The following is a 63,018-nucleotide window of genomic DNA, read 5'->3' as shown; positions in this document are numbered from 1 at the left end:
GGTAAAACCTGTGGGTTTGCATTTCAAACTGCCTGTTTTCAAATCCTAGCTAAATCATTATTGGTCTGTGACCTCCAGTAAATTGTGTAATCTCTCAATTCTTTGTCTGTATAATAGGAACAATAGTCATTTTGCTATCACATTCAATACTCATGCTATTTTATTATCTATTTTTTAAATTTCAGATTAGTATGAGGGTACATACAATTAGGTTACATAGTTTGCTTTTCTTTTTTTGAGACAGAGTTTCACTTTGTTGCCCTCGGTAGAGTGCTGTGGCGTCACAGCTCACAGCAACCTCCACCTCCTGGGCTTAGGTGATTCTCTTGCCTCAGCCTACCGAGTAGATGGGACTATAGGTGCCCGCCACAACGCCCGGCTATTTTTTGTTGCAGTTTGGCCAGGGCTGGGTTCGAACCCACCACTCTCAGTAGATGGGCTGGCGCCCTGCTCACTGAGCCACAGGTGCTTCCCCATAGTTTGCTTTTATATGGTTAAAGTCCACCAGGTTGCAGTTGTACCTTCACCCAGGAATGTGCAATATACTCCTGCAACGTACTCAATTGGTTATTCATGGTATTTTAAAGTTCTGAGATGTTGGTGTTTGTTGGTATAATATTATTTATTTATTTTTTTTTTATTTTTTATTTTTTTGTGATTTTTTTTGGCCGGGGCTGGGTCTGAACCCACCACCTCTGGCATATGGGACCGGCGCCCTACTCCTTGAGCCACAGGCGCCGCCCTATAATATTATTTATTATCTAAAATAATAACTATTAATCATTTTCATGTGAGATTTAGGTCAACAATTTGATTACACGAAAATACACGGTGATATTCTACAAATCTAGACAAATTGGCTCCTGCATGAATTTCAGTGAACATTGATACTGAGATCCTGCAAAGCTTCTCTTACATACTCACTTACACAAATATGAGTGTTATTCTAGGTGAAAGTCTTTCCCAATAAAGTAAATATTAACAAGAAAAAATTGAAATTGGCACATGGAATAAATGATGACCCATCTCTAAATGATAAAAATAAAGAAGAAAAATATGTACCGAGTATGGTTTCTTTGAAACCAAAACTAAAACTCACTGGCATTAAAAAACATGCAGACTTTGTGAAATAATGTAAAAATTATTCAAAAAGATCTCAAATATATCAAATAAGGAATGGAAATACTTGAAGAAGGAAGCTTCAACATTTGCATTCTCTGTCTGTAGTCCACATAACAGTGTTTCTTCTGATACCCAACTCAGGGCATATTATTTCTTTGCTCAAACCCTCCAGTCTTTCTTAGGGTAGAGGCCAAAGTCCTTACAGTGGCAACCATTTAGTTTGTTTCCAGCTTCTCCTCCCAGGATATTAATCTGCTCAGTCACACTGGCTTCTTGGTTTTCCTCCAGCTCCCTAATCACCTTCTGACCCCAACCTTTCCATGCCCAGGTGATGCCCATCTTCTCTTTCTTTTAGGTCTCTGCTCAAAGAGATCTTCCCTAACCTCTCTGTTTGAAACAGCAATAGCCCTGATTTTCACTTTGCTGCCTTGCTTGGTTCTTTTTTCTAGCACTAAACCCACCAAACTTCTTATCTATTGTTATTTAATATATTTCCTGAGGACAGGGGAAATAAATCAATTGATTGTAAATGTGAGAGTTGATTTCTGGACTCTCAATTCTATTCCATTCATCTGTAAGTCTAGCCTGCCAGTACCATAATGTCTTTTTTTTTTTTTTTACTCCAGGCTGATTGAACAGTTGGAATCACAATGTCTTTTTTTGAGACAGAGTCTCCTCACTATGTCACCCTTGGTAGAATGCTCTGGTGTCATAGCTCATAGCAACCTCAAACTCTTGGGCTTAGGTGATTCTCTTGCCTCAGCCTCCCAAGTAGCTGGGACTACAGGTGCCCGCCACAACACCTGGCTATTTTTTTTGTTGTTGCAATTTGGCCGGGGCCGAGTTTGAACCCGCCACCTTCGGTATATGGGGCTGGCGCCCTACCCACTGAGCCACAGGCGCTGCCCCTTCTTTAATTTCTTTCAATGATTTTTGTAGTTAGAGTATATATGTCTTATCCTTCTTTTGTTAAATGTATTCCTATTTTACTCTTTTTGATATTATTTTAAGTGGAGTTGTTTTCTTATTTCTTTTTCAGTGTGGTTATTGCTACTATATAGAAATACAATTAATTTTTTTTTTAAGACAGAGTTTCATTACGTCGCCCTCAGTAGAGTGCCTCGGCGTCACAGCTCACATCAACCTCAAACTCTTGGGCTCAAGCAGTTCTCTTGCCTGAGCCTCCCAAGTAGCTGGGACTACAGGCACCTGCCACAATGCCCAGCTATTTTTTGTTGTAGTTGTCATTATTGTTTAGCAGGCTGGGTAGGTTTGAACCAGCCAGCCCTGGTGTATGTGGCTGCCGCCCTAACCACTGAGTTATGGGTGCCACCTGAAATACAATTAATTTTTTTTTTTTTTTTTGTAGAGACAGAGTTTCACTTTATTGCCTTCAGTAGAGTGCCATAGCCTCACACAGCTCACAGCAACCTCCAACTCCTGGGCTTAAGCGATTCTCTTGCCTCAGCCTCCCGAGTAGCTGGGACTACAGGCGCCCGCCACAACGCCCGGCTATACAATTAATTTTTATATATCGATTTTGTATACTGTAAACTCGTTGAACTCATTTGTTAGTTCTAATAGCTTCTGAGAGGATTCCTTAGGGTTTTGTACTTATAAGAGCAGGCCATCTGCAAATAGAGATAGTTTTACTTCTTCCTTTCCAATCTAGATCCATTTTATTGCATTTTATTGCATAATGGCCTTGGAGATAATTACATCATTGGATACAAGTAGTGAGAGCAGATACCCTTTATCTTGTTCCTGATTTTGGGAGAAAAGCATCTTCACTGTTAGGTATAAAGTTAGTTGGGGGTTTTTCATAAATGCACTTTATCTTGGGCTCAAACAATTCTCTTGCTTAAGCTTCCCAAGTACCTGGGACTACAGGTACCCGCCACAATGCCTGGCTGCTTTTTTAAAGACAGGGTCTTGCTCTTGCTCAGGTTGGTCTTGAACCCATGAGCTCAGGTAATCCACCTGCCTCGGCCTCCCAGAGTGCTGGGATTATAGGCATGAGCCACTGCACCCAGCCTGGTCTGTAGTTTAATTATTATGTTTTTACTTTTGTGTGCTTCATTTAAGATGACTCGCCCACTTTTTTGTTTTTTGAGACAAGGTCTCTGTACCATGGCTGGAATGCAGTGGCATCATCATAGGTCATTACAACCTCAACCTTCTGGGCTTCCATGATCCTCCTGCCTCAGCCTCACGAGTAGCTGGGACTAACTGTCCTCACTACCATGCCAGGCTAATTTTTCTATTTTTACTATTTATTTCTTTATTTTTTGAGACCGAGACTCACTATGTCTCCCTCGGTAGAGTGCACAGCATCCTCAAACTCTTGAGCCCAAGAGATTCTCCTGCCTCAGCTTCCCAAGTAGCTGGGACTACAGGCACCCACCAAAACACCCGGCTGTTCTCTTGTAGTTGTCATTACTGTTTGGCAGGCCTGGGCCCTGGGTTCGAACCGCCAGCCTTGGTGTATGTGGCTGGTGCCCTAACCTCTGAGCTATAGGAGCTGAGCCATATTTTTTCTATTTTTAGTAGAGATGAAATCTAGCTCCTGCTCAGGCTGGTCTTGAATGCCTGACCTCAAGGGCTCCTCCCACCTCAGCCTCCCAAAGTGCTAGGATTATAGGTATGAGTCACCTTTCCTAGCTAGATGACCTATTTATTTATTTATTTATTTTTGAGACAGAGACTAACAATGTCCCCCTCAGTAGAGTGCCGTGGTGTCAGAACTCACATCAGCCTCAAACTCTTGGGCTTAATTGATTCTTTTGCCTCAGCCTCCCAAGTAGTTGGGACTACAGGCGCCCACCACAACATTGGCCATTTTTTGTTGCAGTTGTCATTATTGTTCAGCTGGCCTGAGCCAGGTTTGAACCCGCTCAGGGCTGTGGCTGGTGCCGTAATCACTGTGCTATGGTTGCTGAGCTATAGATGACTCCTTTTAAAAGGGAAATACATTTTATGGTTCATTTTCATGATTAATTTAAACTTCGTTTTTAAAAGCGTGTTTAGGTTATCATTTATAAACAGTATTGTATTTTATTTTATTTTGAGACAGTCTCAAGCTGTTGCCTTGGGTAGAGTGCCATAGAGTCCATAGCTCACAACAACTTCCAACTCGTGGGCTCAAGCAATTCTCTTGCCTCAGTTTTCCTATTCTATAAAATAGGTCTATTTTCTGAGACCCCCAGATGGGGTCTTGCTTTTTGCTTAGGCTAGTCTTGAACCTGTGAGTTCAAGCAATCCACCCACCTCAGCCTCACAGAGTGCTAGGATTTCAGGCGGGAGCCACCATCCTCTGTCAATATTTTATCTTTATTCACTAACTTTTTAGATAAATTTAAGTTTTAATTTGATACTGTATTTAAAATGTTTGAGTTTAAGGCTTGGTGCCTGTAGCTCAAACAGCTAAGGTGCCAGCCATATACACCAGAGCTGGCGGGTTCGAATCCAGCCTGGGCCTGCCAAACAACAATGACAACTACAACCAAAAAATAGCCGGGCATTGTAACGGGTGCCTGTAGTCCCAGCTACTTGGGAGGCTGAGGCAAGAGAATCGCTTAAGCCCAGGAGTTGGAGGTTGCTGTGAGGTATGCCGCCACAGCACTGTACTCAGGGCAACAGCTTGAGGCTCTGTCTCAAAAAAAACATAAAATAGGGCAGCATCTGTGGCTCAAAGGGGTAGGGTGCCGGCCACATATGCCGGAGGTGTCAGGTTCAAACCCAGTGGCGGGTTCAAACCCAGCCCCGGCCAAAAACTGCAAAAAAAACAAAACCAAACAAACAAAAAACATAAAATAAAAATAAAATGTTTGAGTTTAAAATAAAAGAAATATTTAGTTTCACCAGTTTTCTTTTTTTTTAATTTTTGTTTTGTTAAGTTGTACAGGACTCTCAGGTAAATTTCCAGGCACAATTTCCATTTTAACTGAGTCCAGTGTAGGTTCGCATATCTAACAAAAAGATTTTAAAAGTACACACACACATTCTGCATTTCTTGCTCTGTAGCCCAGGCTGGAGTGCAGTGACACAACATAGCTCGCTACAACCTCTAACTTCTGGGCTCAAGGGATCTTCCTGCCTCAGCCTCCCAGTAGCTTATAAGTACAGGCAGGCACCACAACACCTGGCTAATATTTTTGTTCTTTTGAGTCTCACTTTGTTGCCTCTGTAGAGTGCTGTGGCATAATAGCTCACAGCAACCTCAAACTCTAGGGCTCAAGCAATCCTCTTACCTTAGCCTCTTGAGTAACTGAGACTACAGGTGTCCGCCACAATGCCCAGCTATTTTTTAGAGACAGGGTCTCGCTCTAGCTCAGGCTGGTCTCAAAACTCCTGAGCTCAGACAATCCACCTGCCTCAGCCTCCCAGAATGCTAGGATTACAGGCATGAGTCACTGTGCCTGGCCCTGGATAATTTTTTATTTTTTTATTTTATTATTTCTTTTTTGTAGAGACAGAGTCTCACTTTACCACCCTTGGTAGAGTGCCATGATGTCACAGGACTCACAGCAACCTCCAGCTCTTGGGCTTCTGCGATTCTCCTGCCTCAGCCTCCCGAGCAGATGGGACTATTTTTTATTTTTTGTAGAGACTGGGTTCTGCTGTTGTTGTTCAGGCTGGTCTTGAACTGCTGATTTCAAGTGATCCTCCCGCCTCAGCCTCCCAAAGTGCTGGAATTGCAGGAGTGAGCCACAGAGCCCAGCCTGATTTTATTTCCTTTTATGTATCCTAAACACTTAAAACAATAAATTTTACATAATAAATACCAGATTACCAGTATTGTCAATATTGTCATTTTGTGCCTCATGGGATTATTACCAAGATCAGTCATTTAAATCTCTTAGCACAATGCTAGATGTGCCAGTAAAGTGATAAACATTTTCATACATAAATTGCTATTCTTACAACATATGTGAAAATGTCTCTGTCTCTCCCAGCTTTGACCCACCCACCTCTTCAGCACCCACGCTGTGACCTGGCAGTCACCATAGTATGGAGGCAGGCAGTCATTCATGTTGTCTGCCTCCCCCACTGGATAGCTGTCTCCTTCAGAATGGAGGTCCTAGCCTTTTGGGGAGTCCCTCCTGAGGCCTGGCTCCCAAGGGCTTTGGGTCACTGCAGGGAAATAGGGTAGGAGAAGAAGAAAAGTATGCTCCAAGACATAGCTAGGGGCCCTTTGGCCCAGATGGCCAGGGTGGTGGAACGTGTGTGGTCACACAAATTTGGCACCCTGAAGTCCGAGGTCAGAGGGTGGAGCTGTGCATCAGAGGGCAGAATTCAAGCTGTTTCTGGGGTGGCTGATCCAGCCTGTTCTTCCTGGTGCACCTCCTCAATCAGACGCCTGACTTCTTGTGGCCTGGCAAAAGTCACAAACTTGGGGAGCAGACTAAGTCTAACTATCCTAAAAGGAATCCTCTCCCACCCCTAGTTTTTTTTTGGTTTGTTTTTGAGACAGAGTCTCACTATGTTGCCCTTGGTAAAGTGTTGTGGTGTCACAGCACACAGCAACCTCAAACTCTTGGGCTTATATGATTCTTTTGCCTCAGCCTCCCAGGTAGCTGGGTAGCTGGGACTACAGACACCTGCCACAATGCCTGGCTATTTTGTTGTTGTTGTTGCAGTTGTCATTGTTTAGCAGGCCTGGGCTGGATTTTAACCTGCCAGCCCCAGTGTATGTGGCTGGCGCCCTAACCACTGAGCTACAGGCACTGAGCCCCCTAGTCTTTCAAAGAATTGAACTTCACATAAATGTCCTGATTTCTTGTTCCTTTTCAAAAACTGAAAAGATCTGGACACCTTAGGGCTGCCTTTCTACTTAGGCCCAGGCCCTGAAGCTGAGTAGGGAACTGCAGTCCTCCTGGCCTCTCAGCCTTCCCATTCCCTCTGGTCTCACACCAAGCCCTTTTCTTTCCTTCTTCTTTTCCTCCTCCCCTTTCCGTCTTCCTCCTTCTGAGACAGAGTCTCACTCCGTCCCCCTGGTTGAGTGCTGTGGCATCATAGCTCACAACACCCTCAAAGTCTTGGGCTTGAGCAATCCTCTTGCCTGAGCCTCCCAAGTAGTTGGGACTATAGGTGGCAAACAAGATGCCTGGCTAATTTTTCTACTTTTAGTGGGAATCGGGTCTTGCTCTTGCTCAGGCTGGTCTCAGAGCTCTTGAACTCAATTGATCCTCCTGCCTTGGCCTCCCAGAGTGCTAGGTTTACAGGCATGAGCCACTGCACCCAGGCTGGGCTGGGAATTATGGTTAATTTAATTTTTTTTAAGGCTAGTCAAGTGAAGCAGTGGGAGGGGAGAAGGAGCAAAGGAATCTGTAACTGGTTGTGATGAATTAGGTATAAACATTGCTGGACTTGGACCAGCCTTGTTAATTTTCTTGGGCTAAGGAGAAAATTAAGGAAATTTTTTTTTTTAGGAGATCCGGGTTGAAATCTTCAGAAAATGAAGTGCTATGATCCTTGTACACTAATTGCAAATGGTTGGGCAAAATAAAATGAATGCATGAGCATAACATAAGGCTTATACACGTTCATAATAAAATCCCATAAACAAATCTTTTTTTTTTTTTGAGACAGAGTCTCACTATGTCGCCCTGGGTAGAGTGTTGTGGCGTCACAGCTCACAGCAACCTCAAACTCTTGGGCTTAAGCGATTTTCTTGCCTCAGCCTCCCAAGTAGCTGGGACTACAGGTGCCTGCCACAATGCCCAGTTATTTTTTGTTGTAGTTTGGCTGGGGCCGGGTTTGAACCTGCCACCCATGGTATATGGGGCCAGCGCCCTACTCACTGAGCCACAGGTGCCACCCGCCCATAAGCAAATCTTTTTTTTTTTTTTTTTTTTTTGTAGAGACAGAGTCTCACTTTATGGCCCTCGGTAGAGTGCCGTGGCCTCACACAGCTCACAGCAACCTCCAACTCCAGGGCTTAAGCGATTCTCTTGCCTCAGCCTCCCGAGTAGCTGGGACTACAGGCGCCTGCCACAACGCCCGGCTATTTTTTGGTTGCAGTTTGGCTGGGGCCGGGTTTGAACCCGTCACCCTCAGTATATGGGGCCGGCGCCTTACCGACTGAGCCACAGGCGCCGCCCCCATAAGCAAATCTTAACAATTATTGAATATAAGTTGTTGGCCCAAGACGCTTATTATTAATTAGTCCAACTTTTCTTTTTTATTTTTATAAAATTGTACATTTTATTATTATATAATTGTACATATGATACTATGATATGTACATATAATGCGCAATGATCAAATCAGGGTAATTGGAATGTCCATCCCCTCAAACGTTTTTCTTTGTATTGGGAACATTACAACTTTTCTGGCTATTTTGAAATACACATGAGATTACTGTTAACTATAAATTCTGTACTATTCTATTGAATACTAGAATTTATTCCTTAGAAACTATTTTGCAAGATAATATTAAAAGAAACAAAAAGGATTTATCCCTCCTACCCAACTATATTTTTGTACCCCTTATTATAGCCAGGGCCTTTGAGATTTTAGTATTCTGCTGTTTATTTATTTAATGATTGAAATAATGTAAAATTTATTAAGTCCTTGTTTGCACACATTAACTACTCTCTTCCTGCCTAGCACCCTTTGTTCCCACAGTATTTATTGACCTCTAATGTACTGTTCCTTTATCAAGCAGGAGGAAGAGACAACTCCACAGCTGGGAGGAAAATCTCTGAGTTTGTTTTGCAAAAGGAATTAATGCCCTTGAGAAAGTTGCCACTAACTGCTCACATGCAGAAATCTGGTTACTCAAGGTGTTATTTGGGACTCAAGAGAGACAAATTCCCCCTTTGGTTCCCTGAAACTCCCATAGTAGCTCCATTCTTTTGGTAAGACGGATCTGAGAGATCTTGGGCTCCCATCTTGTTTTGGTGAAACTGAGCAAACCTTTCTCTAGCTGCACATTGGATACATGAGCCTGAATTTAGATTGATGAATTATCAACTTTTCTTTTTAACCTATTATGTCAACTTTTCTGAGGTTTTGGAATTTATCATAATAAAGAATTTGGGAAAAATCTCTCCTTAAAGACAGACCATGGAAGTCGTAATTTATACCCAGTGTACTCACTTTTGTTTATATAGCTCTGCACAGTCAGTCACTCCTGTATAAACTAAGCAGGAACAAAAGCCCAGTTTTTTTTTTTTTTTGTAAAGACAGAGTCTCACTTTATTGCCCTGGGTAGAGTGCCGTGGCATCACACAGCTCATAGCAACCTCCAACTCCTGGGCTTAGGTGATTCTCTTGCCTCAGCCTCCCAAGTAGCTGGGACTATGGGCACCCGCCACAACACCTGGCTACTTCTTTGTTGCAGTTTGGCCAGGGCCAGGTTTGAACCCACCACCTTCAGTATATAGGGCTGGCGCCATACCCACTGAGCCTCAGGCACCGCCACAAAAGTTCAATTTTTGTGCAGAAAATTTGGGAAAAGCAAGCACTGTTTGGGGAACTGTGAGAGGAGGTGTGAGAGAAGCCTCAGGCAGGGAGGGCCTAGGAGGCACCTGGTGGGAGGGGAAGGGCCTTGCATGCCAGGTCAGGGAAGCCAGGACCGGGACAAGCTGCAGCCTGGCAGGAGTTGGCTGCGGCATTTTAGCTGGAGCACTGAGGATGATAAAGGTGCCTGGGAGGGCAAGGTTGCCAGTCAGGTGAGATCTGAGGCCTCTCTTATTGTCCCTTAAAAGGAGTGAATGATCCTGAGAATTTCTCAAGAGCAGCCAGAATTCTTCTTTATGTGTGAAATCTTCCAGTTCATAGTGTTGGCTGATTTCAAGGCCAAAGCCAAGCAAAACATTGTTGATGGCAGACAAAGCAAGTCTGAGGCCTGGATCAGGCTCAGGAGGCCACCATCCCCAGGCTAGAGGCAGGAGGGAATGAGCTGGGTGTTGTGAGAGGGCTGAGGGTGGTGCTGGAGGCTTACTTCAGGCCATCATGGGAGGTAGGGAGAGCTGGGGACTGAGGCCTGATTTCAGAGCTACCCAGAGGCGGGACTTCCTCTTGGACACCTGGTGACTAAGCAGGATTGGGAGCGGGAGAACAGAGGTGTCTGCTGTGGGCATTGGGTAAGGATGACAATTGGAGATGGAGTCACAAAGGAGGGTGGCCTCGAAGCGAGGAGGAGGATGTCTGGGCACAGGTCCTTGAACAAACCTTAGGGCTGCCAATAACAGGCTGGAGGTCTCAGAGTGTCCTGGCCTAGGGCAGGGGTGTCCCTGGGGTGGGCATGGCCTGCTGGAGGAGAGGCTGTCTGTAGAGACCAGGGCTCAGGAAAGGGCTGAGCTGACCCCTGGTCTCTCCTGGAGAATTGGGGCAGGGAGAGGAAGGAGAGACGGAGAAGGAAATCCAAGGTTTTTTTTTTTTTTTTTTTTTTGTGGTTTTTGGCCGGGGCTGGGTTTGAACCCGCCACCTCTGGCATATGGGACCAGCACCCTACTCCTTGAGCCACAGGCGCCACCCGGAAATCCAAGGGTTTTAAGGGTAGAAGAGACCAACAAGGTTCTGACTGTCATTGGGGTTGTTCCTGATCCTTCTCAAATTTGTGTCCCATTCCCAAAATGATGAATAAACAGGGCCTAATACAGAACCCTGTGGTCCCCTTCAGGCTGGCTGACACATTCACCATGTACTTCCTAGGTCCAAATCCACAGAGTGGGATCTAGGCCAACCCATTTTCTTGTCCCATCTTGACCTTCATCAGGGACCTCCAGATCTGGACCAGGGTGGGGTGAAAATGCAGGTTGTCCATGCCCTAGGATTAGCCTGTGACCTGAGCCTGTCCAGCTCCTGAGGCAGTGGTGAGCCTTTCCTTTCCTCTCTAAGGAGGAAGGAAAATGAAATGGCCTTTATTAAACAGTTACTGTGTGCTGGGCTGTGTCAGGTACTAGTTTAATCACCTTTTACACCCGCACAATAGGTATCATCCCATTTTATGCTGACCACAAAGTATCTGCCAAGAATCATTCATGCCTTCATCCTTCACTCACTCCTGCATTCACAGTCTGGGAAACTATGAGACATTGGGGATACAAAAGCCTAAGACATGAGGGATTGAGTCAACACTTGGGAAGTGGGCTGTGTGTTGTTTTCCAAACACACAGAAGCCATCTGCAGCTCGACCCCAATTTTGGCCCCAAACCCTCTTAGATTTTGGTGTTCTCCTTAGAGGGCTGTATCAGGATTTTGGCAGTAAGAGAAGGTCTGTGAAACATGTGCTAAAAAACTTCTCCATATGTTTCTGATTTGGCAGGCTAAGCAAACTAAAAAACTCTCCTATTAAAACTTCTTGAAATGTTTGATAAAAATCTTTAAAAATTATTTTAGATGCACAGCTGAACTCCCATGAATAAAAGGGAAACCCCAGGAATTCTGAAACAAATGCCAAGGATGATAGTCAATGAGTTGATAAGGTCTCTGCTCTGAGTTGTCAATGAGGGTCAGTAACCAGGAAGCTTGTTTTTTATTTTATTTATTTATTTATTATTTTTTTTTGTAGAGACAGAGTCCCACTTTATGGCCCTCGGTAGAGTGCCGTGGCCTCACACAGCTCACAGCAACCTCCAACTCCTGGGCTTAAGCGATTCTCTTGCCTCAGCCTCCCAAGTAGCTGGGACTACAGGTACCTGCCACAATGCCCGGCTATTTTTTGGTTGCAGTTTGGCCGGGGCCGGGTTTGAACCCGCCACCCTCGGTATATGGGGCCGGCGCCCTACCGACTGAGCCACAGGCGCCGCCCTTGTTTTTTATTTCTATTTTTTTTGAGATAGGGTCTTGTTCTGTTGCCCTGGCTGGAGTGCTGTAGGGTCATCATAGCTCACTGCAGCCTTGAACTCCTGCGCTCATGCATCCTCTTGCCTCACACCTGGCTAATTTATTTATTTATTTTATTTTATTTTATTTTTTTGAGACAGAGCCTCAAGCTGTCACCCTGGGTAGAGTGCTATGGCATCACAGCTCACAGCAACCTCCAACTCCGGGGCTCAAGTGATTCTCCTGCCTCTGCCTCCCAAGTAGCTGGGACTACAGGAGTCCACCACAACACCCGGCTATTCTTTGGTTGCAGCCATCATTGTTGTTTGGCAGGCCCTGGCTGGATTTGAACCCACCACCTCAGGTGTATGTGGCTGGCGCCTTAGCCTCTTGAGCCACAGGCGCCGAGCCACACCTGGCTAATTAAAAAAAAAATGTATTTTTGGCCGGACATGGTGGTTCTCGACAGTAATCCTAGCACTCCGGGAGGCCGAGGCAGGTGGTTTGCTTGAGTTCAGGAGTTTGAGACCAGCCTAAGCATAAGGGAGAACCCATCTCTACTAGAAATAGAAAAATTAAGGCCAAGGAAGTGGACTGCCTGAGCTCACAGGTTCGAGACCAGCCTGAGGCAGAGGGAGACCCCATCTCTAAAAATAGCTTTCTGTTGTGGCGGACATCTGTAGTCCCAGCTACTTGAGAGGCTGAGGCAAGAGAATCACTTGAGCACAAGAATTTGAGGTTGCTGTGAGCTATGATGCCACGGCACTCTACCGAGGGCGACATAAGAGTCTATCTCAAAAAAAAAAAAAAAAGTAAAGAAAAGAAAAATTAGCCTGGTGTCATGGCAGGTGCCTGTAGTCCCAGCTACTTGGGAGGCTGAGGCAGGAGGATCTCTGAAACCAGGAGTTGGAGGTTACTGTGAGCTACAATGATGCCATGGCACTCTACCCAGGGCAACAGAGTGAGATTTGGTCTAATAAAACAATTTTTTTTTTTTTTGGAGAGATGGGGGTCTTGAATTACTGAGCTCTAGCAATCTTTCTACCTTGGCCTCCCAAAGTGCTAGGATTACAGGTGTAAGGCACTGTGCCCGGCCTTTTTTTTTTTTTTTGGCTAGGGCTGGGTTTGAACCCACCACCTCTGGTATATGGGGCCAGTGCCCTACTCCTTGAGCCACAGGTGCTGCCCATGCCTGGCCTTTAAAAACATTTTTTTTTTTTTTGTTTTGTTTTGAGACAGAGCCTCAAGCTGTCACACTGGGTAGAGTGCTAAGGCATCACAGCTCACAGCAACCTCCAACTCCTGGGCTAAGCGATTCTCCTGCCTCAGCCTCCCGAGTAGCTGGGACTACAGATGCCCGCCACAAGGTGGAGCTATCTTTGGGCTGCAGCCATTATTGTTGTTTGGCAGGCCCGGGCTGGATTCTAACCCGCCAGGTCAGGGATATGTGGCTGGCGCGTTAGCCAATTGAGCCACAGGTGCCAAGCCAACATTTTTTTTTTTAAATACAGATAAAAGCTCATTTTGTTGCCCAGGCTGGTCTTCAAGTGATCCTCCTCCCTCAACTTCCTAAAGTGCTAGGATTACAGGTATGAGGGCTTTGCCTGGTTAGGAGCTTGTTTTAAAGCCTATATTAGGACAAGAAATGAGGCCAGATAAAAGATACAGGACAATCCAGAATGTGTATATATGTAATTTTTTTGTTTTTTTGAGACAGAGTCTCACTTTGTCACCCTGGGTAGAGTGCTGTGGTGTCATTGCCCACTGCAACCTCAAACTCTTGGGCTCAAGCAATTCTCTTGCCTCAGCCTCCCAAGTATCTGGGACTACAGGTGTCCACCACAAATGTCTGACTATTTTTAGAGATGGGGTCTCACTGTAGCTCAGGCTGGTCTCGAACTCCTGAGCTCAGGCAATCCACCCACCTTAGCCTCCCAGAGTGCTAGGATTACAGACGTGAGTCACTGCACCAGACCTTTGTAATTTTGTTTTCTAAATATGCAACCCTAACCCTGGACTCAGATAAAATGGAAATTGTACCTGAGATCCCTGTAAAACTTGAGCCTCGGAAAGCTATGCCCTCAATGAAAGGGGAGACTGGAGATTAGGTGTTCATCTAGCTAGGGAAGTGACAGGCAATCTTGTTGCCTCAGCCTGAGAATTTAAAGCCCATTTCCTGGCTTTGCATGCATGTGGGATTCCAGATCACTCCACAGAAATGGTTCAGTAACGTGTAAACCACAAATTCAACAGAAATAGAGATATTTCTCAGGAAGAAAAAAAAGAGAGAGAGAGAGAAAGGAGGGAGGGGAGAGCCCTGAAGCTATGTCCCCAGGCTGTGAGGGATTCTCAGGAAATAAAATGAAACAAAAATAAATGATAAATTTATATTTAAGAAATGTCAAAGCCCTTGAGAAAATAATTTAACATGTAAGATTTGAATTAGTACAACACTTAGGACAATTGGAGCCCCTAGATATTGATATTACGTGACAATTTGAAAGAGGATTTAAAATTCAGTATATTGGCCTGGTGGGTGCAATGGCTCATGCCTGTAATCTTAGAATTTTGGGCGGCCAAATTAGAAGGATGGCTTGGGCCCAGGAGTTCGAAAACAGCCTGAACAAAAGCTAGATCCCCATCTCTATAAAAAATAGAAAAAGCTCCTTGGGAGGCTGAAGCAGGAGAATTGTATGATCCCAGGAGTTTCAGGTTGTAGTGAGCTAAGATGATGCCACTGTACTCCAGCCTGGGCTACAGAGCAAAACCCTGCCAAAATAAATAAATAAATAAATAAATAAAAGGTTCACACCTATAATCCCAGCACTCTGGGAGGCCAAGGCTGGTGTTGCCTGACATCAGGAGTTGAAGATCAGCCTGAGCAAGAGTGAGACCCTGTTTCTAAAAAATAGCCAGGCATTGTGGTGGGCACCTGTAGTCCCTGCTACTTGGGAGGCTGAGGCAAGGGGATCACTTGAGCCCAAGTGTTTGAGGTTGCTCTGAGCTATTACGCCATGACAGTCTACCCAGGGTGACAAAGTGAGACTGTCTCCAAAAAAAAAATCAGTATATTAAAAATTATCAAAGATGGCCAGACAAAAGTGGCTCATGCCTATAATCCTAATACTCTGGGAAACTGAGGCAAGAGGATCACTTGAGGCCCAGGAGTTCAAAACCAGCCTGGGTAATAAAATGAGCTCTTGTCTCTACAAAAAAATGTTTTAATGTGAGTCAGGCACCATGACTCACACCTGTAATCCTAGCACTTTGGGAGGCCAAGACAGGAAGATTGCTAGAGCTCAGGAGTTGAAGACCAGTATGAGCAAAAATGAGACCCCATCTCTACTAAAAAAAATAGAAAAACTATGTCTGGGTGTGGTGGCTCACACCTGTAATCCTAACATTAAGGGAGGCTGAAGTGGGTGGATTGCTTCAAGATTCACTTGAGCAAGAGTGAGAGACTGTCTTTACTAAAAATAGAAAAACTAGTTGGGTGTGGTGGTGCATGCCTGTAGTCCTAGTTACTCAGGAGGCTGAGGCAAGGGGTTTGCTCAAGCCAGGAATTTGAGGTTGCTGTGAGGTATGACGCCACAACACTCTACGTAGGTCCATAGTGAGACTATGTCTTGAAAAATAAATAGATAAATAAAATGTCCTTAATAGATGGAATTATCAGCAGATTGACACAGTGGAAGAGAAGATTAGTGAGCTGGAAGACAGCTTTGAGGAAGTACAGAGGTGAAATAAAAAAAAAGAACAAAAACGTTAGGAGACATGGACAATAGAGTGAGAACATTTAATATATGTCTAATAGAGTTTCCAGAAGGAGTATGGAGAGAATGGGATAGAGATAATATTTAGAGAAATAAAGAATAAGAATTTTCCAGAATTAGGGTAGTGCCTGTGGCTCAGTGGGTAGGGTGCTAGCCCCATATACCGAAGGTGGCAGGTTTGAACCCAGCCCTGGCCAAATTGCAACAAAAAATAGCTGCACATTGTGGTGGCTGCCTGTAGTCCCAGCTACTTGGGAGGCTGAGGCAAGAGAATCGCTTAAGCCCAAGAGCTGGAGGTTGCTGTGAGCTGTGACACTACAGCACTCTACTGAGGATGACAAACTGAGACTCAGTCTCTAAAAATTTTTTTTTCCAGAATTGTTGAGTCATAATTCTAAAGAATTAAGAAACACTATATATCCTAATCACAATTAAAATAGGTCCATATAGACCATGTATGGTGGCTTACATCTGAAATCTCAGAACTTTGGGAGCCTGGTGTGGGAGGATTGCTTAAGATTGGATGTTGGAGATCAGGCTGGGCAACATAGGAAGACCTTGTCCGGGTAGAAGGCTGTGGTGTCAAGCTCACAGCAAACTCAAACTCTTAGGTTTAAGCTATTCTCTTGCCTCAGCCTCCCAAGTAGCTGGGACTATAGGTGACTGCCACAACACCTGGTTATTTTTTTGTTGTAGTTGTCGTTGTTTAGCAGGCCTGAGCCGGGTTTGAACCTGCCATCCCCAGTGTATGTGGCCAGTGTCCTAACAACTGAGCTATGGGCACAGAGCCTACCCTTTTAAATTTATTTAGACCTTTTAGTGAACACCTATTACCTCTTAAAAATAAAAAAAAATATTTAGACTTTAATCTTTATTGTTTCTTTGCTTTTGAGTTTATTTATTTATTTATTTATTTTGAGACAGAGCGTCAAGCTGTCACCCTGGTAGAGTGCCGTGGCATCACAGTTCACAGCAACCTCCAACTCCTACGCTCAAGCAATTCTCCTGCCTTCGCCTCCCAAGTAGCTGGGACTACAGGTGCCTGCCACAAGCTATTTTTTGGCTCTGGCCGTCATCATTGTTTGGTGGGCCCGGGCTGAATTCGAACCCATCAGGTCAGGTGTATGTGGCTGGCCCCTTAGCCACTTGAGCCACAGGTGCTGAGCCAAGTTTATTTTTTTTTTTCCTGGTTTCTTAAGGTGGAATACTAGGTTAATGATTTTAAATTTATGTGGGATTTATTTATTTTTTTTTTGAGATAGTGTCAAGCTGTCATCTTGGGTAGAGTGTCATGGCGTCATAGTTCACAGCAATCTCAAACTCTTGGGCTCAAGCGATTCTCTTGCGTCAGCCTCCAGAGTAACTAGGACTATTGGCGCCCGCCACAGTGCCTGGCTATTTTTAGAGATGGGGTCTCCTCTGTAGCTCAGAGCTGGTCTCAAACTTGTGAGCTCAGGTGATCCACCCACCTGGGCCTCCCAGAGTGCTAGGATTACATGCATAAGCCACCTCACCCAGCCTGAAAAATGACTTTAAATTGATATTGGTGTATTTGAGCTTCTTCTTCCTCTCCCTCCTATTCTTCCTCTTCTCCTTGCTCTTCTTTCTTCTTCATTTTCAGACAGACTCAATCTGTTACCCAGGGCTAGAGAATCCTGTCTCAGCCTCCTGAGTAAGCTAGGAGTACAGGCATACCACCAGCCTGGCTAATTTTTAAATTCATTGTAGAGAGTAGGTCTTGGTGTGTTGTTCAGGCTGGCCTTCAACTCCTGGACTCAGCGATCCTCCTGCCTTGGTCCCTGAAAGTGCCGGGATTCAGGCATCAACCACCACACCCAGCCCAGTTTGAGCTTTTTAAGGTAGACTTTTAATGCTTTTCATGAGCTGTTTTGGATCAATCCCAGAAGGAAACAGAGCACGATTTATGTGCATGGGATTTTTCTTCTGCTTAATGCAGCAGCTTGCAAGAAGAAATATACTCTAAAAAAAGGAAATTATATAATTTTAAAAGTCATATTGATTTGTATGAAACAACTGGCTCTGCTATAAACTCTCATGAAAAGCCTTAGTAATTTGACTTAGCACTTCAATGGTATTTCTGCAGTGGAATATATTACTTTAATTTTATCATTAAAGTAATATATCACTCCAACAAAAATGTAATTTTATTGTATTATAAAGTACTATATTGGTTTGCCAAAATGGTATAATTTGGAAAAAGTATTAACTTCTTTAGGCTTGTATTTCCAAAAGTCTTTATATATTAAAATGCTATATTCTAGGCTGATAATATATATATAAAAGTATATATATTAATTATATATGTATATATATAATTTCATTTATTTATTTTTTTGTGAGACACAGTGTCACTCTGTTACCCTAGGCAGAGTGCTGTGGTGTCATCATAGCTCACAGCAACCTCAAACTTGGGCTCAGGTGATTATCTTGCCTCAGCTTCCCAAGTAACTGGAACTAAAGGTGCCCACCACAACACCCGGCTAGTTTTTCTATTTTTAGTAGAGACAGGGTCTCACGCTTGCTTAGGCTAGTCTCAAACTCCTGAGATCAAGTGATCTACCTGCTTTGGCCTCCCAGAGTACTAGGATTATAGGCGTGAGCCACCTCACTCAGCCTAGTCTGTTAATATTAACTGAAAGATATTAGCTAAATTTCTCAGTGCTCTAAATTTACAGAGGAACAGTTGTTCATATCTTTTAGCATTTTACATTTGCCTACCTCATAAAATCACCATGTGTCAAAATCACACTTCTGTAATTGCTAAAGCATGAGAGAGTAGATTACTTACTTGAATGCAATTCTGTTTTGAAGTAGCTATAACAACAAAACATTCTTTTAAATGGAGACTTGTACATATTTAACTTATAAATCAACTCCAACATAAACTGAGGTACTTAATGGTTTTAATAGTATGGTGCCACAACTGGGGGGAAATTGACTTATCCTAACCACTAAATAAACTGCAGTTTTTTTTTTTAATGGGAAATCCTTATTTCTGATTAGTGAAGACCAGGTACCATCTTAAAACAATACAGTAAATAAATTTTGTTTCATAATTTCAGGGTAAGTCATTATGGGCCATTAAATAGTATTTCTGGGGCTGGTGCCTGTAGATCAGTTGGCATGGCACCAGCCACATACACTGAGGATGGCGGGTTCGAACCCGGCCCTGGCCAGGTAAAACAACAATGACAACTGGAACAAAAAAAATGGCCAGGTGTTGTGGTGGGCGCCTGTAGTCCCAGCTACTTGGAAGGCTGAGGCAAGAGATTAGCTTAAGCCCAAGAGTTTGAGGTTGCTGTGAGCTGTGATGCCACTGCACTCTACCCGGGGCAACAGCTTGAGGCTCTGTTTTAAAAAAAAAAGTAAATAAACATATCAATGAATAAATATATAAACAAATAAATGGAAAAGATGGGTAAAGGTGGGTGGAAATGGAGAATTTCAAGAGGGAAATAAAATCTCTTTTAAAAATTGTAAATTCGGCGGCGCCTGTGGCTCAGTGAGTAGGGCGCCGGCCCCATATGCCGAGGGTGGCGGGTTCAAACCCAGCCCCGGCCAAACTGCAACAAAAAAATAGCCGGTGTTGTGGCGGGCGCCTGTAGTCCCAGCTACTCGGGAGGCTGAGGCAGGAGAATCGCTTAAGCCCAGGAGTTGGAGGTTGCTGTGAGCCGTGTGACGCCACGGCACTCTACTGAGGGCAATAAAGTGAAACTCTGTCTCTACAAAAAAAAAAAAAAAATTGTAAATTCTGGGTGGTGCCTGTGGCTCAGTGGGTAGGGCACCAGCCCCATATACTGAGGGTGGCAAGTTTGAACCCGGCCCTGGCCAAACTGCAACAAAAATTGCTGGGCGTTGTGGCGGGCGCCTCTAGTCCAGCTACTTGGGAGGCTGAGGCAAGAGAATCGCCTAAAGCTGGAGGTTGCTGTGAGCTGTGGCACTATACTGAGGGCGACAAAGTGAGACTCTGTCTCTAAAAAAAAAAAAGAAAAATTGTAAATTCTATTTCTCTGTTAAGATTTTCTGTGTCTTGGCCAGGTGTGATAGCTCACACCTCTAATCCTATTCTGGGAGGCCGAGGTCGGTGGACTGCTTGAGCTCCCAACTTCAAGACCAGCCTGAGCAAAATCAAGACCCAATCTCTAAAAAATAGCCAGCTGTTGTGGTGAGCGCCTGTAGCACTCTGGGAGGCTGAGGGGGTATTGCTTGACCTCAGCAGTTGGAGACCAGCCTGAGCAAAAGCAAGACCCCATTTTTTTTTTTTTTTGAGACAGAGCCTCAAGCTGTCGCCCTGGGTAGAGTACCGTGCATCACAGCTCACAGCAACCTCCAACTCCTGGGCTCAAGCGATTCTCCTGCCTCTGCCTCCAAAGTAGCTGGGACTACACGTGCCTGCCACAACACTTGGCTATTTTTTGGTTGTAGCCGTCATTGTTGTTTGGTGGGCCTGGGCTGGATTCGAAGCCACCAGCTCAGGTGTATGTGGTTGGCCCCTTAGCTGCTTTAACCACAGGTGCCGAGCCATCTCTTCTTTTTTTGAGACAGAGTCTCAAGCTGTTGCCTGGGTAGAGTGCCATGGTGTCATACTTCCTAGCAACCTCCAACTCTCAGACTCAAGCGATCCTTTTGCCTCAGTTTTTCTATATTTAATAGAGACAGGGGTCTCGCTTTTTGCTCAGGTTGGTCTTGAACTCATGCGCTCAAGCAATCCACCAGCCTCATCCTCCTAGAGTATTAGGATTACAGGTGCGAGGTACCTCGCCCAGCCGCAAGACCCCATTTCTACTAAAATAATTAGAAAAAATAGCTGGGCGGGTGATGCCTGTGGCTCAGTGGATAGGGTGCCGGCCACATATACCAAGGCGGGTTCAAGCCTGGCCCTGGCCAAACTACAACAAAAAATAGCCAGGCGTTGTGGCGGGCACCTGTAGTCCCAGCTACTCTGGAGGCTGAGGTAAGAGAATCGCTTAAGCCCAGGAGTTGGAGGTTGCTGTGAGTTGTGATGCCACGGCACTCCACCAAAGGCGATAAAGTGAGACTCTGTCTCTACAAAAAAAAAAAAAAAAATTAGCTGGGCATTTTGTGGTGGGTGCATGTAGTACCAGCTACTTGGGAGGCTGAGGCAGGAGTATCTCCCAAACCCAGGAGTTTGAGGTTGCTATAAGCTAGGCTGACATCATAGCACTCTAGCCTGGGGAGACAGAATGAGATTCTGTCTCAAAAAAGAAAAAAATAAAGTTTCCCACCAAACTGCACACATTGAGAATCCCAGCATGGGTTCTACAGTGCAGCCCCTCCAAGCCTCCAAGTTACTAGTTAACCTCATTGACAACCACCACCAATGCATCCTGACCTTGGTATTCAAGGCCTTGTGTGGTTCTCTCTGCCACTGAATCAGGGTTGGCTGTGACCAGTGGAATATGGTGTGGTGTTTTGAGGCCAGGCTATAAAAGGCAGTGGCACTAGGCTGGGTGTGATGGCTCACGCCTGTAATCCTAGCACTCTTGGAGGCTGAGGCAGGTGGATTGCCTGAGCTCAGGACCAGCCTGAGAGAGTGAGACCCCAGCTCTAAAAGCAGCTGGGTGCTATGACAGGCACCTATAGTCCTAGCTACTTGGGAGGCTGAGACAAGAGGAACGCTTTAGTTCAAGAGTTTGAGATTGCTGTGAACTATGATGCCAGGGCACTCACTGAGGGTAACAAAGTGGAAAAAAAAAAAAAAGGCAGTGGCACTTTGATTTGCTCTTGGGAAGTGCTCGTTTTGAAGGCTGCTGCGGGGACATATTCAAGCAGCCTGTGGAGAGCACCATGTAGTAAGCTGATGACCTCTGCCCATAGCCAGCATCAACTTGGGTGCTGCACGAGTGAGCCACATAAAAGGGTCCTTGTAAGGGAACCTAATCCCCAATCACACCCTCAAAGGACTGAAAGACCGCACACCCAAATCACACCCATGTGGCTCCCAAGATCTTGAAAAACAGAAATTATGAGCAGTGAGTGATCACTGATTAAGACTCCAAGTTTAGGAGGGATTTGTTACACATTGATTAACTCAAGTGACCACCTCTCTCCTTAAAGGCCCCGGCCCCAAGGGTGTAGCTATTTCCTGCCGTCAGTCATCTCTAGGTTGTTTCAGGATCCATTTTTTTTTTTTTTTGAGACAGAGTGGCACTTTGTCACCCTGGATAGAGTGCTGTGGCGTCATAGTTCATAGCAACCTCAGACTCTTGGGCTCAAGAGATCCTCTTGCTTCAGTCTCCCAAGTAGCTGGGACTATAGGCACTTGCCACAATACCTGGCTATTTTTATATATATATATATATATATATATATATATTTTTTTTTTTTTTTTTTGGGCTGGGGCTGGGTTTGAACCCACCACCTCTGGCATATGGGACCGGCGCCCTACTCCTTGAGCCACAGGCGCCGCCCCAATACCTGGCTATTTTTATTTATTTAGAGACAGAGTTACATTTTGTCACCCTCGGTAGAGTGGCGTGGTGTCATAGCAACCTCAAACTCTCAGGCTTAAGCAATTCTCTTGCCTCAGCCTCTTAAGTAGCCACAACTCCTGGATGTTTTAGAGACAGGGTCTTGCTCTGGCTCAGGCTGGTCTTGAACCCGTGAGCTCAGGCAATCCACTTGCCTCGGTCTCCCAGAGAGCTGGGATTACAGGTGTGAGTCATAACACCTATGGATCCACTTTTTGCCTTCCACTGTCTTTCAGTTCCCTGTGTGAACAATTCCCTGTATTAAATGCTTTACTTTCTTTCTTTCTTTTTTTTTTTGAGACAGAGTCTCACTTTGTTGCCCCACGGTAGAATGCCGTGGTGTCACAGCTCACGGCAACCTCAAAATCTTGGGCTCAAATGATTCTCTTATAGTCCCAAGTAGCTGGGTCCCAAGGTGCCTGTCATAACACCGGCTATTTTTATATTATTATTATATTATTTACATTATATTTTAATTTAGCTGGGTCCCAACGTTCCTGTCACAACACCTGGCTATTTTTATTTTATTTTTAATTATCATTTTATTTATGTTTTAATTTTTATATTATATTTTTTTGAGATGGGACTCTCACTTGGTCACCCTTGTGACCTCAAACTCTTGGGTTCAAGTGATCCTCTTGCTTCAGCCTCCCAAGTAGCTGGGACTACAGGCATCCACCACAATGCCCAGCTGTTTTTTTTTAGAGATGGGGTTTCACTTTGGCTCAGGCTGGTCTCAAACCTGTGAGCTCAGGCAATCCACTCGCCTCAGCCTCCCAAGTGCTGGGATTACAGGCATGAGCCACAGCACCCAGCTTATGCCTGGCTATTTTTTGTTTTTTATTAAATCATAGCTGTGTACATTGATATATTCATGGGGCATCATTCACTAGCTTCACAGACCGTTTACCAAGTTTCACATACACCCTTGTAAGATGCACTGCTGGTGTAATCCCACCAATCCCCTTTCCTCTACCCACGCCTGGCTATTTTTAAAGATGAGGTCTCACTCTGTCTTAGGCTGGTCTTGAACCTGTGAGCTCAGGCAATCCACCCGTCTTGGCCTCCCACAAATGCTCTGCATTTAAAGTGACTGTGTGAAGATTTCCATGTATTCAATGCCCTACATTTGAGGTAACTAGTATGGTTTCTGTCTTCCTGATAGGATCCTTGAGTTTTAGAAGACATCATTAAGTGTGAAAAAGCACTATATTCCGGAGTGTACCTCCTACCTCCCCAAAGCCAGCGTTTGGAAAACTTTCACTTGTCTTGGGGCTGGGCCATGACCTCTGTCACTCTGTAAACCTGGGCTATAGGTACTTTCTGCCCTTGACATCCTCCGATGGCCTCATCACCCCTGTACCCTTGTCTTCCTATCAGGCTTTTAATTCTTCTCTCGTTTCCACTATTTCCTTGGGACCCCCAGACACATACTGCCACACAGGACCCGGGTGGAGAGTACAGAATTTATTTTATTGTTCTGAGTCTGGGTTGTGTTCCTTGGATGTCACGATTCCTGGATGGGTTGAGTGTGTCCCACTCTTTAAGTCATAGTCCCATGGGCCTGTTTTACATTGTTTTCCAGGTTCAAAGTGCACTGAGAAAGCTTCACAGTTTTAATACTTCCTAGATGCTCAACTGAGGCAAAGTGACAGAATGGCCCTCCCACCCCGCCCGCCAAAAAAATAAAACCCCAAGCCCCCAGCAGCTGCTGCTGCAGCCGTATGAAAAAATAATACAAACTCTTTTTAAAAAATAGATTACACAGAAAGAACCCAGAGGATGGGGGAGGGAGCGTGAGGAAGGGCAGGGAGCCTCAGGGAGAGGCTGGGAAGGGGTACTGAGATGACCTCAGGGCTGGGCTGCTGGTGGACACTTGCCTTGTGCCCTTGGCCCAGTCGCCCCCTGTGCCAGGCACTGTGGCTCCCTTCCCTCCAAGGGACCCCTCTTTACCCTGAGGCCTAGTACTTGTTTCTCACTAAAGTGGCTTTGATAAAGAAAGGAAAAAGACCCAAAGTGAGAGGCAGGGCTGCTGCTCAGCCCTTCCATGGCTAGGATCAGACGTCTCTCTGCTTTGGGGGACTGGATAATTATCAATGCCCGCTGCTCCCTAGACATCCTTGGGGAACAGTGGGCCCCAGACTCGCCATTTGGCTCCTGGGAATGTACACTCCTGGGAACTTGGCCTTGCCCAGGACATACGCCCTCCCATGCACCCAGCTGTTACAGGGCACAGTTCAGGGGCTGCCTCCCAGCCCAGCTTTGGAGGGCTGCATATGGGTGCAGCATGTGCAGGATGGCCAGGGGCAGTGGTGTGTAGGATGGGGCACAACTCATGAGGCCCTCCAGCTCATGCAGGAAGAAGCCAAGACAGAGGTACAGCAGGGCCACAGGATGGTGTGTGAAGCTGGGCCAGCTCCAGGGCCTGGGCAGAGGGAGGGCAGAGGGTGAGGTCTGCGGGGTGAGAGAAGGCAAATCAGGGCCTGGCTCTGGGTGCCCGTTGCCTCAGCTGAGGGCTCTACACCTGGCCACCTCGACAGAGGAATCTGGTGAGGGTTGATTTTCCGGAGGTAGGGATAGGGGCAGCTGGGTAGGCTGGGCTCAGTCAGGGACCTCAGGGTGGGCAGGCAGTCCACTCTCGCCACGCCGGTAGGTCTCCCAGAAGCCCCTCTCCAGCTGCTCCAGCTGTGGGCCCAGTGGCAGATGGCCGGCCAAGTGCATGCGGAGTGTCTCCAGCCAGTGCTCCAGCTGCACGAAGGAGGGCCTAGGTGATACATGGGGTGGATGGTGGGTCTGGCTCTCCTGGGGATCAGCCCCACCCTCAAGGCAGCCCCACCCCACTCACCTCTTCTCAGGGTCCAGATCACAGCAGCGCACAGTAATAGGGAAGAAGCTTGGGGGGCAGTTTGGGGGACAATAGCGGTCCAGAAAACCTCTCACATTGAGGCCGAAGTCCATGGTGCGGGGCAGGTAGTCAGGGTCTGCATTCACCCGCCCAATGATCTGTCCAGCACAAAGCCCAGCAGTTATCTCAGGTACCCTAGCCTGGGCATCTGGATGCCATCCAGGTAGTCTGAGGGTAGGTCACAATGGGCCTGGCCCAGCCCAACCCTTTCCCACTGGGGTCAGGCCATTCCTTGCTGTGGGCAGCCCTGTTCCCAGAGGCCATCATGGCCTGAGGCCCTTGTAGCTCCCTAGTCTGTAGCCTGAGAGTATGGGGTGTGTAGAGGAGCCCTGGGTCCTGCCACCACTGCCAATGACCCTGTGACCTACCTCACACAGGACAATTCCAAAGGAAAATACATCCACCTTCTCATCATAGCTGCGGCCTGGGCAAAGAAACACTGTTAGCAAGTGAAACAGCACCAGGAATGATGCCAGATGGTGCTGGGCCAGGGACCGTCCAATGGGAGGGGATGTCCTGGCCAGGAGGTCAGGACAAAGGGGTTGATGCTAGCTACATCCATGGACATCGGGGCTTAGGCTCTGACCCCAACCCCACCAGGCTGAGTAACCCTTCCAGAGCTCTGAGGACGGGAGAACGAGTGCCTTGGGCAAGGAGTTCCAGGTTCAGCTTGGTCACTGACCAGCTGTGTGATTTCTGAAATACCATGAACTCTCTGGTGGCCCCAAATACTTCAAATACCTAAAACCTGTGAATGTTATGTAGGGGGAAAAAGTCATTACAGGTGTGCTTAAGTTAAGGATGTTGAGCTGTGAATCTGGACACTCTGGTGGACCTTAAGTGCCATAGCAAGTATCCTTATAAAAGACAGGGGTGGGCACGGTGGCTCACGCCTATAATCCTAGCACTTTGGGAGGTCCGAGGTGGGTGGATCACCTTAGCTCAGGACTTAAAGACCAGCCTGAGCAAGAGTAATACTCTGTCTCTACTAAAAATAGAAAAACTAATTGGGGCTTACTGGCGGACACCTGTAGTCCCAGCTATTTGGGAGGGTGAGGCAAGGGGATTGCCTGAGCCTAAGAGTTTAAGGTAGCTGTGAGCTATGATGCTACAGCACTCTACCCAGGGTACAGAGTGAGTCTCTGTCTCTAAATGAATGAATGAACGAATGAATGAATAAAAAGATAAATAAATGGGGTGGCACCTGTGGTTCAGTGACTAGGGTGCCAGCCCCATATACCAAGGGTGGCGGGTTCTGACCCGCCCCAGCCAAACGGCAACAACAACAAAAAGAGATAAATAAATGAGACAGACAGGCTGGTCCAAGTGCAGTGGTGTTTACAACCCATTATAAGAGACAGGGAAGACACATATAAGAGGAGGACCAGGCTCCATGCCCATAGCTCAGCAGCTAGGGCGCTAGCCACATACACCAGGGCTGGTGGGTTCAAACCACATTGTTGTCAAACAACAATGACAACTACAATAATAAAAAAAATAGCTAGGCGTTGTGGTGGGTGCCTGTAGTCCCAGGCACTTGGGAGGCTGAGACAAGAGAATCGCTTAAGCCCAAGAGTTTGAGGTTGCTGTGAGTGAGCTCTATAAAGGGTGACAGTGAAATTCTGTTCCAAAAAAAAAAATAGGAGGACCAGGCCCAGTGAATACAGGAGCAGACTGGAGTGATGCAGCCACAAACCTGGGAACGCAAGACAACCAGAAGCTGAAAAAGGCAAGGAATGCGTTCTCCCCTGGGTCCCCCTGGAGGGAGTATGGTCCCGTGGGATTATAGACTTCTAGCCTCCAAATCTGAGAAAGAATCTATTTCTGCTGTTTTAAGTCACTGAGGTTATAATAATTGGTTATAGCAGGCTCAGGAAACTTACACAGACTCTCTGAGCCTCAGTTTCTTCATATGTAAATGAGAATATTATCTACCTAATGGTATTAACGATGATCAGCACAGCCACTTTAATTTATTGGATGCCAACTAGGTAGTGATGAGCTTACAAACGTTATGCAATCTTCACACCACCCCTTAAAGATAGGAAACATGGGGTGACGCCTGTGGCTCAGTGAGCAGGGTGCCAGCCCCATATACCGAGGGTGATGGGTTCGAACCTGACCCTGGCTAAACTGCAACAAAAAATAGCCGGGCATGGTGGCAGGCACATGTAGTCACAGCTACTTGGGAGGCTGAGGCAAGAGAATCACCTAAGCCCAAGAGTTGGAGGTTGCTGTGAGCTGTGATGCCACTGCACTCTACTGAGGGCGACAAAGTGAGACTCTATCTCTAAAAAAAAAAAAATAGGACCATGAAGATTCTCTTTTTTTTTTTTTTTTTTGGGACAGAGCCTCAAGCTGTCACCCTGGGTAGAGTGCTGTGGCATTACAGCTCACAGCAACCTCCAACTCCTGGGCTCAAGCGATTCTCTTGCCTCAGTCCCCCAAGTAGCTGGGACTACAGGCGCTTACCACAATGCCCGGCTATTTTTTGGTTGTAGCCGTCATTGTTGTTTGGCAGGCCCGGGCTGGATTCAAACCTGCCAGCTCAGGTGTATGTGGCTGGCACCTTAGCCACTTGAGCCATAGGCGCAGAGCCGAAAAGTCTCTTATAGGCAAACCAGGGGCTGGCTCTGGGCAAAGGTCCGAGATATGTTAACTATATTAACTTGGTCAGTGCTGGTGTTGAGCTGACCCATGGTTGGCTCACCCTGAACCTGTGTTTGCGTATCACCTGCTTGTGCTGGGACTTTATAACGTATACTCTGGGCATACATAGGACCACTGACCACAAAGAAATGAAGTAGGGAAGCGAGGCCCTGTGGGAGGCAGAACCATGGTCTTCTAAAGACACCCATGTCCTACTCCTGGCATGTGTCCATGTGCTACTTTACGTGAAACTTTGCATGTGGGATTAAATTAAGGGTCTTGAGTTGGAGATAGTAGCCTGGGTCATCCAGGTGGGTCCAGTGCTCTCCAACAAGGGAGAAATGAGGTAGTCCCCAGGAGCTAGAAATGACAGGAAGACAGATTTTCCCTGGAGCCACCAGAAGCAGCGCAGCCCAGCCCAGCCAACACCTTGACTTTTAGTCTGGTAAGACTGATGTTAGGCTTTGCACCTCCAGAACTGTACGATAATTTAAGCCAAGTGTGTAGGAATGTGTTACAGCAGAAATAGGAAACTAACCAGGACCCAAAGAGGAAGCAGAAGGTCTGAGAAATTCGGGGGAGACCAGAGGCTTGGTGGCCACAGCTCTGCTGGGTCCCTGGGCCCCCCGAAGACAGTGCCAGGTCTAGCCCAGGGGTCTGGGAGCCCTGGCAGTTGAGGTACCCACTCACCGTTGATCATCTCGGGCGCCATCCAGTAGGGGTTGCCTACCACAGTATAGCGCTTTTTACGGTCTGGTTTCTTGAGGCTTCGCAGATCCTCGGGCTGAGTCTTCTCGTCCACCATAAGCCGTGCCAGTCCGAAGTCAGCCACCACCACATTCTTGTTCTGGGAGATGCAACATGGTCACCCTGAGACCTGATCCTGGCACTGCCTGTCCAGCATGCTCCTGGCTGGGACCCCACAACAATCCCAGACAGCCCAGAACACACCTCTGACACCCCGGGGCTGGTGCAGGGTCTGTCCTTGGCAAATGGAGCTTTTGGAAACAACTGACAATGCCACCACAATGCTGTACCCTCTGCCCGTCCACACCACTCCCCTAAACCATCCTGGTGCACTCCCCTCCTCTAAGTACTTCCTCTGCCCCATGAGGACACTAGTGCTGCCTTGTTTAGAAAACAGGAATTCTGATTAGAGATCCAGGCCCTACATATGCCACGTCACAGATTTCATCTTTAATTCTCCTAACAATCCAGTGAAGTCTGATTTTTATCCTCATTTTACAAATAAGGGGCCCACACAGGTTAAGCAAGTTGCCCAAGGTCCCAGCTGTCAGTGACAAAGCTGGGATTTAAACCTACAACTTTGGACTCAGCGCCTGTAAGCACAGTGGTTACTACGCCAGCTACATACATCGAGGGTAGTGGGTTTGAACCCGGCTCAGGCCAGCTAAACAATGACAACTGCAACAAAAAATAGCTGGGCCTTGTGGTGGGCACCTGTAGTCTCAGCTACTTGGAGGCTGAGGCAAGAGGAATCTTTTTTTTTTTTGTTACATAAATTAACCCATTTATTAGTAGCTTGTGTTGTCTGAAATTTATAAATTACCCAGTCTAAGGCTTTCTGTAATAGCAACACAAAATGGACTAAGACACTTAATGCCAGGGGCCCTGGTAGCCTGGACCCTACACTGAGGAACAAGTAATGGACACAGCAAGAAGGCAGGGCCCCAGCCAGCCAGGGGTCAGAACCAGGCTCTTCCTGAAGGGAAGAACCCTGTGCTCCCTCTGGGAGTGACATAAATGAGGACAGGCACCTGGAGAAAACTGTACAGGATAGCAGATTGGTGTGGGGGAGGAGGGAAGCTGACCATGTGTCCCAGGTCCCCCTAGATTAGGCTGCAGGTAAACATGGTCCCTCTCGGGGTCCATCACCTGAGGTGTAATACCAGGTGGCAGGCTGGTCAGGGGATCTTGACCCGGATCCTTGGACCCTCCTTCCTGCCTGGTTCTCACAAGCCAGTGCCCACTGGGATTGTTTGAGTGCTGATTCCTGCCTGTGCCTTTCAGAAGACCTGAGGTGGGGGCTAGCAATCTGCACTTTTAATGAGAACCCCAGGGTCTTCTGACACAGGGTCTGTAGACCCTGCTATGGGAAACACAGCTCTAGAGGAAACAGTGAGGGTGACCACTAGGATTCTCAGAGGCCCCATGTTGTAAGAGGGGTTCTAAAGTCCTGTTTGTACACAGATAAGATTTCAGGGACAGGAAGGTTCACAACTCTCAGATTCTTTTTTTTTTTTTTTCGAGACAGAGTCTCACTTTATCGCCCATGGTAGAGGGTTCTGGCATCATAGCTCACAGCAACCTCCAGCTTTTGGGCTTAGGCGATTCTCTTGCCTCAGCCTCCAGTGTAGCTGGGACTACAGGTGCCCGTCACAACACCCAGCTATTTTTGTTGCAGTTTGGCCAGGGCTGAGTTTGAACCCACCACCCTCGGTATATGGGGCCGGCGCCCTACTCACTGAGCCACAGGTGCCACCCATTCTTTTTTTTAGAGACAGTCTCATTTTGTCACCCTCGGTAGAGTGCTGCGGCATCACAGCTCATAGCAACCTCAGACTCCTGGGCTTAGGTGATTTTCTTAACCTCAGCCTCCCTAGTAGCTGGGACTATAGGCACCAGCCACAGTGAATGCCCGGCTATATTTTGTTGCAGTTTGGTTGTAGCTGGGTTCCAACCCACCAGCCTTGGTATATGGGGCTAGTGCCCTACCCACTGAGCCACAGGTGCCGCCCAATTCTCAGATTGTTATTTTTTTTTTTTTTAGAGATAAAGGCTCATTTTATCGCCCTTCATTGAGTGCTGTGGCATCACAGTTCACAGCAACCTCCAACTCCTGGGCTTAGGCGATTCTCTTGCCTCAGCCTCCCGAGTAGCTGGGACTACAGGTGCTTGGCACAATGTCCAGCTATTTTTTTGGTGTAGTTTGGCCAAGGCTGGGTTCAAACCTGCCACCCTTGGTATATGGGGCCGGCACCCTATCCACTGAGCTACAGGCACCGCCCAACTCTCAGATTCTTAAGGGATGATTCCAGGTGTGGGATTGAGGCCTCAAAGGCCTGCCTTCTCCCCTGTCCTGCCTCCCACACTGGCTCCACCTACAGCAGTGACTTCCTGCCCACCAGTATGAACAGACTCCCTGGGAAGCCTGTGAGATTCAGCTTTGCCCCTCTCTTTACTCACTGCCCACTGCTTCCCACGGTGCCTAGAGACTCCCAGTGCTTCCTAAGACACTCATGGAGGCCATCAATCCCACTCTGTAATAAGCGACTCATCTCTTCCTGAATATCACACCTCAGGGCCTTTGCACATGCTGTTCCCGCCATTGAAAACTCTTCCTGCCAGCTTGCCCAGTCATGCATGACCCAGGCCACTCACCTCTCGGACTAAGCAGTTGTGGGAGTTGAGGTCTCGGTGGATGATGTTCATGGAGTGGAGGTAGGCCTGGAGGGAGGGGTGGAGGTCAGGAGGCATTAGCTCATAGAAACCCCAGCCCTGTCCGACCTCCTCCAGGGGCTCCCCTTCCCCCACACCAGCCTTGCCAGTTGGGAGTATTCTTCCTACTCTCCATTTAAGTAGGGCCTGCTTTCAAAGCTTCCCTCTGGGTTCTGCTTGGCAATTCCTTGAGGGATTTTAGGTTAGCTGCAGAGAATACTTTTATATGTGAGACTGGATCACCTGGTTCACTCACCATCCCTGAAGCAATGTCCTTGGCAAAGCTCACCCTCTGACTCCATGGGTACTGGCTGTCCTGCGGGTGGAGAGAGAATGGCCAGTGTAGAGCCAGTGGGAGCTCCAGAGGCAGGGACACTTGCATGAGAGAGGCAGGCAGGGGCAAGTGTGCTAGAGGGCCTGATGCCTCCCTGCTTTGGGACCCACAACTGTCTGCTTCTAAGGGGTTGGGGTGAACCACTCAAAATGTCATTTTCTAACAGAAATGATTTCAAACACTAAGGGGGGTATATTCTTCTGTATCTCCCAATCTGCCTCCTCTGAGAAAAAATGCTATACCCATATTTATCTTCTACAGAAATCCCATCTTTTCAGGTTTTTAGAGAAATCTGAACCTACTTTCACAGAGAGGTAAGAAACAGCAGGGTCCAATGAGGTCACTTGGAGAGCCCCAGTGCTGTGTCACACCAGGATAATGGGGCTTTCAGCTCAAATCATTTGGGGAGCTGCCTCGGTCTCCAACCTCCTCCCCTTGGAGACCACAAGGGAGAAGGTCAGAGCATCAGAGCCTATTAAAGACTCAGTTATGCAGTTAGGAAGTCTAACCTGGTAGAGTCCAGCTTTTCTTTCTTTCTTTTTTATTTTTTTTTTAATTTTATTTTTTTTTTGTTGTTTTTGGCCGGGGCTGGTTTTGAACCCGCCACCTCTGGCATATGGGACCCGCGCCCTACTCCTTGAGCCACAGATGCCGCCCTCTTTTTTATTTTTTTGAGACAGTCTTAAGCTGTCCCTCTGGGTAGAGTGCTGTGACATCATAGCTCACAGCGACCTCCAACTCTTGTGCTCAAGCGAACCTCTTGCCTCAGATTTTGTATTTTTAGTAGAGAGAGGTCTTGCTGTAGCTCATGCTGGTCTCAAATCTGTGAGTGCAAGTAATTCACCTGCCTTGGCCTACCAGAGTGCTAGGACTGGCTAATTTTTAAAAGTTGTTCTTTTTTAGAAATGGGATCTTGGGTGGTACTTGTGGTTCAGTGGGTAGGGCACCAGCCCCATATACCAAGGGTGGTGAATTTGAACCTGGCCTCGGCCAAACTGCAACAAAATAATAGTCGGGTGTTGTGGCGGGCACCTGTAGTCCCAGCTACTTGGGAGGCTGAGGGAAGAAAATCGCCTAAGCCCAGGAGTTGGAGGCTGCTGTGAGCTGTGATGGCATAGCACTCTACTAAGGGTGATAAAGTGAGATTCTGTCTCTAAAGGAAAAAAAAAAAAAAAAAAAAAGAAAGAAAAGAAATGGGATTTTGCTATGTCGCCCAGGTTGGTCTTCCATTCTTGGGGCAAAAGTGAAGCCCCGTGTTTCTTTTCCTTTTTTTTGCAGTTTTTGGCCGGGGCTGGTTTGAACCTGCCACCTCCGGCATATGGGGCCAGGGCCCTACCCCTGAGCCACAGTACCGCCTAAAAACTAAATACAAGTGAAAGAATACTTTTCCTTTTTTTTTTTTTGTAGTTTTTGGCTGGGGCTGGGTTTGAACTCGCCACCTCCAGCATATGGAGCCAGCGCCCTACTCCTTTGAGCCACAGGTGCTAAAGCCCCGTGTTTCTAAATTGTACCTGACCACAGAACTCTTCCTGCAAAGTTAACACCTATCAGCAGCCCACAGGGCCCACACTTCAGGAAATACCAGATAATCCAACCTGACGAAGTGAGGACACAGAGGTTTAGGGAGGGGAAGGGGAATACAATTGTGTGGTCTCAGAGAGATACTGAAACGGGGCTGGGAGCCAGCACTGGATCCCAGACACTGTCCAGGATGAATGCTACAAGGCATCCCCAATAGCACTTTATTCCTAGAGATGGATTTTTAATTTAGCCCAATTCCTTAAAGAAAGTGCTGAATAGTATGGCACATATTTAATAGTAAAAAGGATTTAGTTTAACCAGAAGCAAAAGAGGCCCACCATGGATTGATAATTGGAAGGCACCTCTGACCTTCTGCAGGTGTGGCAGGCTATAGCTGGCCTGAGGCTAGCTGGGCCCCAAAATAGTCTGTGGGTTCCCTCAGAGAGGCTGTGCCCTCTCCAACTTCTTCCTGGCTTTAGATGGCGTTAGCACCCTATTTGGCTGGGAATCAGGGCCTTTGAGACTCCTGTGGTCAATCCCTACTGGAGAGCTGAGGACACTTAAGTGCTGAGAGGGTATTGCCTTGGCTAGGGCCAAGCAGTGGTGGTGGTTGGGATGGTGTGGTGGGCGGGGCATCCCGGGGACTCACCATACTCTTGATGATGCCCCGCAGGGTGCCCCCCTTGATGTACTCAGTGATGAAGTTGAGCCTCTTGTCCTTGTAGAGCACTCCAATGAACTTGAGCACATTAGGGTGCTCCAGGCACCGCATGACCTTCACCTGGTGGGACACAAACAGGCTGGGGCCAGTCTTGGACTGATCTGAGCTGTGCTCCAATCTCTTCTCCTCCTACCCCCTGACCAGAGGTCACGGACAGCCCCACAAAGAAGCCCCTGGGCCCCTCCGCTCTCCTTGTGCATCTTGCCTGGGTCACTCTCAGCCTCACGGTGCCTTGCCCTTTTTGCCCTCATGGCAGATACTTTCTCTTTTTTCAAAGTGTGGCTCAAGTATCACATTCTCCTGGACACTGTGCCAGCCCACTGCGTCTCAACGGGGACAGGGCGTGGGGACCTGGAAGTCTGGCCTGGAGGGATGTGTGAGTTATACTCACTGACCTCCTTGAGGAATGTCCTTTGGGTCTCCTCGTCGAACCTGATCAGCTCCTTCATCACCATCACCTCACCTGTCTCTCGGTGTGTCACCTGTGCAGGGGACACAAGGGTGTGAAGACTCGGACTGACAGGCTCTGCTACAGGCCTGGCTTTAGAAAGCTCCCACCCTGGGACCACCAGGGAGAGGGAGATGTGCGGATGGCTTCAGACTCTTTGTCTTTGCCTGGGATGCTCCCAGACACCCCAGGGTGGGACACCTCATCCCTGTATAGCTGAGAAAACTGAAGCACTGAGAGGTTGCCCAACAGGGCCACAATCATCAAGTTAGCAGGAAAGGGGGGTTGCTGGGACTTAGGTACAGGACCCCCTGACCCAGGGCTAGCTATCTGCTCTGTTGGCCTGTCTCCTAGAGGTCAAAAGTGGCTGGCCAGGGGACTGGGGATGGATATCTGGACCACCTGATCTGTCTAGCCCATTCACAGCCAGGTGGCATCAGAGACAGGGGAAGGCTCAAGTCTCTGCTTGGGAAGAGGGTGAAGGGGGTGGGCATCCCAGAGGCCATGGGAGGGGGGTAGCATCAGCCCCAATGTGGGGCCCTGAGGAGGGGACTTCCAGGTCAGTCTAGACTGCCCTGCCTGCCCACCCCCCACAGTTTTGGTCTGTTGTGGTAGGTCCCAACCCTTTAACCAGCTCAAGGAGGCCAGCGGGGAGCTGAGAGCACTGGCTAGAGAGTCTAGAAGTCGTGTATCCCTTCTGTTGTACAGCCACGGATAAGGGAGAGCTGAAGAGCCTCTCCCAGATCACCCCCTCCCCACCACTGGGCATGAGCTGTACCTTGATGGCCTGGCCAAAGCAGCCCTTGCCCAACACCTCCCCATGGATGAGGTCCGATGGCCGGAAGATGCGGTGTGCCCGGCAGACGACGCGGAGGGACTCAGAGCGGCCATGGTCCTTGTGCTGGGAGGCGGGGGAGCCCAGCGAGCCAGCTCCCGGGGACCTGTCGATGCTGCGGCTCCTCCTGGGGAGGCATATGGGCCCAGTGCCAATGAGGGTGGCAGCACCCAGCTGAGGCCCTGCCCCTCCCTCCTTCTGCCTGCTGTGCCGCATCCATGATCTTACGTCTGCTCACTCCCCCTGGGCCCCAGCCTGCATCCCACCCTTGCTCTGGTGCCAGCACCCAGCTCCCCTCACCTGGCATCCTCCTCTGTTTTTCTGTTTGAAACCCACTGTCGTGCTACTGCCCTCAGTAGGAATGTTTATCCTTAGCCTCCTCTGCTGGGTGGCCCTGGGTCAGACACTTTGTCTCCTAGCACATGATCCTGGGCTTTGGGGGACGGAGGCAAATGCCCTGCCTAAGACACCCATAATCCTGTCACATGGGTAGACTCGCAGGGTGGCCTGAGCTCTAGATAAACACAGGCGAGGAGGAAATACAAACCTTTAATACCACCATTGTTTACAGCAGGGGCTGTCACCCCAGAAAGTCATCACCAGGAGTCCTGAGAAGGTCCAACAGTAAGTGGAGTGAGGACTAGGCCACCTCTGGGTTTTTCTCTCACGCCACCTCTCCAGGTTCAAGAGGACATGGGACCCTCGGTACCCTGCCTGGACCACAACAATGGCCCACTAGCTGTCCTGAGTGGTCCTGAGTGACCCCATTCTAAGTCTTTCCTGAATAGGGACTAGAGTGGACTTGGTGAAACACATCATTTTCTTAAGATACCCCTTTGGGGGGGCCCATGATGGATGGGACAAAGGCTAAAGACTCCTGCTACATTTGATGCCCTGCATTTGCTTCTGCCTCAGGGCCCAGCTCTCATTATTCCTAATCTTACCCGGCATCCTGCCCCCCAAATACTCTGGAACTCCCTTGCTTAGGAGCTGTCTCCCTGCATTTACTACCTCTTACCACCCTCCCTCTTTCAGTTCCCAGTACCCAACACAGGGCCCAGGGCTAAGGCCCAGCATTAGGGGAAACACCTGGCCAACCTGAGCAGCAGGCTGACTTACAAGAAAGGCTTCTGCCCAGCAGAGCTACCAGCCTCCCCGCTGGGGGTGTGAACCGGGGAAACCAGAGGGCTGATCTCAGGCCCTGGCCCTTGGCCTAGTGTGTCATGGGGGTCATGCTCGAGAGTCAGCTGCAGCAGACGACTGGTCTCCTGGATCAGCAGATCGATCTGGGGAGAGCAGGAATGTGAAGTGGAGAGTCCACCATAGTGCAAGTACAGGGAGGGGACAAGTGTGAAGGCACCACTGTGATGAGGCCCATACCTCATCCAGGGGCACGTTCCGGATAGGTGTGCCATTGATTTCTAGGATCCGGTCTCCAACATGGATGGAATTCTTCACATCAGGGCTCATGCAGCCTGGGTCCACTCTGTGGGTAGAGTAGTGGTCAGGCCAGTGCCTGTCTGTCCCCTGGAGTCTTAATAGGAAACTAAAGCCAAGGGTCCAAACCAGGGTTAAGGGGGTATAGGATTCTATATCATATGACTGGGGAAGTAGCAATTATCCAGAACACGGAGTTCTGGATTTTAGTGAGATGGATTCTGTAATTTGTTTTTTTTTTGGTAGAGACAGAGTCTCACTGTACTGCCCTCGGGTAGAGTGCCATGACATCACACAGTTCACAGCAACCTCTAACTCTTGGGCTTACGTGATTCTCTTGCCTCAACCTCCCAAGCAGCTGGGACTACAGGCGCCCGCCACAACGCCCAGCTATTTTTTGTTGCAGTTTGGCCGGGGCTGGGTTTGAACCCGCTACCCTCGGCATATGGGGCTGGCACCCTACTCACTGAGCCACAGGCGCTGTCCTGGATTCTGTAATTGATTACTGATGTCTGCCACAGGTGCGAACTGGAGAAAGGTGGGACACTTGTAGGTAGTAGCCACCCACAGTGGATGTTCAGCAGCTCCTATTCAGCAGACCATTATCTCTACTGTGGCGGACAGACCTATTCTTTCAACTGCCTAGTATGCTTGGGGCAGATGAGTGTCTAAGACGGGTTCTAAGAGTTCTGATTGGCTGGGTCGGGTGGCTCACACTTGTAATCCTAGCACTCTGGAAGGCTGAGGTGGGTGGATTGCTTGACCTCAGGAGATGGAGATCAGCCTGAGCCACAGTGAAACCCTGTTTCTATTAAAAATAGAAAAACTAGCTAGCTGTGGTGGTGGGCACATATAGTCCCAGCTACTTGGGAAGCTGAGGCAAGAGGATTACTTAAGCCCAGGAGTTTGAAGTTGCTGTGAGCTATGATGCCATGGTACTCTATCCAGGGTGACAGAGTCAGACTCTGTCTCAAAAAAAGAAAAAAAAAAGGTCAGGATCCACTGGCTTCCAATTTGACTCCTAAATTTGCCCTGCAAAATGAGACTAAACCTGCTACTTCTGAATTGGCAGGAAGGGGCTGGCAGCTTACCCTGAGCCACAGCTGCAGGGTTAAGACAGGCAAAATGCCCTCAATTAGTTGGCCATAACTAACTCACAAAAAGGCCAACTTGCCTAATTTACTTGCTTCTTTTAACTCTTTGGTGTTAGTTACCTGGTTTTTATTTTGTTTCATGAAATACATATATATATATATATATTTTTTTTTTGACATAGAGTCTCACTGTGTCACCCAGGCTAGAGTTCTGTGGTCTCAGCCTAGCTCACAGAAACCTCAAACCCCTGGTTCAGGTTCTAGCAATTCTCTTGTCTCAGCCTCTGAAGCAGCCGGGACTATAGGCACCTAAAACACCTGGCTAAATTTTTCTATTTTTAGTGGAGACAGCGTCTCACTCTTGCTCAGACTGGTCTCAAACTCTTGAGCTCAAGTGATCCTGCTTCAGCTTCCCAGAGTGCTAGGATTATGGGCATGACACACCACGCTTGATCTCATAAAAGATTTTTAAAGAAAGTTCATTTTGCTTCTGCCATATTTCTCCCTGAGATGGAGAAGGGGATAGAGAAAGGCAGACATGAGACTCAGAACTTGATGAAAAACAGATTCATAAAAATTATTCATTATTGGGCCAGGCGAGGTGGCTCATGCCTGTAATCCTAGATTCTGGGAGGATGAGGCAGGTGGACTGCCTGAGCTCATGAGTTCAAGACCAGCCTGAGCAAGAGAGAGACTCCATCTCCAAAAATAGCTGGGTATTACAGCTAGTTCCTATAATCCCAGTTACTCAGGGGGCTGAGGCAAGAGAAATCACTTGAGTTTGATGTTGCTGTGAGCTGTGACGCATGGCACTCCATCAAGGGCGACAAAGTGAGACTGTCTCAAAAACAACAACAAAAAAAGACTTAATTTCTTCATTTTCAAGACTATTTTCTCACATGGGGAAAAACTCTCCCTTATGGTAGGAAGCTAACTAATAAATGCAGGAGGAAAATAAGAGTTAGAAAATCCCTATTTCTGCCATCATAGTAATAACTGCTACAGGAAAGACTCATCAATAGATGATAAAACCATCTAATGAAAGCTTTCTGGAAACAGGATATTTACAGGCTCAAATCTGACAAACGGCTTATTGATTACAATGGGAGAAAAATCCTTTACAACAGAGAAAACTAACCAAGCAATCAAAATTAACATCCCCAGTAAAGGGCATACTGACATCCTATGTCTCCTGGCAAGACGCGCTTGGCAGGACACGGCATTGCTTATGCTGTATCAGGCCAAAAAACAGAACCTAAATCTAATGAAGAAGAAACAACCAGTCAAACCCAAATTTGGGGACATTTTACTTAACAACTGGCTCGTATGTTTCAAATGTCAAGGTTGTGAAGAACAATGAAAAGCTAAGGAAATGGGGTGGCGCCTGTGGCTCAAAAGGGATAGGGTGCCGGCCCCATACGCCAGAGATGGTGGGTTCAAACCCAGCCCTGGCCGAAAATTGCAAAAAAACAAAAAAAGCTAAGGAAATGTTGCAGATTAAAAGAGACTTGAAGAGACACAAAAAAAAAAAAAAAAAAAAAGAAGAGACATAATTAAATGTAATATATGAGTCTGGGTTGGACACTGGATTGGGAGGAACTGCCTATATATGGACTGTACATGAGATAATGGTATCAATATTAAATTTCCTCTCAAAAGAAAAAAAAAGCTGTAAAGACAAAAAAACGATTATTTTCATTGATAAAAAGGCTTGGCATGGCTATAATCTTAAAGACTTACTCCTTAACTCTCTGTGTCTTCCTCCCTTAGTGTCCTATGAAGGTATCAGGGGGCCAGGGCCTAGGTAAGTTAATCTGTCCTTAAAATGCTGCTATGAACAAAACAAAAAGCAGTCAATTAAAACTAGTTTAAAACAAATAAGCTAATCTTTGGTGAGTTGAGCTGTTTTCCGAGAAGAGTGTGGTGGCTCTTTGCGGAAATTACTGGGATGTTGCAGATATTGGCTAGAAAGAATGCTCCTTCAGTGAGACAGACAGGGAGGAGCTGTCAGAGACTCTCTTTGTTTCTAAAATTCTGCCTGGTTTTCAAGAACCAGCTGGGGCCTCTGGTAAGAGCTCTCGGTCTGGAAGTTCCCACATCTCTCTCACCAACCTGTTTGTTCACTTGGATATATAGGCAGCTAATGACTGGGGTGATGTCAAGGTGAGGGTAGAAACACACAGTTCAGGCCAGTATCACTTTCCTTTCTCTAAGCTACCCTTACGTCTCACCACTGCCTGCATAGTGCTTGGTCCCCGACAGCTGTGTGAGAAAGCCACTGCATCAAGTGTAAGCTGGCACTTGGCTTCTGTGCCCGGAAGTTGAGACATGGAATACTACTTCTTAAGGTGCCAGAGAACATTCTGGAGAAATCTTAGAAGGCTCCAAGGTATCCAATTTCCTCAGACAGACCCCAAAGTCCAGAGAGGAGGACGGAGTTGCTCAAAGTGACACTGTGCGTTAATAACTCGGCTAGCTCTCTAATTTTTGTCCCTTCTTGCCTCTCAGATCTTTTCTGCAAGCTTAAATTTTTCTTCAGGGACAATATGCTGATATCAAATTTCACTTGTCTGCCTTAACAAGTCTTTATTTTACCCTCTTTTTTTTTTTGAGACAGAGCCTCAAGCGGTCGCCCTGGGTAGAGTGCTGTGGCATCACAGCTCACAGCAACCTCCAACTCCTGGGCTCAAGTGATTCTCCTGCCTCTGCCTCCCAAGTAGCTGGGACTACAGGCGCCCACCACAATGCCTGGCTATTTTTTGGTTGCAGCCGTCGTTGTTTGGCGGGCCCGGGCTGGATTTGAACTTGCCAGCTCAGGTGTATGTGGCTGGCACCTTAGCCACTTGAGCCACAGGCGCCGAGCCATATTTTACCCTCATTTTTGAAAGATTTTTTTTTTCTTTTTTTTAGAGATAGAGTCTCACTTTATCACCTTCGGTAGAGTGCTGTGGTGTCACACAGCTCACAGCAACCTCCAACTCCTGGGCTTAGGCAATTCTCTTGCCTCAGCCTAACGAGTAGCTGGGATTCCAGGCATCCCGCCACAATGCCGGGCTATTTTTTTGTTGCAGTTTGGCCAAGGCCGGATTTGAACCCGCCACCCTTGCTATATGGGGCTGGTGCCCTACTCACTGAGCCACAGGCACTGCCCTTTGAAGGATATGTTTATAAAGAATTCTAGGTTGATGTTAACTTTCAGGCAGTAAATTGAACACATTTCACTGATTTCTCGCTTCCATTGTTTCTGTTGAGAAACTAGCTGTCAATCTAATTGTCCTTTCTTTTAAGGTTGTTTATTTATTTATATGAGACAGAGTCCCGCTGTTGCCCTGGCTGGAGTGCAGTGGCATCTTGATAGCTCACAACAACCTCAAACTTCTGGGCTCAAGTGATCCTCCTCCTTTAGCCTCCCAAGTAGCTGGGACTATAGGCACCCACTACCATGCCCAACTAATATTCCTCTTTTTTGAAGAGACGGGGTGGTCTCACTCTAGCTCAGGCTGGTCTTGAATTTCTGAGCTCAGGGGATCCTCCCACCTCGGCTTCCCAGACAGCTAGAATTACAGGCATGAACCACCATGCCCAGCCTTTGTCTTTTTTTTCTGTGGCTACTTTTAAGGTCTTTTGTTTTTGGTGTAGTAGAATGGTCGCATTTCTTTTTATTTTGCCATTTGGGATTTACTGGCCTGCAATCTGTGGATCACAGTATTTCATCAATTCTGGGAAGTTCTCAGTTTTATATCTTCATATATTGCCTCTCATTCTCTTCCTCATCTCTTTCTGGAACTTCAAATAGATTAGTGGTTCCCAGTCTTTTTGGCGCCAGGAACCAGTTTCATGGAAGACAATTTTTCCACAGGGGTGGAGGAGGGAGCTCAGGTGGTGATGTGAGCAATGGGGAGTGGCTGGCATTAAGTAGAGAAGAAGCTGCTTCACGATCACCTGTTGCTCACCTCCGGCTATGCTGTCTGGGTTCCTAAGTTTCATGGAAGACAATTTTTCCATGTACTGGGGGAACAGGAGGAGATGGAGCTCTGTAGCCCAAGCACTGCAGATAGGTATCAAGGGTTGGGGACAGCAGAAATAGATGATTATTAGATCTTTTCACTCTGCCCTTCAAGTATCTTAATATCTCTTTCACTGTTTTCATAGTTCTCTTTCTCTCCTCAGTTGTTTTAAACTCTTCTCTATTATTAAACATTTGGTATAAGGTTTACTATATACAGTAGAACCCGTGTAAGTTGACCAGCCAAGGACTGTAACAATCTGGTCAATATACGGAGTGGTCAATAACTGACTAGGCCTACTATACTGATAAGAACATGTGGTGCATGTCTGGTCTTTAAAAATTAGGTTAAGGAGGCGGTCAATGTAGAGAGGTGGTCACCTATGGAAGTTCCACTGTATTTTAATTCTGGGGGTTCTATTTGGTTACTTTCCAAATTTTTCCTTACTCATTTTTAAACATTTCTTATTTATTAGAACATATTGAGCAAAACGATTTTTCTTTCTTTCTGTTTTTTTTTTTTGAGACAGAGTCTCACTTTGTTGCCCTGGGTAGAGTGCTGTGGTGTCGTAGTTCACAGCAACCTCAAACTCTTTGGGCTTAAATTATCCTCTTTGTCTTAGCCTCCCAAGTAGCTGGCGCCTGCCACAACACTGGGCTATTTTTAGCTATGGGGTCTTGCTCTTGCTCAGGCTGGTCTTGAACTCCTAAGCTCAAGCAAACCACACACTTTGGCCTCCCAGAGTGCTAGGATTACAGGCATGAGTGTTTTATATTGTTTCTGATCATCCCAGTATCCGACAATTTTCTTGATCTAGTTTTACCTGCTTCTTGTTCTATCAGCTGGCTCTTGCTCACAGTGCCTTGCTTCCTTACACATTCAGTGGTTTTTTACTGCATTGCTCATCTTCCTTAGAATACTTATGTAAGCAAATTCAATGAAGCCTGGAAGTGGGTTTCTGGAGAAAGGACCTGCACCTGATTCTCTTGGTGCCTGGAGTCACTACCAGCTGGGAACCACTTTCAGCCGAACTTTTCAACTTTGGCTTGAGGATTTTTGAACCATCCCTGCGTAAGAATTTGATTTGGAAACCTGAGTTTAATCTCTGAGAAAACTTCCCTTTCACCCACCATCTTTTGTTCAGGTTCCAATCAGACAGTTTACCTTACAATTCTGGGGGGGTGGGTTATAGATGGTGTGGTTTATTTCTTATTCACCTTGAGTGCCCTTTGTAGGGAAGGCGCAGTACTCTTGTTAGACTAACTTCCCTGGGTCCAGCCATGAAAAGATTTGAAAACCTTATCAATTTAATTTTGCCCTCCAGGCAAAGCTGCCTTCAGTGTTCTGCTGACGGCCCTGGGCTTGCTCCTTCACTCATTTGCCACCTGGTTACTCACTTGTCTCCTCTTTCATGTGGGATCATATACCAGCCACAGAAACTGTTCTTATATTTTATATGGCATTGGGTTTTCAGAGGAACGATTGGATAGGCACCTGGCATACTAGGTTGTTAGAACTGGGCCCCATCTGTACCTAAATGCTCCCTCGTTCTCAGGACCCCCAGTCTCAGTGTCTGCTGCCCATGTCAATGGCCACAGTCATACCAGCTGCAGCCTTGTCAGGGTAGCCACTTACCCCTGGACGCGGACGGTGTGAGAGTGCTCAGTGCCACAACCCGGCAGGCCATGAGGAGGGTCAATGGAGACTGAGAGGCCACGCTTGCCATGAGATGAGGCTGGGATGGAAACTAGGGTGACTGTGTGGGGCAGGTGGGAGCCAGGGGAGTCAGGCAGGATCTGCTCGATGACAGGGGTCACCACAGTTTGGTAGTAGCAGTGTCCACTGCAAGAGCAGCCAGCGGTAGGGACCCAAAGAGTGGGAAGAAAAGAGTGTCAAGACAGTCACCTGCATCAGCACTCCCCACAGCCCCTGTCCTGGGCTCTTTACTTTTCCTTTCCCCCTCACCTGGGAGGACTGGGAGCAGGACCTGAGCCTGCACTCCTAGCCCTTGCCCTTCTGAGTCATTCTGCGTTTGTCTACTCTCTGCGAGGCTGTGAGATGGCCAAGACAGGCCTGGGGATAAATCTAGTTTAGGAGGAAGTCATTAAAAGCCCATCTGGGATCAAGCCATACTGTCCTCTAATCCAGCTTTGGCAGTGTTATATAAGAAAGAATTCATCTGGTCTTTGTCCCCGGCTCCTGGGAGAGACTATGCTCTTAGAATAGGAATATCTCTGTTATTCATGAGCCCCTGGGACTACCTGAGTTTATGCTAATGAGAAGACTCAGATGGGCATCCCCATCCCACCACAAAGACCTACCATGTGATTATAGGGTTGGGACTCTCAGTCTGCCTTACCTCTAGGCTAGGGAGTGGGGCTAAAGACAAAGTTCAATTATGTGGCCAATGAGTCAATCAATCATGATTATATAGTGAAACCCCAGTAAAAACTCTGGATGCCAGACTCAGTGAAGCCTCTTGCTTGGTGTATAGGCTGATATGCCAGGGGAAGGAAGGGACATGTCTCTTGGTCTTGAGCTGTATCCTTCACAGTAAAATTGTGATCCTAAGTATAGGCTTTCCTGAGTTCTGGGAGCCTGTTAGCAAATTATCAAATTTGAAATTCCTGAATTTATAGTCAGTTGGTCAGAAGTGCAAATGGCCCGAGGGAACTGGCATCTGAAGTGAGGATTGTCTTTTTTTTTTTTGAGACAAAGTCTTACTTTGTTGCCCTCGGTAGAGTGCTGTGACGTACCAGCTCATGGCAATCTCTTGGGCTTAAGGGATTCTTGCCTCAGCCTCTCAAACAGCTGGGACTACAGGCACCTGCCACAGTGCCCGGCTATTTTTTTGTTGTAGTTGTCACTGTTGTTTAGCAGACCCAGGCCAGGTTCGAACCTGCCAGACCCAGTGTATGTGGCTGGTGCCCTAACCACTGAGTTAGGGCGCTGAGCCAGGACAGTCTTGATAGGGACATTGCCCTCAGTCTGTGTGGTCTGGTCTGCACTAGCTGTGGTTAGTGTCAGAACTGCACTACAGTTATGTATCAGCAAGAAAGCTGATGTTTGAGGCTGTCTTAGTATGACTCTGTGTCTTCTTTCTCAATCATTTCCACACCACCAAGGGGCAGAGAGCTGTGAACATCTGTCACCTCAAACCTCACAACATGGAAAGCGCAAAGGACACAGTGCCCTTGCAGACCTGTGATACAGATAGGCCCCTGGGCTTGGGGAGAGGCCAAGGCACTCACCAGTACAGCTTGGAGTGCTCCACCAGCGTGTAGGTGTCCCCGTCACCGATGAAGGTCCCGCATGTGAGGCAGATGAAGCACTCAGGGTGGTACTTCAGCTCCCCAGCCACCTGGGTAGGCCAGGGAAATGAGGACAACCCAGCTCGACAGCCACTTCAGCTCCCATAGCTCCTCAACCCCCCACCTCTGCCCAGGATGGTAGCCCTGAACAAACTTTGGGGACCTGGCTGGCTAGCTGCTGAGCTCCTAGACAGAGCTGGCTCCACAGATAGGGAACTGAGGGGTGCACACAGACAATCCAGTACAGAAAGTATGAGAAAATAACAGGATCAGCCAAAATGTGACCACAAGAGATGACAGGACAGAGACCTGGAGTATGATGCCGTGAGGACACACACATACACCCACCCAAGGGGAAGGGGTGCTTACCATGACCAGCCCCTTGGTGATGTGCTCCGAGCACCCATGGCAGGACTCGCCATAGCGGGCCCAGTAGTCCTTCTTGCAGAAGAGCTGCCCATCTTTCTCATAGTACTGGTGCGAGAGAGAGGCGCTGCATTCACAACACCTGGTGGAGAGGGGTGGGGGCTTAACCCTGCCCACTGCCCCCTCTCCCACACCTAGGCCTCGTCCTAGTCTATGGGTGCCTTTCTAAGAACTAGAAAAAGGTGTGCCCCCTGGGCAGAAACAACCTGCGCTGGGGCACTGGGATAGCAAGTAGAGCGAGGGATGGATTCAGACCCCCTGGCTAATCAGCCAGTGTCTCGGAAGCAGTGCACAGACTGCACAACCACCCACAGTGGCCTACACCTAGAGCATCTGGCCCACCTTTTAGCCTGTGGGTGAGGGTTACTTCTCATCTGAGATTCTGTCACTTGTCATGCATGGATGATGGTCAAGAGGGAGCAGGCAACTTGCTCTTGGACATCAGCCAGGTAGAGGGAGGAAGAGAAGCTGGGAGCCCAGGGTTCAGGTGGTGGGACGGGCATGACTCTTCTGAGTCTTATCACCTCCCCCTGCACCTCTTCCCCAGCAGTGAGAGGCAGCTCAGGCCTGGAGGCACTGTGAATCATCGGGTTTTCTCCGTTGAACCTACTTAATCCTAAGAGGCCACCAAGAGGTAGGCATAGCTATCCTCATGTTAGATATGTGGCAAATGAGCCTCGGAGGGTCTATATTGTCCAAGGTCCCACAGATGGGAGCTAGGCCCTGTTCCTAGATACGATGTTCAGCTTGGTACCGACCAGTCAGATGGCAGTCAGGACAAAAGATCTTCTGGTGTCCTAGGTCCCAGCAGCCCGACAGGTACTGCCAGTGACCAAGAGGTTCAGGGGACAGCTCAGCATACCTCCCTATCACTGGCCCCCCCTTTCAATCACCAGAGCATTAGAACCCACCTTCCCTCAGAAAAAGCAGGATAGAACAGCATGACCAGCTATGAAAGTTCGCCTGGCCAGGGTCCTCTGCCCTACTACTAGAGGCTACCAGGGAGGCCTGGCTGGTGGGGCCCCTGAAGGGCAGATGGGGAGAAATGATATACGGGCCTCTAAGTGTCACACATGCTTGGCTTCTTCCCACTCAAGCATCCTAGTGTAATGGAGACCGGCAGGCCAATCCAGCGAGGAAGAGCAAAGGCAAAAATGTGGGCCCCCAGTGATCCTGCAGGGACATTAGCTCCACTGGGTCTGGAGCCCTTAACCAGGGTCCTATGCATGGGAATGGCATGTCTGGCCACAGTATAGATCCATGCAGAAAATAGGCTAGGGGATCTGCCCAGCTCTGCTGCTGTTAGGGTGCTCTTGGTCACAGGCATAGGAGGGCCCAGGCTCCTTAGGGCCACCTATAGGGTCATAATCCATAAGAGGTGTGGACTGGAGAGCCTGGGACCTGGGCAAGATAGCCCTTCCCCCAGGCTGCCAGAGAACCCTCTACCACACTGGGGCCTGGACGAAGCAACAATCATGGACCACTTGCCAATCTACTGGAACTAGGTGCTGGGGGTAAGGGTAGGGGAAGGCAGCAGAGCTGGAGGGACACTGTCCCTTTAAGATGATCCAGTTCCCCTTTGTCTGGGGGGTTTGGGGGAGGGGCTGGGGACGGGAGAAGCACTAAAGCACAGGGGTGGGGGTGTAACCAGGAAAGGGGGGGCTTGGCCTGTAGTGGGGGATGGGCAGGCTTTGCTGGTGGATGATGACATGGCCATGGACAAGGGGCAGGGAGATCCCCTGCAGGCTGGGAGGATGGGCTATGCCTCCCCGAGGGCTCAAACCTAACAGGACAGTGGACCAGGGACATGGTGTTCTGCCCTCCCACCAATCACACACAGGAGTGTCCCCCTCAGTCCTGGCTACCAGGCTACAGGAATCAGAGTTCTGCCTGCTCCTCTGGTGGGGGGCTGATGGCTTGGGAGCAGCAGCTGTCCCCTCCTTTAGAGGGAATGGTCTTCTGCTGTCTGGAACCTCCCACTCCTCCGTCTTTACTCCCCCAGTCACAACACTCATTGCTCACTTACAAACACTCATCACTGCTGCGACCCAGTGATGACTCACCCAAGGGCTCCCCTCTTGGTCACCACTTCCTTGAAGCCTTTAGCACCCTCCTTTGTCTGCCCACCAGTCTCTGCCAGTAGCCTGCCAGCTCTCTGAGGTCTCAGGTGGGGTCTCCACACTGCCTATCCCAGAAGAGAACACAGCAGTCCCCGAAGGACAGGCCTGTACTGTGTACTCAACATTCTCAGCTGCCCTAGGCTCACACAGTGGCTCTGTGGCTGGCACTCAGGGCCGCACTGGACCTTTGCTGATAGAAGGCACTGACCAGTCCAGCCCCCCCACCCCCCGCCCCCTGCAGTCCCACATCCCTTTAGGAACTGGAGGAGCCAGGTGGGGGTGGGACAGGCCTGGCTCTCTGGGGTGCCTGACACAGACCACCTGTCCCATGAAGGATGCAACAAGAGGCATACAAGCTATAGTGGCTGTGTGGAGCTGCCCCAGGGCCAGCCAGAGAGGAACCCCAGGGAGAGAGCTGTTCTCTGGCCCCACTACAGGATACCCCTCCTCGAGAGAGGGGAAGACAAAGCCAGGAGAAGAGAGGGGGAAGGCACCGGGGAGGGCACAAAGGGGCACGTGCTACAGAAGGCTGGCTGGGCTGGGAATCAGTGTGCCCCCTGCCCAGGGCCACATCCTTAGACACCAGGGTAAAGAAAGAGCAGCTGGAGGATCAGACTCATGAGAGAATCTACCAGATGGGCTAGAAGCTTCAGCAGGGGCCCACTTACCCTACCGCCACCAACAGTGATGGAGAGTTTCAGTTCTGCCCCACAGTGGCCTCCAGCCTCAGGCCTCACACCAGGGGCCCTGCCTGAGGACTGAGGCTGGTGGGGAGGGGACTTTCCACTTACTTAGCCCCTCTGAGGAAGCGCCTTCTTTGCAGGGCTGAGGACAGCAGCATCCTTCGCAGCTAGGTCAGGGGGCTCTGGAGGCCTACAGGAGCGCAGGGGTGGCTGGGCCAGCCGCTTCCCCATCCTACTCCAGGGTCTCAGGATTGGAGACTGCAGAGGGTGGGGCCAGTGTGGCCACACCGCAGGGGAGGAGGATGCAGCCATGTGGGGGTGACAGGACTTGGTCTGAGACTGCAACAGGAAGCAGCTGAAGCACCTTCTGCTTGGGCTTTGGTGCAGACGGGGAGGGAGGGATCTAAATCTGACCCTAGGCAGGGAGGTTGTGGTGGCCTTCTGTGCTTGCACACACAGCCCTCAGCCCTGCACACCCAGGGAAAGGTATGCTGCCTGCACCTCTGCCTCTTCCTTGACAAAGGCACTGAGTGCTGGGCCCCTCTGGGGACAGGGACAAATTTAAAAGCAGCTGCCTCTGCCAGTGCTGTCTCCAAAGGGACAGAGGTCGACTTTCCATGGACAGTTTGTTGTCCTCACCTACAAGGTCCTCAGAAGAAAGGAAGGTGCATCCTTGCCCAGGCTTAGACCTGACCAGCTACACACTCAGGCCTCCTCACCCAGGGCCAGCCCACCCAGCCTCTGGGGAGATGCAACTGCGGCTATAGAGGCCTCTGAGGAGGGACCTTTCAAAGGCAGCAGCTGGGTGGAAGGCAAGCCACACTCTGGGGCTGGCCATCATTTTCTAGGAGGTGGGGCCCACAGGGTGCGTTGTTGGAACAGAGAAGGAGGCATGCTCTGGGGTTAAAACCCCCAGTGCTAATGCATCCATGGCCTGCAGTGAGCACCCCACTACACAGAAGGTGGTGATATTCTTCTCCAGGAAGCACCTGCTCCTGGCTTAGTGCTCCTACAACCTCACAGGCCACCTGTCACAGCACCTATAGCCTTTCCTATCCCACCAGCCTAGGACATCCTCAAGGGCCGGGGCTTTGGGACAGATACAGTGCTCAGGTACTCAGATTATGAGATGCAAAGCACAGCTAAAGGCACCTTCCACAGGGGCCACAAGGCTCCTGGCCTGGGGGACTATACTCCGCACACTGGCCCCCTCACTGTTTCAGGTGTGCCAAGCACATGCCCACCCCAGGGCCCTTGCATGTGCTCCTCCCAGATCCTCTAAAGTTCGCTCCTTTTGATTCTCCATTCAAACATCACCTCCTCAGAGTGCTATCTACCCAGCCCTGCCAATGTATTTCTTTATTGGCTATCTTGCCTACTAAAAGGCAGGGACCCTGTTTGTTTTGAATCTGACCCTAGGCAGGGAGGCTGTCCAGCCTTCTGAGCTTGCACACATGGGGGCAAGACCAAGCTGTGACTACACTACAGGCTCTGAAGCCAGGCTGCCTGGGTTCCAGTCCTCACATTACTCCCCACTTGCAGTGGGACTAGTGGCAAGTGACTGAATTTGGCACCTTGGTTTCCTCATCGGTAAAATCGCTTTAATAAATAGCAGCCCCACTTCATGGGTTGTTGTGCGGAGTAGGTGCTCTATAATTATTTGTGACTGACTCAGGGACCCTAGGAGACGCAAGTGGGAAGAGCAGACACAGGTGCCCCTCCCCTTACCTGGGGCACAGGAACAGCTGGAGGTTGCAGGCCCCTTGTAGCCTTGACACATCCCCCTACTTGAGCACCTTCAGAGGGGTTGGGGCCCTGGAACTAGGGTCTCTGTACCATCAAGTTAGGTCTGACCTGGGCCCAAGGCCTCGGAGCCCGGGGGCTAGTGTGGGCTTGTGCCAAGGTTCCTGGAAGGAAACCGAGCAGAATCTAGTGCCCTGGGCATCCCAACGAGAGGCAGCCTGGCCGTTGGTCAGCCATGTGCCCAGGCAATCTGTGAGCCCTGAGCTGCTTTCCCAACTGCCAAGGGGTGAGAACCTGCCTTGGGGGTTGTTGGGAGAACTGCACACCTTGGGTCCAGGAAAACTTGGGGAAGCTGTGGCTTTGTGGGATATTTCCTTGTGTCCCACCACACCAAGGACAGCCCAAACATACCTTCTCCTTCCTGCTCCTACCTGGGGCCTCAGGTGATGCAGGGCAGGCCATTCCATGGCTAGATACATGTCCTCCCTCACTTTTCCTTCTGTGGCTTCTGTGGCTGCACTCCTGGTCCCTCACCCATCTTACAAGACATCATTTCCCTCCCCATCCCAAGCACAGGGGCCTACAAAGTTCATTCCTTTATTCTTCTGTGCCCTTGTTACACATCCCATCTACCGCCTCGGCACCAGCTCTGAGGGGGCCATTCTCTCTGGCCTTCCTTCCTCCAACTGGACTCAGACCCTGTTGGCCAGCTCAGGGCATCACAATCTGGATAGCACACAATCCCTCTGACTCAACATGGGTGGGCATGTCTCTTTTCCAGCCTGACTTGACTCCACCAGTCAATGGACCCTTCCCAGTGCTCAGGTTAGAGAACCAGACTGGGGGCGTGCACCCTGCTATGCGCCAGCTCCCACCCTGCTTTCCAAAGCTCCTCACCTCTTCCACTTTGTAGTGATCTGGAGGGAGAAGGCCAGTCTGAGTCTCAGCTCTAACCACTGCAATCTTCAGCAAGGCAAGATACCTGACTTCTCTGCATTTGGGTATGGTGAAGGCTCAATGAACTGACATTAACAGTAATTGATAAATGGTGCCAGTGTGGCTGAAACTGTCCCTTCTGCATCTGAAATTCATCTCAGTCACTTTCCCAGGTCAGACATTATAGGCTTTGATTCCTGAGCTATTATGACAGTCCTTTCCCCGCTAGGTTACCACCATCCACTCACTGGGATGGCATTCTTCAGCACATTTGCTCCAGTCCCGCCCCTGCTTCCTGCTGGCTCCCTACCGTCTTCAGAAGGTTTTTATGTTGGCACAGGCCCCTTTGCAAATCAAGCTCAACATCAGCTCCTCATTGCATTCCTTGACTCACTCTGTTCCCACCTAATGAGTTATTTCTGTTCCCTCAAGAGTCTGCACTATCTCCCCTCTCTATGCAGTGGTTTTCTCTGCCTGTCAAAAGCTCTCTCTCCCTAAAGGCCTCCTTCTGAGTACCTGATATGAAACCCCAACTCGTATTGGCCTGCCTCTCTTCTGGCCTCACCAGCTAGTGTGGGCACTGAGCATTCATTTCATTCACTGGCTGTGTGACTTTTATCAAAAATATTAACCTCTCTGTGCCCTAATTTTCTTTCTGATAGAGACAACATGATTGTCTAACTATGCCAAGTGCTCAGAACAGTGGTTGTTCTTTACTAAATGTTAGAAAATGTTAGACATTATTCCTCAAAAAAGCCAAACCCTGTTAGAACCCTAAAATAACCCCCCACCATGCCAAAGCACTTCACCTTCCCTCCTTGATGGTGCTTTTCTCCCCCAACATCGCTGGTAGCCAACAGTGCCTATAATTTCTTCCCACCGCACTTCTCTACTCAGGAAATCTCACATCCTTTGAGATCCCTGCTCTGGTCCTATAGCCAACTCCAAGGCTATCCTCTGCACCTGGCTTCTCAGGATGGTTCTATTGGGTGACTGGGCCACCTTTGGGTTCCATGAGCTCTTCGTCCTTGGCCACAGTTCTGACTCCACGTTTCTCCCATATGTGAGTGGGATGTGTGTGTCGGGAGGCTGGGCTAGTCCTACTGGGCTGTACATCTTCATAACTAGCCTGAGGGCCACTGAAGGTGGCTCAGTTTCCTTAAGGCCTGTTCTGTCCCTCTCCTCCAGCAGGGAACACTTCCCCTCACCTCCTCCTCCTGCTTAGGCACACTGCAGCAGGCCTTGGTAATACTAGATGAAATGTAGGGGTCTCCCATTTTTTCCTTAGAGGTCTAAAATAACAAAACAAGGAAGCTGTTAGGAACCTCTTATTTTACAGATGGGGAAAGTGAGGCAGGGGCTCACTGGAAATCACAACCAGGGACAGCAGCAGGAGGATTATCCAGATCTCCCAGATTCTTTGCCCAGTCTGTCTTCTCTGGCAGGCCATGGTACCCCACAACGCAACCTACCTGAAGCAGTCCGCGTGCCAGTCAGCACTCAGGGCCTGGAGGTACTGGCCATCATAGATCCTCTGGCCACAGCGTGCACACACAGGCAACTCACTTCCTGCAGTGGTGGAAAGGGAGCCAGGAACCATCCTTAGGATCTGCAGCATGTGTGGGCCCTGCTGACCCATATGCACCTGTATAAATCCTTGTGTGTGCGCACACATGCGGCACCCACTGAGGAGTCACTGCCAAAGCAGGAGAAAGGACGTTGGCCTGAGAGTCTTGTTGAGATACTGCCTAAGTTACCAATCCTCTCTGGGCCTTGGTTTCCCTTTCTGTAAACTGAGAAGGAGGATCAGATGACCCCCCCTCCAATAATAGCATTCTTTACCTCGGGGTCTGGCAAGGTCAATGGGGAGAAAACAAACAATGGATTTAGAAATAAGGCAGTGGGTTACACTCTTGTCATAGTCCCCTTTCCTTCCCTTTCTGCCCAGGAAGAAGTACTAAGAGGGCCCTTCAAAAGGCAGGGACTGGGATGATACATACTGGGTTGAAGTCCCCTGGGAGGGTAAGGGCAGGAAGCCCAGAGGAGCTGGCTCTTACTGACCCTTGGCTGTGCCCTGGCTTGATGAGGGCAGGGGCTGCAGAAACAGGCACTCCCAGACACCTGCCCCAGCGAGGCCTGGCACCTCCTCAAACGGGCCACTAGGCATGCTTAGTCATCCCTGGGGGCCTGGCACCCTTGGAGGGATAGGCCCTGTAAGATGCCCCAGGCCTGGTCCTCCCCACTGTACAGATGGGGAGACTGAGCTTCAGAGAGGGCAAGGCTTGCCTGGTCACACAACTAGGTTCCAAGGTCACGATGGCCTGCCCCTCTGTGAACCCAGGGACCTAAGGCAGGGGTAATGGGGAGGTGGGCCCTTGTCCCCAGCAGGTTTTCTTGGGCCTAGGGAAGGCTGGTGGTAGTGGGGGGGCAGGCAGGGCTATCAAAGTAAGGACCTGTGTTGGGACCAGGAGGGCCCATGTGATGGATCTACAAAGGAAACCCAAGGAAGGAGACACTAGACCCTGTCCTGGGAGAAGGGTCTTGGAGAAGTCTTGGGAGTCTTTGAAGGTTACCTGCCGTGCAGCCCTAACCCTTGGGTGCCAGTGAGGGGGAAGGGGCTAAGAAGCTAGCATAACAGTCATCCTCCCAGTCAGGACTGCACCAGGTTCAGTGCAGGCAGAAGTGGAGGACAGAGGGTCCCACAGTATACTGCCTCCAGTTCCCGGGACGCATATCTTATTTGGCCTGTCTGGTTCCCAGGCACCAGTAGCGGGGGCTAATAACCAGGCTCCCAACTGTACAGACAGGGAAACTGAGGGTTAGTGCCTGGCTCAAGGTCAAGAACAGGGCAGGTGCGGGGCGGTGACTCAGATCCAGGGCTTCAGCTTTCCCAGCCACTCTTTCTTCTCAGGCGTGTTAGAGACTGGATAAAGGGTGGCCCCAGGGTGAGGCCCGGGTGGACAGAGCACGCGGATGGAGATCGGAGCTGGACAGGCAGTGCCTGGAATCCCTCCAGGTGTCCGGCAGTCGGGAGTTGGGGGCAGGAGGGGATGAAAAGGACGATCGGCCCTCAGCCGGCAGGAGGGCAGCGAGCAGCTCACCCAGGGGCTGGGGGGGAAACCGGGTGGGAGGATGTCAGGGAGGGGCCTGCGGGCTTCATTAGGACGAGCTCATCCCCGAGGCGGCAGGGGCGCGGCCTCGCGGCAGACCCGGCCTCCGCGGCGGCCCGGCCCCCTCCCGTGCCCTTAGCTCCCCCTGCGGCGGCGCCCTCGCCCGCCCGCCCGCCGTCGCGCCAGCCCGCGCCCCGCGCACCTTCCTCTCCCATACGTTCTTCCCTCCAGGTGCAACAAAGTAGCGTCAACCTCATGCACTCGGTGGGGGGCGGGGCCCGGCGGGGCTGGGGCTGGGGGTGGCCGGGCCCGCTAGCTGGCCCGCCGCCGCCGCCGGCCCTGGGAGGCGGGGGCGGAGAGCGCGGGCCGGCCGGGGCCGGGAGCGCTTCTCAGATACCGGCTGGGGCTCCAGCTCACGCCGCAGCGGCCTGAGGAGCGAACGGAGGGGCGGGCCGAGGCGGGGCTTAGGAGCTGCGGCATGGGGGCGGGGCGCGGGCGGCGGGAACTGCCCTGCGCGGCTCCGCCCCCGCACTAGGCCCCGCCCCTCGAGGCCGCCGGGGACGCCACGAGCCTGCGCGCCCCGCCCCGCTCCGCCTCTTCCCCTCCCCACCACTCCCCCTACCCTCCGCACCACGCCCCTTCCCTCCGCACCCTGCTCCCTCCCGGTCCCTCCCTCTACCCCTTTCATTCATTTTTCCTGGAGCTACTGCACTCGGCGTCGTGAGGCAAGACTGAGCTCCCAAGCTGGTTCTGTTCTCTGCTGGGATAGCCCAGGGGCATGTGGACGTCCAAAGAAGGGGCCTCTGTTTCCCCGCGGTAGTCCCTCCGACCCAAGCCATCTGGTGGCTAAGAACCCAGACCAGAGCTATCCATTGGAGCCTCAGGACGCTGGTGGTCGCCTTTGGGAGTGGCGCCGGCTGTGTCTTGCCCCTCTCTCCGAGGCCTTAGGGGAGGCCAGGCTGGGTCTGGGGGAAGGCGATGGCCCCCGTCTCAGGCCCTCCCAGGCTGCTCAGGGCGCAAATGAGCAGGACCTGGGAGGGGAGCGAACCTCTGCCAGGCGGCGATCGATGTGCTCAGGTGCTTGGTCTTCCCAGTGCTGGCGACCTGTCTCTCTCAGGGTCCAAAGAAACAGAAGGAATTGGACCATCTGCTCTAGCGCTGGAAGGGTGGAACACTCTGCCTAGAAGTGGGCAATTATGGAATGCTGAACCTGGGCAGGGGCAATCCTATCTCCCCAAGATCCTCTCTATCACTTCATCTCACTGCCCAGGAAACTGTGAGCCCAGCTGAGCCGTGCACCCAGCTTCACCCAATTAACAAGAGGCAGCCATCCAGTTTGAGTAGACAGAGCTCTGGACTAGGGGTTTGCAAAGGGGGGGGACTCACCCCTGGGTGCAAAACAATTACTGGAAAGGAAGAAAATATTAGAATTTGTATTTCTTTTTCATATTTTGGGGGTTTTTTTTGGAGACAGAGTCGCCCAGGCTAGAGTGCTATGCCATCAGCCTAGCTCACAGCAGCCTCACACTCTTGGGTTCAAGTGATCCTCCTGTCTCAGCTTCCTGAGTAGCTGGGATTACAGGCCCATGCCTCCACACCTGGCTAATTTTTCTATTTTTAGTAGAGATGAGGTCTTGTTTTTTGCCCAGGCTGGTCTTGAACTCCTGAGGTTCAAGAGATCCTTCTCCCTTGGCCTCCCAGAATGCTAGGATTACAGGTGTGAACCGCCACACCAGGCCTAGAATTTATATTTCTTTTTTTTGAGACAGAGTATCACTTTGTCACCCTTGGTAGAGTGCTGAGGGGTCATGGCTTACAGCAACCTCAAACTCTTGGCTTTAAGCGATTCTCTTGCCTCAGCCTCCCAAGTAGCTGGGACTACAGGTGCCCACCACAACACCCGGCTATTTTTTTGTTACAGTTGTCATTGTTTAGCTGGCCTGGGCTGGGTTCGAACACATCAGCCTCAGCGTATGCGGCTGGTCCCATAACACTGTGCTACAGGCGCTGAGCCAGAATTTATATTTCTAATAAGAAGAAGCTAGGACAGGCACAGTTATCAGCCTGGGTTAAAGCAGTTGAGAGCTGTGTAAGAGGAGTACAGCCAACTTCTGGGGACCCAGGGAAATGGGCCCCAGCACAACTATTCCAATCTTACTCCCCTGCCCTTCATGTTCTCCCATTGCTCTTGCTATCTAAACCCATGTGGGTGCAGTGTGCAGTGATGATGCTGGGCGCGCTTGATGCTTGGAGAAGAGTGCAGAGTGGCCTGGGGGTGCTATGTACCTGCACCAGATTATCTGAGCAAGGTTATCCAGTTTTAACAAAATAAATCCTCACAGAATGGTCTCCTGGCTGAACAAAATTTCTATAGAAGCACAGATTGAAGATGATGCTAATACTATAAGATGAGTGAAAAGAGATGGAGCTCCTTGTCAGCAGCAGTTGCAGGTGAAACATCAGATCTGACATATTCAGTCACACTGTTCATATAAGATAGATGTCTTTTATTTTCACTGAAGGTAAAAGGATTTTTGTACCTATTTTTTTGAGACAGAGTTTCACTCTGTTGCCCAGGCTAGAGTGCCATGGCGTCACCCTTGCTTGTAGCAGCTCAAACTCCTGGGTTCAAATGATCCTCCTGCCTCAGCCTCCCGACACCTACCTGGTTTTTCCTATCTTTAGTAGAGATGGGGTCTCAAACTCCTGAGGTCAAGAAACCCTCCCACTTTGGCCCAGAGTATGAGGCACCTTTGCCTAGCCCTAGAGTTTTGTACTTCTCACAAATAAAACCATTCAAATGTTTTTTATTTCATCTTTATTATTTATTTATTTATTAATTATTATTATTATTATTTGCAGTTTTTGGCTGGGGCTGGGTTTGAACCCGCCACCTCTGGCGTATGGGGCTGGCACCCTAACCCTTTGAGCCACAGGGTTAAAAAAAAAATTATTTATTTATTTATTTTTACTATTTTTTTTTGTTTGTTTTATTTTATTTTTCTTTTTTGTTTTATTGCCTGAGGTAGAGTGCCCTGGCGTCACACAGCTCACAGCAACGTCCAACTCTTGGGCTTAGGTGATTCTTTTGCCTCAGCCTCCAGAGTAGCTGGGACTACAGGCGCCCACCACAACGCCTGGCTATTTTTTTTGTTGTTGTTGCAGTTTGGCTGGGGCTGGGTTTGAACCCACCACCCTCTGTATATGGGGCCGGCACCCTACTCACCGAACCACAGGTGCCGCCCTATTTATTTTTTTTGAGACAGAGTCTCATTATGTCGCCCTTGGTAGAGTGCCATGGTGTCACAGCTCACAGCAGCCTCAAACTCTTGGGCTTAAACGATTCTCTTGCCTCAGCCTCCCAAGTAGCTGGGACTACAGGTACCCACCATAACGCCCAGCTACTTTTTTGTTGCAGTTGTCGTTTAGCTGGCCTGGGCCAGGTTCGAACCTGCCAGCCTCGGTGCATGTTGCTGACACTGTAATCACTGTGCTATGGGTGCTGAGCCATTTATTTCATCTTTAGTGTGCTCTTCTTAAACTCTGCTTTTGCATATGTTATGTGGTGATTGTAATTTATTTGTTTAGCCAAATAGGTATATAATTTATAAGTGATTCTCTATAATCTCTGAGTAGGGGAGAAAGAAATAAAAAGGAAAAATAAGTGAAAACATTTCCTTTTTTTGTTGTTAATATTAGTTTTTTTATTATTATTAAATCATAGCTGTGTACATTAATGAGATCATGGGGCACCATACACTGGTTTTATAGACCGTTTGACACATTTTCATCACACTGATTAACATAGCCTTCCTGGCATTTTCTTAGTTATTGTGTTAAGACATTTATATTCTACATTTACTAAGTTTCACATGTACCTTTGTAAGATGCACCACAGGTGTGATCCCACCAATCACTCTCCCTCCGCCCATCCTCCCCCCTCCCCCCCCGCCTCTCCCCTTCCCCATATTCTTAGGTTATAACTGGGTTATAGCTTTCATGTGAAAGCCATAAATTAGTTTCATAGTAGGGCTGAGTACACTGGATACTTTTTCTTCCATTCTTGCAATACTTTACTAAGAAGAATATGTTCCAGCTTCATCCATGTAAACATGAAAGAGGTAAAGTCTCCATCTTTCTTTAAGGCTGCATAATATTCCATGGTGTACATATACCACAATTTATGAATCCATTCGTGGATCGATGGGCACTTGGGCTTTTTCCATGACTTAGCAATTATGAATTGGGCTGCAAAAAACATTCTGATACAAATATCTTTGTTATAATGTGATTTTTGGTCTTCTGGGTATATACCTAGTAGAGGAATTATAGGATTGAACGGCAGATCTATTTTTAGATCTCTAAGTGTTCTCCAAACATCTTTCCAAAAGGAATGTATTAATTTGCATTCCCACCAGCAGTGTAGAAGTGTTCCCTTTTCTCCACATTTCTTTGTTTTGTTTTGTTTTTCTGCAGTTTTTGGCCAGGGCTGGGTTTGAACCCACCACCTCCGGTATATGGGGCCAGCACTGTACTCCTTTGAGCCACAGGCGCCACCCTGAAATCATTTCTGAGTTGACCATGTACATGTGTGTTTTTGGACACAAATCTTAATTGGGGTGCAAATTAAGAGCTCTGGCTTGGATATATTAAGTTTGAGGTGCCTATTGGCCATCCAAGTGGCAAAAATATATTTGATGTTTGTTCAAAGATACTTTACTGATGGGGTTCATGATAAAAGTTTTCTGGATGAAGGGCTGAGAGCCCTATGGTGAATGATACACTTACTCCAGATGAGTGGTGAACACAAGCTGGTGGCACCAGAGGCTCCTTAGGGATGTTGCCACAGGATAAGCCCAAGTCTATGGCTGAGGGCAGGGGCCAGAGCTGGAGCTGCCCTAGCCTAGGGATGTAAAGTGAGCTGGCATCACAGGATCTCTGCTGTCAGACCCATTTGGCCCCATCCTCACCCACTCTGGGTGATCTCAGCCAGACACGTGGCTTGGTGACTCCCCTACCCTCTCTTTGAACTATAAACACAAAGACCCAAATGTCTGTTTGGCATCTTCACTTGGATGGCAAATGGGCACCTCACACTCAACATATCCAAGCTCTTAATTTGTGCTTGGATCGGCTTCTCCCTGGATGTTTCTGGTCTTAGTAAATGACACCACCATCATCCAGTTATTCAGGCCAGACTTGCAGGCATCCATGATTTGTCTCCTGCTCTTTCCCTTCTCTCTGCCTGGTCTAGCTGGTGTTTAGAGCAATTGCCTCCTAAGGCATGTCCTCTTGCCCCCATTACCCTGCAGAGACGCTGAACATGTGGGTTGAAGTGGGACATTCCCTTGCTTTCTAACTTCAAAGTTCTTACATTGTTCCTATGGGATCCAGCCCCTGGCTACTTCTTTGCTCTTATTTTTTCTCTCCCCAGTCACTTTTGTTAAAATCACAAAAGTGTTGGGTGGCTCAAGGAGTGGGGCGACGGTCCCATATGCCGGAGGTGGCGGGTTTAAACCTAGCCCTGGCCAAAAACCACAAAAAAAAAAAAAATAGCTGGGCGTTGTGGTTGGCGCCTGTAGTCCCAGCTACTCAGGAGGCTGAGGCAAGAGAATCGCCTAAGCCTAAGAGCTGGAGGTTGCTGTGAGCTGTGACGCCATGGCACTCTACCAACGGCGGCAAAGTGAAACTGTCTCTAAAAAAAAAAAAAAAAAAAAAATCACAAAAGTGCACCTTTCTGCCGTTCTAACTATTCAAGTACGTGGTTGCTGTAGGGCCTTTGACCTGATGTCAGGACCCTTGTCCTAAGCAACTTACTATTCTTTGTTGCCATCTCCTTCCTTGACCTTTCGTCTTCATAGCACTGAGTGCTGATTTACCTGGCATTAAAGTTAGTCATCATCATTCACTGGATTGTATTCATTTTCTGTGGTTGCTGCAACAAATTACCAAAAACTCAGCAACTTAAAACAACAGACATTTACTTTTTCACACTTCTGGGGCCGAAAGTCTGAAATCAAGTTTAACTGGGCCACAATTAATTAATCAGTAGGGCCACTCTCTCTCCAGAGCAGCGGTTCTCAATCTGTGCGTTGCGACCCACAGGAACTGTACTAAAGGGCCGCAGCATTAGGAAAGTTGAGAACAACTGCTCCAGAGGCTCTTAGTGGAGAATTTCCCTTCCTCTTTCTCCTCCTCCTTCCTGTGCTTGTTTTTATTCTTTCTTCTTCCTCCTCCTCTCCTTCTCCTTCTATTATGGTAAAAAATACATAACATAAAACTTATCATATTAACTATTTTTAAGTATACATTTCAGTAGTGCCAAGTATCTCCAGAACTTTTTCAGCTTATAGATCTGAAACTGTGTACCATTTAAAGAACTCTTCAATTCCCCCCCCCCACCCCCGCCACTGCCTCTGGTAACCCTTCTATTTTCTGTCTCTATGAATTTGATGACTTTAGAAACCTCATATATGTGGAATCATGCAGCGTTTATCTTTTTTTTTGAAATTGACTTATTTCACTTAGTAAAATGTTCTCAATGCTCATCTGTGTCATAGCATGTGACAATACTTCCTTTTTTAAGGTTGAATAATATTCCACAATGTATATATGTATTATATATATAGTCACACCACATGTTGTTTAATTCATCCACCTGTGACTACCTGGGTTGCTTCCACCTCTTGGCTAATGTGAATACTACTGCTGCTGTGAACAGGGGTGTGCAAATATCTCTTCAAGACTCTGCTTTCAATTCTTTGGGCTATATATTAAGAAGTAGGATGGTTGGACCCTATGGTAGTTCACAATTAGCAGTTGTGACATTTTGCACTCCCACCACCAGTGCACAAGAGTTTCAATTTCTCTACATCCTTGCCAATGCTTGCTATTTTCTGTGTGTGTTTTAATGGAAGCCATCCAATGGGTGTGTGGTGGTATCCCACGGTGGTTTTGATTCACATTTCTCTGATGATTAGTGATGTTGAGCATCTTTTCATATGCTTGTTATCTTTGGAAAAGTATCAGTTCATATCAGTTGATATTTGTTCATTTGCCCATTTTTGAATTAGGTCATTTGACTTTTTGGTGTTGAGTTGTGGAAATTTTTTACATATTCTGGATATGTAGGTCACTATGAAAGTTTTGAGACAGACTACGTCATGGTCCATTATTTCACTCCCAAAAAAGACAGTTGACAACTGATTCACCTGTCCGAGTTTCAACTTGTTTGGCTTATGGATGTTCCTGGGAGGGCTTCATTTGTTTTCATCTGTGCAGATTTTACATTTCTCGATTTTTGTGTATTTCAAGACTTTTGTAATGACCCATGTGTTAACCCCCTATTGGATATATCATTTGCAAATATTTTCTCACATTCTGTAGGCTGCCTTTTTACCCTGTTGTTGGTGGTGTTTTTTGATGTACAAAAGTTTTAAAGTTTGGTGTAGTCCCATTTGTTTCTTTTCTTTCTTTTTTTTGGACAGAGTCTCACTTTGTTGCCCTTGGTAGAGTGCCATGGCCTCATAGCTTATAGCAGCCTCAAACTCTTAGGCTCAAGTGATCCTCTTGCCTGAGTTTTTCATTTTTTTTTTTTTTTTTTTTTTTTGCAGTTTTTGGCAGGGGCTGGATTTGAACCCACCATGTCTGGCATATGGGGCCGGCACCCTACTCCTTTGAGCTACAGGCACTGCCCAGTTTTTCATTTTTAGTAGAGATATGGTCTCACTCTTGCTCAGGCTGGTCTCAAACTCATGAGTTCAAGTGATCCACCCACCTCAGCCTCTCAGAGTGCTAGGATTACAGGCATGAGCCACTGCTTTCCGGCCTTGCCTTTCTTTTCGACAGTCTTGCTCTGTCATCCAGGCTGGAGTGCAGTGGCATGACCACAGCTCATTGCAACCTCAAACTCCCAGACTCAAGTGATTCTCCTGCCTCAGCCTGTTGAGTAGCTGAAATTACAGGTATGGGTCACTATTGCTGACTTTTTTTTTTTGCAGTTTTTTTTTTTTTTTTTTTTGTAGAGACAGAGTCTCACTTTATGGCCCTTGGTAGAGTGCCATGGCCTCACACAGCTCACAGCAACCTCCAACTCCTGGGCTTAAGCGATTCTCCTGCCTCAGCCTCCCCAGCAGCTGGGACTACAGGCACTCGCCACAATGCCCGGCTATTTTTGTGTTGCAGTTTGGCCGGGGCCGGGCCTGAACCCACCACCCTCGGTATATGGGGCCGGCGCCCTACCGACTGAGCCACAGGCGCCGCCCGCAGTTGTTGTTTTTTTTTTGGCCAGGGCTGGGTTTGAACTTGCCACCTCCAGCATATGGGGCCAGCACCCTACCCCTTTGAGCCACAGGTGCTGCCTTTTTTTTTTTTTTTTTTTTGAGATAGAGTTTCACTTTGTCTCCCTTGGTAGAGTGCTGTGGCATCATAGCTCATGGCAACCTTAAACTCTTGGGCTCAAGTGATTCTCTTGCCTCAGCCTTCTGAGTAGCTGGGACTACAGGTGCCCGCCACAATGCCCAGCAATTTTTAGAGATGGGGTCTTGCTCTTGCTCAGGCTGGTCTCAAACTCGTGAGCTCAGGTAATTTACCCTCCTTGGCCTCACAGAGTTCTAGGATTATAAGCATGAGCCAATACGTCAGGCCTCCTGGCTATTTTTAAAATTTTTTGTGGAAGCTCAGCACCCATAGCTCAGTGGCTAGGGCGTTGACCATATACACCAGGGCTGGTGGGTTGGAAGCCGACCTGGGCCTGCTAAACAACAACAACTACAATAAAAAAAAAATAGCCGGGCATTGTGGTGGGCGCCTGTAGTCCCAGTTACTTGGGAGGCTGAAACAAGAGAATAGCTTAAGCCCAAGAGTTTGAGCTGTGACACTATGGCACTCTACTGAGGGTGACACAGTGAGACTGTGTAAAAAAGAAAAATAAATTTTTTTTGTGAAGATGGGATCTTGCTATTTTGCCCAGGTTGTTCTCAAATTCCTGGTTTTAAGTGATCCTCCTCCAAAGTGCTGGGATTATAGGCATGAGCCACCGTGCCCAGCTTATTTTTTCTTTGTTGCCTGGGCTTTTGGTGTCATATCCAAGGAATC

General features: G+C 48.5%; 1 protein-coding gene across 3 annotated transcripts; it reads right to left on the bottom strand.

Moving 5' to 3' along the window:
- Positions 1 to 23,632: 23,632 nt before the first annotated feature.
- On the bottom strand, positions 23,633 to 54,362 carry LIMK1 (LIM domain kinase 1). 3 transcript variants are annotated; one of them, XM_053557066.1, is made up of 16 exons: positions 54,125 to 54,362; positions 52,285 to 52,381; positions 45,274 to 45,412; positions 44,845 to 44,954; positions 43,229 to 43,435; positions 36,436 to 36,541; positions 36,175 to 36,341; positions 34,999 to 35,182; positions 34,168 to 34,254; positions 33,701 to 33,832; positions 31,453 to 31,512; positions 31,140 to 31,205; positions 28,428 to 28,584; positions 25,457 to 25,512; positions 25,029 to 25,186; positions 23,633 to 24,947 (listed from the first exon to the last, which is right to left on the bottom strand). In XM_053557066.1, the coding sequence occupies exons 1-16, from the start codon at positions 54,177 to 54,179 to the stop codon at positions 24,785 to 24,787; spliced, it is 1,944 nt and encodes a 647-aa protein (XP_053413041.1). In that variant the 5' UTR covers positions 54,180 to 54,362; the 3' UTR covers positions 23,633 to 24,784. The 3 variants fall into 3 exon arrangements, with proteins under 3 accessions (XP_053413041.1, XP_053413043.1, XP_053413042.1); XM_053557068.1 differs by lacking the exon at positions 54,125 to 54,362 and adding an exon at positions 53,386 to 53,913; XM_053557067.1 differs by lacking the exons at positions 52,285 to 52,381; positions 54,125 to 54,362 and adding an exon at positions 48,242 to 50,458.
- Between the last annotated feature and the right edge of the window lie 8,656 nt (positions 54,363 to 63,018).

Source organism: Nycticebus coucang, chromosome 12 (genome assembly GCF_027406575.1).
Source record: "Nycticebus coucang isolate mNycCou1 chromosome 12, mNycCou1.pri, whole genome shotgun sequence".
In the NCBI taxonomy this organism is placed as follows: domain Eukaryota; kingdom Metazoa; phylum Chordata; class Mammalia; order Primates; family Lorisidae; genus Nycticebus; species Nycticebus coucang.
Note: the sequence above shows the minus strand (reverse complement) of the source record. Positions and strands in the feature narration are given on the sequence as shown.

Bases quoted from the DNA above. Each gene is read 5' to 3' on its own strand.
- LIMK1 (XM_053557066.1), bottom strand. From the start codon at position 54,179: ATGAGGTTGACGCTACTTTGTTGCACCTGGAGGGAAGAACGTATGGGA. The intron at 52,382-54,124 runs GTGCGCGGGGCG...CCACCACTGCAG, and splicing joins AGAACGTATGGGAGAGGAAG to GAAGTGAGTTGCCTGTGTGT. The intron at 43,436-44,844 runs GTGAGTGCCTTG...CTGCTCTTGCAG, and splicing joins GAGCACTCCAAGCTGTACTG to TGGACACTGCTACTACCAAA.